The sequence below is a fragment of the Tympanuchus pallidicinctus genome, unplaced genomic scaffold (assembly GCF_026119805.1).
Source record: "Tympanuchus pallidicinctus isolate F22 unplaced genomic scaffold, pur_lepc_1.0 scaffold35, whole genome shotgun sequence".
NCBI classification, from domain to species: Eukaryota; Metazoa; Chordata; class Aves; order Galliformes; family Phasianidae; genus Tympanuchus; species Tympanuchus pallidicinctus.
This window is the reverse complement of record NW_026294753.1, coordinates 1,797,687-1,861,331: the sequence shown is the minus strand read 5'-3', so window position 1 is coordinate 1,861,331 and position 63,645 is coordinate 1,797,687. Positions and strand designations below refer to the sequence as shown.

At 54.5% G+C, this 63,645-nt stretch overlaps 8 protein-coding genes and 1 long non-coding RNA gene across 20 annotated transcripts in view; 5 read left to right on the top strand and 4 right to left on the bottom strand.

Moving 5' to 3' along the window:
* The window catches only part of KDF1 (keratinocyte differentiation factor 1), a 9,419-nt gene extending 4,649 nt beyond the window's left edge, over nt 1-4,770 (top strand). For all 3 annotated transcript variants that reach the window (XM_052699216.1, XM_052699215.1, XM_052699217.1), the window contains 3 exons: nt 1-656; nt 1,808-1,882; nt 2,551-4,770. The exon at nt 1-656 is cut by the window's left edge and continues 451 nt beyond it. In XM_052699216.1, coding sequence (XP_052555176.1) covers nt 1-656; nt 1,808-1,882; nt 2,551-2,633 — 814 coding nt within the window. In that variant the 3' untranslated portion in view covers nt 2,634-4,770. The remainder of the gene's footprint in view (nt 657-1,807; nt 1,883-2,550) is intronic.
* A 3,712-nt stretch (nt 4,771-8,482) lies between these two features.
* Nucleotides 8,483-17,570, bottom strand: NUDC (nuclear distribution C, dynein complex regulator). 2 transcript variants are annotated; one of them, XM_052699236.1, is made up of 9 exons: nt 17,414-17,570; nt 16,229-16,306; nt 14,099-14,302; nt 13,687-13,770; nt 13,214-13,327; nt 12,612-12,806; nt 11,751-11,834; nt 11,332-11,450; nt 8,483-9,604 (listed from the first exon to the last, which is right to left on the bottom strand). In XM_052699236.1, the coding sequence occupies exons 1-9, from the start codon at nt 17,507-17,509 to the stop codon at nt 9,553-9,555; spliced, it is 1,026 nt and encodes a 341-aa protein (XP_052555196.1). In that variant the 5' UTR covers nt 17,510-17,570; the 3' UTR covers nt 8,483-9,552. The 2 variants fall into 2 exon arrangements, with proteins under 2 accessions (XP_052555196.1, XP_052555197.1); XM_052699237.1 differs by lacking the exons at nt 16,229-16,306; nt 17,414-17,570 and adding an exon at nt 14,671-14,691.
* Nucleotides 17,571-18,831: 1,261 nt separating this feature from the next.
* On the top strand, nt 18,832-20,986 carry NR0B2 (nuclear receptor subfamily 0 group B member 2). Its single transcript, XM_052699241.1, has 2 exons — nt 18,832-19,543; nt 20,038-20,986. Exons 1-2 carry the CDS (start codon nt 19,018-19,020, stop codon nt 20,316-20,318), a joined length of 807 nt encoding a protein of 268 aa, XP_052555201.1. The 5' UTR covers nt 18,832-19,017; the 3' UTR covers nt 20,319-20,986.
* A 1,533-nt stretch (nt 20,987-22,519) lies between these two features.
* GPATCH3 (G-patch domain containing 3) lies at nt 22,520-27,070 on the top strand. Its single transcript, XM_052699207.1, has 7 exons — nt 22,520-22,891; nt 23,158-23,576; nt 24,882-25,056; nt 25,421-25,480; nt 25,742-25,863; nt 26,003-26,130; nt 26,664-27,070. Exons 1-7 carry the CDS (start codon nt 22,534-22,536, stop codon nt 26,881-26,883), a joined length of 1,482 nt encoding a protein of 493 aa, XP_052555167.1. The 5' UTR covers nt 22,520-22,533; the 3' UTR covers nt 26,884-27,070.
* A 669-nt stretch (nt 27,071-27,739) lies between these two features.
* On the top strand, nt 27,740-32,645 carry GPN2 (GPN-loop GTPase 2). The gene is made up of 6 exons (XM_052699238.1): nt 27,740-27,827; nt 28,159-28,594; nt 30,198-30,354; nt 30,542-30,702; nt 31,451-31,581; nt 32,064-32,645. Exons 2-6 carry the CDS (start codon nt 28,178-28,180, stop codon nt 32,134-32,136), a joined length of 939 nt encoding a protein of 312 aa, XP_052555198.1. The 5' UTR covers nt 27,740-27,827; nt 28,159-28,177; the 3' UTR covers nt 32,137-32,645.
* Nucleotides 32,646-36,440: 3,795 nt separating this feature from the next.
* Nucleotides 36,441-37,331, bottom strand: SFN (stratifin). Its single transcript, XM_052699248.1, has one exon. The coding sequence runs from the start codon at nt 37,179-37,181 to the stop codon at nt 36,441-36,443; it is 741 nt and encodes a 246-aa protein (XP_052555208.1). The 5' UTR covers nt 37,182-37,331.
* A 1,902-nt stretch (nt 37,332-39,233) lies between these two features.
* ZDHHC18 (zinc finger DHHC-type palmitoyltransferase 18) lies at nt 39,234-51,235 on the bottom strand. Of its 5 annotated transcripts, none has more exons than XR_008210284.1 (10): nt 50,946-51,235; nt 50,118-50,278; nt 47,423-47,572; nt 45,821-45,958; nt 45,289-45,337; nt 44,727-44,829; nt 43,208-43,317; nt 42,459-42,558; nt 40,238-40,330; nt 39,234-39,814 (listed from the first exon to the last, which is right to left on the bottom strand). XR_008210284.1 is itself a non-coding variant. In XM_052699231.1 (9 exons), exons 1-9 carry the CDS (start codon nt 51,188-51,190, stop codon nt 40,168-40,170), a joined length of 1,095 nt encoding a protein of 364 aa, XP_052555191.1. In that variant the 5' UTR covers nt 51,191-51,235; the 3' UTR covers nt 39,234-40,167. The 5 variants fall into 5 exon arrangements, 2 of the variants coding, with proteins under 2 accessions (XP_052555191.1, XP_052555190.1); XR_008210285.1 differs by lacking the exon at nt 40,238-40,330 and adding an exon at nt 40,104-40,206 and having other exon boundaries at nt 39,234-40,001; XR_008210286.1 differs by lacking the exon at nt 40,238-40,330 and adding an exon at nt 40,104-40,206.
* Nucleotides 51,236-53,932: 2,697 nt separating this feature from the next.
* On the bottom strand, nt 53,933-57,487 carry LOC128088565 (uncharacterized). The gene is made up of 2 exons (XR_008210287.1): nt 57,134-57,487; nt 53,933-55,388 (listed from the first exon to the last, which is right to left on the bottom strand). It is a non-coding gene; the product is annotated as an uncharacterized LOC128088565 (long non-coding RNA).
* On the top strand, nt 57,006-63,355 carry C2 (complement C2). Of its 5 annotated transcripts, none has more exons than XM_052699181.1 (16): nt 57,006-57,206; nt 57,463-57,648; nt 58,620-58,793; nt 59,113-59,208; nt 59,283-59,419; nt 59,697-59,835; nt 59,910-60,056; nt 60,130-60,219; nt 60,954-61,174; nt 61,563-61,674; nt 61,807-61,957; nt 62,051-62,127; nt 62,411-62,502; nt 62,633-62,768; nt 62,884-62,933; nt 63,062-63,355. In XM_052699181.1, the coding sequence occupies exons 1-16, from the start codon at nt 57,041-57,043 to the stop codon at nt 63,314-63,316; spliced, it is 2,229 nt and encodes a 742-aa protein (XP_052555141.1). In that variant the 5' UTR covers nt 57,006-57,040; the 3' UTR covers nt 63,317-63,355. The 5 variants fall into 5 exon arrangements, 4 of the variants coding, with proteins under 4 accessions (XP_052555141.1, XP_052555143.1, XP_052555142.1 ...); XM_052699182.1 differs by having other exon boundaries at nt 57,009-57,206; nt 63,021-63,301; XM_052699183.1 differs by lacking the exon at nt 58,620-58,793 and having other exon boundaries at nt 57,007-57,206.
* Nucleotides 63,356-63,645: the final 290 nt, after the last annotated feature.

Below are 63,645 nucleotides of genomic sequence, written 5' to 3'. Positions count from 1 at the left end.
CAACGGGCAGCTGCCAAACAGCCCTGCCAACGTCTCTCCCACCGAGAAGAATGGGAACCAGATCAAAAAGTCCCACATGGGCAGCAGTTTCAGTTACCCAGATGTCAAACTGAAGGGCATTCCTGTCTATCAGAACAGGAGCCTGGGCCACCATCTGGAATCAGATTCGTGCTTCAAAGAGCTGCTGCCGGAGAAGCCCCTCAGGAACAGCATAGAAAAGCCTCCGCTCCCCAGCAGCCACCGGAGCTCAGAGGAGTATTATTCCTTCCACGAGTCTGACCTGGATATCAGCGAGCTGAACGGCTCCATGTCCAGCAGGGAGATCGACGTCCTGATCTTCAAGAAGCTGACAGAGCTCTTCAGCGTCCACCAGATCGACGAGCTGGCCAAGTGCACGTCAGACACTGTCTTCCTGGAGAAGACCAACAAGATCTCGGACCTCATCAATAGCATAACTCAGGACTACAACCTGGATGAGCAGGATGCTGAATGCAGGCTGGTCCGAGGCATCATCCGCATCAGCACTCGCAAAAGCAGGGTCCGGCCCCACATTTCTGTTCCAGCCAGCCAGAGCCATGAGGAAAAGTCCAGCAGAGGCAACGCGCCGGATAGTGGGAATGAAACAATGCTGGAGTCCACGGTCATCAGCCAGGACGGTGCGTGCAGGTTTCAGGTGTTACAGGGGCTGTTTCATCAGAGCTGTCAGATGTGCTGATGGAGTGGGGTTGAAAACTGATGGCTGTCTTCAGGGTGGGATCCAAGTTAAAGGAGGAAAGATTGAGGTTGGATGTTAGGGGGAAGTTCTTCACAAGGAGAGTGGTTAGGGCCTGGAACGGGCTGCCCAGGGAGGTTGTGGATGCCCCGTCCTTGGCCGTGTTCAAGGCCAGGTTGGACGGGGTCCTGGGCAACCTGATCTGAATGTGGATGTTTGGTGGCCCTGCTGGGCAGGGGGTTGGAACTACATGATCCTTGAGGTCCCTTCCAACCCGGGTGATTCTGTGATTCTGTGATTCTGTGGGCTGCTTTTCCTGGCGTCTGTCAATGGGGGTCTTTCTGTGTTACCAGAGAGTTCTGCTTGTCACCAGTCACTGCTTTCTTGATGCTATCTTTCACTGTCAGGGAAGTTTGCACTGAGCAATGGAAGGGTTCATTCTGCTGCTTCCTCTGCACCTCTATGCTAGGCAGAAAGACTGTGAGTCAAACTTAACTGGTAGGACCAGACAAGCTGGCTTGTGCCAGAGGATGTCCAGTTACCAAGCTGCCTCTCTACCCCGTGTTCTAGCACCGTTCTTGGCAATGCCACCCTTAAACCACCAAGACAGAGTGCCTCATTGGAGCTCAGCCTTCCTACAGGAGGGGTGAGGAGAAGCCAGCAAACAGCCCTGCAAAGAGGGGGGAAGGGCTTTTGCCACAGTGTGAGTGTGCACACTTATTCCAAGGACACTGTCCTTGTCTGGAGCAGCCTGAATTGAGTGACCTCTAAAACAGGCGGGAGGAGCGTTGTAGAAAGACCTGGAAAAGCTGAGCGTGGGGTCAGGAGACATCCAGAAGTCACAGAGGAAACTGGGTGGCTGTCATGCTTCCCAGCTCAGCACCGAGGCTGCTGTTGCTTCCTGGTATTTATAGCTCCCATTACTGGGACAATGATGGAAGCAATCTGAAGAATAAGACGCTGCCTCTGCTGCTAGCTGAGGGTGGTGCCTTGTGAAGGAGAGCCTCTGCATTCCCTGACGGGTGTCTTTACTCTTGAGTCATAGCTGCCCGTCCTTTCCTGGCTTCTTCCTGACCTTCTTGGTTTTTCTTGCAGATTTGGCCGTGCAAATATCAGAGGAAACACCAGCAGATGTGCTGGCCAGGAACATGAGGCGGCACAGCAGCGCAGGTAACGTGCCTGGCCAGAGGTCTTTGCAGTGGGTGAGCTGCAGGAAGGGGGGGTTTGGCAGGAGGGAGCAGAGCACCCTGAGCTCCTCACACCGGTGTGCCTTCAGTTTTCACCCTTTGCTGAGGTGATGGCTGCCTCTTAGGGTGCTGTAAGGTGTTTCCTTCTCTCAGGAGTGAAGGGGGGCTCAGAAGGCTGCGAGCTGCCCGGGTTTGGTGGCTCCTCCTGAAAGAGAAGGGAACCCACTGCAGAGCTGTGCCTGTGCTCAGCATTTGTCCCAAGAGCTTCCAGTCTGCAGGTATCTTGACAAAGTCTGGGGCTCTGCCTGGGGCGTGAGCAGCTGAGGTCGGATCGCATGGGAACCGTGCAAAGGGAAGCAGAGGAGAGCAGCTGCCTGTCCCCTGAGCTCTGATCCTCGTGGCATGCATGCTACACTCCAAAGAGCTGCCCAGGGCTAAAAGACAAGTTTTCTCCTGCATAATAACAGATCTCTCCTAGAAGATGGCCACAATGCAGGCAGGGTTGTTCCCTGCCCGTGGGCTTTGTGTGGCTTTCTCCTCCCTCATGATACACAATGCCTTTTGTGGCAGCTGCTTGCCTAACTGCCTGGCACTTGGCTGCTGTAGTCCATCATATCTAATGTCACCGTCTCTTCTTTTTTCCTCTCCAAGGCTCTCCAACAAGCAGAGATTCCTCTTTCCAAGACACAGAGACTGACTCATCTGGAGCACCTCTGCTTCAGGTGTATTGTTAAGAAAAGGGACCCAAACAGCAGGCAGGCATTGCAAGGCTTTGCTGCAGATTTCTCTTTCCATATGGAGCATATTATGTCACTTTTTCCCCCCAGTCTACTCACATCCTTTGTTGAAGCCAAAGTTCTCCTACTGTCTGAGTTTCACTGGGAATTTTTTTTTTCTTTGGACAATATAGAACATTAAGGAAGTGAACTGTGGAGCTAATGCACTTGGGAGGTGGAATGTGTGCCCAGGGAGGAGAAATGGACAAGGAAGTGCTCGATGATTTTATTTCCAGTCTTCACGTTCCAGCAATCTCAGTGACCCAGCTCCTTCCCTGCTTTGAGAATGTGCTGTACATTTCTTGCTTGCTGGCATTGCAGAAGTTAACCTGGGGAGGGGGTGTCAGGGGGTGTCTGTGTTAGTGACAGTGCTGAGGCAAAGGCCAGGCACCCGCTCTCTAAGGACCCAGATCTCTGTGTAAAGAGCCTGGGTTGGTGGTCCCAGAAACACAAGTCCTCTGCCCGTGGCGTTGCAGATCTGCCTTCTTCCTGCTGCCCTTAGTGTCGTTTCCCATTGCCCTGTAAGGAGAAGGTTCAGCTGATGTGGTTTGTTTCAACTTTGGCCTCTTGGCCCCTCTCCCAAGATAGTGCCAGCTGCAGGGAGGCAATGCTTGAGCTGCTGCCCTCCTCATCCTCCCCAGCTACTCCCGGTCTGATCTGAGCTGCACACATTGACCTGTGGCTTGCGTGCCAGCCCGCTCTCCTCTCTCACTCAACACCAAGCCCTGTGCATTTCCCCATCGTGCTTGTTGTCTGGCTGGCTGCTGGGGCAGCCCTGGAACGTGGGTTATATGAGGTATGTGAGACAATTCCTTCATTTTTAGTTCTTATTTTTTCTGATAAAGACTTGGACTGTTTGCTCTGCCAGAAAATCCCATCAAAGTGTCCTAACTTGAATGAAAGCTTCCCTCAGAGAGCATCTGCACAGGACCTGGGAGAAGCCGCTCACACAGCCCTGTGAGCGCTCAGCACCTTCTCTGACTTCTGCTCTTCTTTCACAGCCACGTACAGCTGTGGCATTGCTACCCCAAGGGCACAGAGCCAGATGACCTTGAGGGCTGCAGCAGGAGGAAGCTGTACCTTGCTGGTGTTGCCACTTGTTTTTTTATCAGAAAGCAAACATGCGAGGCCATGGGACTTGTTTATACTTCAGGTGCCCTTGGACATGACTAGAAAATGTTGGGTTGGATTTCCCATCAACGCAATCAACACACCCACTGGTTTCTGAGGAGGGGGAAACCAAAGTCGGTCCCATGCTTTGGTGCAGATTGTGTTTGTGTGCCTTAATTGAACTGAAACGTGCCTTAATTGAACTGAAACGTGCCTTAATTGAACTGAAATGTGCCTTGAGTTCATAGCCCATGATTACTCTCCCAAAGGTTGGGTAGGGGGAAGAGGATTAAATTCTTGACGTAAGCAGTCAAACTTATTTAAGTGGCCAAAGTCCTTTGAAATGTGCAGCCCAAGTCCCTGTCAGAGCCTGTTTTTGTAAGCTGCTCACATTTCCCAGCGTGATTTCATGAATCATGGACATCACTGAGACCACACCTTGAGCCACTGACTGAGATATTGGCAATAAAGGGGTCTGAGCCATTGGTTTGGCGTGCCCTCCTGGTGTTGTCATCAGCACTGGCTGTGAAAAACCCTCTCTGTGCAAGGAAGAGACATGAAGCAAGGGCAGCGCGGGGCCCGGATCGGCTGCTTGGTGACCTTCAGAATGCCACATGGACCCACTCTGCTTCCTGCTCCTGAGTGGGTTTGCCCATACCTCTGCAATGAGTTTCCTCACACCTGTACAGCACTGTGGCTCATGCAGCTCTGTGTGCTTTGCGGTGGAGATGAGGGGTGAGAATGAACTTGCAAAGAGCTGCCAGCTGCTACTACAGGTGCAATGGCACTTCTTTATGTTTAGTCTGCATACTGTGAGCCAATGCCTATGGATCAAGCTTGCAAAACACACCCAAAAGCCGAGTCATCTGCTGGACCCTGCAGCTGGTGCACCTGTGGTGTCTTATGGCATTCATCTCCCTTCCTCACCCTTAACATCTGATTCAGTCTATTTTTTTTTAATATAAAGCAGGAGATGTGCTCTTTACCTGTGCTGTCTTTTGTGTTCTTGTGTTATGAGGGAGCCTGGGCTGAGAAGGAAGGCTGTTCTGCCTTCCCAGCAGTGCGTGCACAGCGGTGGTTGTGTGTGTGTGTGGGGGGGGTTGTTCTGAGGGCTGAATGCAGGGCTGGTGTGCAGGGCACAGGGAAGGAGGGTGCAGGTGGAGAACCCTCTGTGGAAACACAGGCTTTCCCCAAGGCTGAAGCTGGAACTGAGCTCTGGGAGAACTCAGCCTGAGGGGAGAATTTCCAAGGGCGTGAATGCTTCTTGCTAGAAAGTGCCACGAGTGCCAGCTGTGCTTTGTTACGCGAGGATTGCAGTTCAACCTGACCACCCTTGGCCAGCAGGCAGCGTCTCGTGCAAGAGATGCGTTCCTTGGGATGGTTTTAAGCCCATGAGTGGGCACTGCTGCCTTCTCTCAGCTGGAAACGGGCTGCCGCAGCGAGCTGCTGTGCCTGCAGCGCTCAGAACGGCCTATTGCTGCCCCACGGCAATGCAGCCAAGGCTCCCTGCAGCGCCGCGCTGGGCCGTGGCTGTCACTGCTGTCCCTGCCATCCCCACCTGCTCCTGAGCTGCCCTGATAGTTCCTCCTGCAAGTCCAGGCTGTGTTTCTTTGCCCTCCGAATGCCCTTTCTGTGAGTTCCTGCAGCGCTCTTCCTGGAAGAGATCAGTCTTCCTCCTGCGTGAATCTGGGCATTGGATGGCGCAGGGTGGCTGTGCCTGATGTGCATCCCAGCTCCTGCTTCCCCTGAGGATCCAGGGAGGACGCTGTGCTTCTGTCTGCTGGGTGCACCGTATGCACAACGCAGGATCTCATCCCCAACCAGCAGCATTGTTCCAGATCAGTGCTGTCAGACCACTGTCATTTCTGGACAGATTTTATACCTTTGCATATAGAACAATGTACACACAGCTTCTGCATCCCTGCCGTGAGCTCTGTGCTCAGTAACCTGCTTTGCAGCATGAGTTTGCTGCATCGATCTGGGTTCGCTCACAGCTGCACAGGGAACCGCTGCTATTTTCTGTCTGCTGAAGGTCGTGTTTGCCGTTGATCAAACCATCACAGTTGTTCATGGAATGGTTTTTTGTTGGTTTTTTTTCTTTGCTTGGGGCAAAACGGAGCGACCTGAAGCAGTGGGGATGGCAGCCTTTCACCCCAATGAAGGTGCATGGGCACTTCCTGCTGGGAGCGTGACTCAGCACCGCTGTTCTCCTGAAGGCCGTGATGTTGTTGGGCTCAGCTGTGCAAGGAAAGTCCACAGGCGCTGCTGTGCGTGTCCTGGTGCTGCAGGAAGCTGTGCCCCCCCCGTACAGCAGGGATGGGATTTCGGCACAGCTTACAGCTTGGAAAGCAGACAATCTTCAGCCCAACTTTACAGCCTGGTCCTTCGTGGCGGAGGAGTGGTGGCTTTCCCTCAAAGCAAGCAGTGATGAGACAGATCTGCTGCCTCTTTTCCTTCCTTGGGGTTCCCAAAGCAGCCTGTTCCTGAGCAATCTGAGCAGCAATCATCATTAAAAAGAACTGCAGCAAGAGCTGTTGTGGGGAAAAAAAAGACCAGGAGACACTTTGGGCACAGGAAAGCCCGTGTGGTCTAGCATTTTGCTTTTAAAAGATGGGAGGAGGAGGCTTTGGCTCTTTTTTGGGATCAGGACACCCTGCTGGATCCCACAGCATTGCTGGAGCAGGCCCAACGTCAGACCTTCTGCCCCACTAAAAGCCAAGGGTGCAGGGTGCAAGCTGTGCCCCCCCCCAGCCTGGCTGTTGCTTCTTGGGGGCTTTCCCCAAAGCAGAGCAGAGCCTCAGCTGCAGCTCCGGTGGGTGGCAGCACTGACACGGCTTCTGCAGGTGTGACACACGGGTGTGACATGCCAGGGGGCCTTGGGTGGCCGCCAGCCCCGAGCACAGCTCCTCCAGGAGGTGGGCATTTGCTGGGAATGAGGAGAAAGAACTATTTGCTGGGTTTGGTCCCTGATGTCCCGTGTCACAGTTATTTTCCTGCATCGGTCACAGCTGGGAGCTGCAGTCTGCATTAACTGCTCACTGAGGTTTGTGCTCTTTAAGCCACTTCTGCTGCCAGACCAGAGCTGTCCTGCCTGGCAGTTGACTCCAAAGGAAAACACTTTTGGGAGCCAAAGGGTGTCGGGTTCAGCTCAGCCAGTGTGGCTGCTGGGTGCCATGCAGGGGACAAGGCCAGCAGGAGAAACACCTTCTGTTCCGCTGGCCACAAGGGTTGAAGTCCAGGGGCAGTTCACAAACAGTGCAGGACATTCACCTGCCAGCAGTTCAGAGCAGAGCTGGGGCTGCTTCTCCCAGGGCCGTTTGCATTTCCTTTCTGTGTCCAAAAGAAAGGCAAATGGCATTGCTTCCCTCTCTCCCCACTGCCCAGGTCCCAAATTCCCCGACAGCTTATTCTGCTGCTACCTGCTGTTCTTGGTGCTATTTGCTCTTAGCTGCTCCCCTGCTTGCCTCCTTGCCCTGACCCTGAGCAGTACCAGCCCCAGCTGGAGCACTCAGGAGTTCCCCAGTTGTGGTTATACCAGCCACTGCTTCAGGCTCACACCAGCAGAGACCCTGCAAGAGGCTGAGACGCTGGGTTTGGTAACAAAACGGAGCCCCACGTGGTGCCAGCAACCCATCAGGGTGCACTGGGAGCACCAGGTGTGGGTTAGCGGGGTGAGGAGGTTTGGGGGAAGTAAGGAGGGTTGGGCTCAGCGGTGGTTATGAGCAGTGCCCAGGGCCTGCCTGTGCTTGCTCTGCAGGAGGGGCCGGCTGCAGGTAGGGAGCCCAACCTCACCTGCTCACCCTCAGCTCTGGGAACGGCCTCACTGCTTTGCCATGGAACACAGGGAGAGCTCACTGCACCTCCAGAACAGCAGCTCAGCTCCCAAGCTCCCCTGTATTTCAGAGCAGGGTACGCTCACAGTACAGGACACAATGCCCTCTGCTGTGTCCCACTGCCACCAGAAGGAAACGAGCCCAGGGTCAGCTGCAGAGCAGCCTCGAAGGACCCGGAGCAGAGCAGACACATCCCAGCAGGTGGTGAGGAGGGCGGGCTGGAGGCAGCTGCCCCGGGTTCTTGCTTTCCCACAAGGTCACTGCTGAACTGGGTGGGTGCCGCTTTTTGAACTCGAGGGCCTATAAAACTGGGAGAATGAATGCACACAGTGTCCTGTTCTTCAAAAAAAGAAAACCTGGTAAGGCAGGCGCAAGGCCAGGCCGGACTTTGCCCAAGCAGGGATTTTCTGCTGTTTGCGCCCACTCCCTCTGGCAGAAGGCAGAAATACTTTGTAGTGGCAGAACCCCAGCAGCAGGATTTTGGGGTAGCCTCTAAAGGGCAGGCAGGAATAGCAGCTTTTGTCATAATTCCCTCGCATGCTTGTCATAAAGCAGACCTGGGGCAAGGGTGGCTGTCTCAGTGCAGTCACGCGCTGCTACGTAGGGAATGGGGAGCCTGAAGCAATGAGCCTTGGTCAGCACTGCTGAGCAAGGCACGGCTCCAGCTTGAGCTCTCTTGAGCTGGGGAGCAAAAGTGAGGAGCGAGGATCCTGAAGACGCAAGCAGCTGCAGAGCAGAAGCCCCAGCCCTCAGCAGGCAGCCACCTCTCCCTGGGCAACTTCGTGCCCCCTCCCAGCTCGTACTTGAACTGCACAGCCCCTCCAAAGCCCTTCTGCAGGAGGAACCACACGCTCTACCCACAGATTTGACACTTTTTTCCTTTATGTTGCACTGCAGCTTTAACGAAGATATGAACCATGCAGAAAAACGCCGCTCGTCAGCAGGAGCTCAGAAGAGAACACAGCAATGCCTGTCAGCAGCGGCAGGGAGAGAGGCTCTCGGCAGAGAGGCAGGTGAACTCTCAGTAACAACATTACCCCAAAGACCCCCACACCCTCCCCTGGCCCACAGTCACAGACCCCACAGCCTTCCCTTGCCCTAGAGCAGCACGTCACCTTTCCAGCTGGAATGAGAGCCCTTCCTTGGGGTCAAGTTTGTCCCACTTCTGGCAACAGAAGCAGCAGGATGGAAGGCACCTGAGTGCAGGTCAGCCACTAAACCCTCTGCTCAGATGTGATTGAACCTAGAGTCCATTACAGGTGAGAAGAAAGGAACCAGTTTTATCCTTCCCCATTCAGTTTTTGAGTGGCAGCACAATGCTATCTGCTACCTTGAACTGATGGGTTACAGCAATGACAAGGAACGTTCTTTCTCTACTGCAAAGACTATATTTTGTTGTTTTTTTTTTTTAAAGACTGCTGTTTTCCCTGCTCAGGGAGGCAGAAACGTAAGTATTTCCTAAGATAAACTGGCCCTTGTTTTCACAGAAGAGCAGGAATGCCAGAGCAGGGAGGGAGTAAAAACTCAGGAGCACCTGCAGCCAGAACTGAAATGGCAAAGCAGAGGTGAACAGCTCCAAAGAGCCAGGAGATTAAGCTAAGCAATGCATTAAGGATATGTCCCCAGATCTCTCAAGTCTGGCTCTTGAAACCTCAATGCCCTTTTTGCTCCAGCCCCTCCTTCTCTCCTAACTGCTGCTTGGGAATTGCCACAGATGGCTCTGACTGGCGTTGCTGCAGACTGGTTCTGTGGTCTGACATTCTGCTCAACACAGGACAACTGAGGACGACTTCATGGAGCTGCCTTCACAGCAAGCTCAGCTGGGGATGCTGCAAGTGCTTACTTGCCCAAGGTAAGGGATCCCTACTTATCCAGCAATACGTTTCCTGTCCCATTCAATGGGCTGCCTGAAAGAGCGGGGAGGAGGATCGGAATCAGTTGAATTTAGCCTTTGAAAAGTCCATTTCTGGATGCTGTTCCATGAACCTGCAACGAACACAAAGACAACAGCTAAGTTGTAAGTGAGCAGAAGACACAGAGCTCTCCCCAGGGACGCGCAGCGAGTACCTGCGAGGCTCAGCGCTCCTCCACTCCATTTCAGCTCATTCATTCAGCCTCTCCACATCCCACCTTTCAGGTGCAAGGCAGCCCTCTCCCAAGGCGTGCATCCCAAGGAGGCATCCCTACTTCCTGCACTATCAAGTTCATTTCCTCTCCACAGCAGGGATTGTTTGACTGAGCCCCAGGTCACGCTCCCCAAACTACAAATGGTTTCTCCTCAGCTCGGTACATCAGCAATCCTACCAGCCACCAAGGTCAGCAAGCCCACACACACAAGGCAGTTTTTTTTATCAGCTACACACCCTTAACTGCTGCCTCTCGGACAGACACGTAGCGCTGTGACACGGATTGTGGGGCAGAGGGGAGATTGTAAGGGTAGATTAGGATTTAAGCTCGAGTGTGTTACCTTATGCATTACTGGAGACATAGGGAATATCTCCAGTGCAACCTGAGACTCAGCACAACCTGATTTCAGATGTACTGCAAACTCAGCAGATATGACTATTTGGACACAGATTGCCACATCAGAAGGTTCTGAGAACTGAACTGTGCCTGCGGGAGATCAGGAGCGGGGTATCAGGGCACAGAGACGTCCCTGCATTCCTCCTCTGCCCTGCACTTTGCCATGGGACACAGCACAACTCTGGGGGGGTGTACCTATGAGGTGGAGGGACAGGGCAGGCATTTCACTTTTCATCTCCATGGAAATACGCACTGTGAGAGCAGCATCTTTGTTGAGCAGGCAGGAGGAACTCCCCAGCACAGAGCAGAACCCACCTGGGTGTCACCCAGTCCGCTCTGGTATGAACAAAGTCTAAACTTCCTATCCATTCTTACCAGCCAATCTGCACACGGGCCAAGCTCGCAGAGCACTGAACCAGTGCTGAGATGCCCTGTATGTGCACCTTCCAGCAGGCCAGGGCTAGCTGCCATTCCACAGCTCCTTCAGACGCTGAGGAAGCCTGGTCTATAAAAGTTACACCCTGCTCTAAACTCAGCACCGCTCAGAGCAAAGCTTCTTCCAGGACAGATAAGCTGAGGAAGGAAAGGAGCCAGGTGCAGAAGGAAGGCCTGCCTCACCAATCCTCCCTCCAGCCCCGAGACATGCAGGTTTGCACTTTCCAAGGAAGATGCCTGACTCAGAACTGTCTCCACACCTCCCTGCCTGGCCTTGGGGGCTCCATGAGTAATTTCCCTGCCAAGGTGCGTTTGTGCCAAACAAGGCAATAAAGGCATAAAAGGACTATTGGCTTGGAGACAGCTGTCTGGTGACAGGTGTGTAAGGGAGATTATCTGGGCTACCGAGTAGAGGGAGATTAGAAAACAATCAAGACCATGTTAAAGTTCACTAGAGTCGGTACTTCCATGCTCAAACATGCTTTCTGGACTTGAAATCAGAAGATTAAGACAATGCCAGAGCTGGACTATTCCCAGAATTTCTCATTATGTTATCTACCCCCATTGGCTTTTATAGATGCTGGTGGTTAGCCAACAATTCCGTGACTTTGTAACTGCAGATTTGAACTCAGGTAGAACTGAAGGGCGACCCGTTCCTCGCTCAGTAACACCGCTAGGTACTGGTGTGGAGGGAGGAGAGGAGAGGAGAGGGCTGTGGGAAAGCAAGCACCCCCAGATCAACTGGCTGTACCCACTTTTTCAAAATGTCTTGCTTCTTCTGTTCATCAGACGTGGGGAGGCCCATGGATTTCTGTCGCTGATCATACATCATTTTCTCCACCATACTGCGAGTCTCACTGTCCAGGTCTGACAGCTGAAACCAAGGAATTCCATCAGAACTGAACTCACTTTGCTCAGCACACACACACACACACACACAGCTTGCATTCTCTGATGTGCACAACACCATGTGCACAAGCTAGAGAAACATTAGCCACTCTAACTTATCTCAGCTTCGTTTAGTTGAAGCTTTGGGAGCACCTATCAGACAGGGGCACACGCAGCAGTGCTCCCAGCCTTGTTTTGTTTCTGCTGCTAGAACAAAGTCACAGAAGTTGAGTGTGAATGTGTTTATGAGAAGCTACGTTCGTTCCAGCGGAGGGAGTTCTCTCACCTTGGAGTTTTCTGGATTGATTTTCTTGGTGTTGATCTCTGGGTCTGTGGAGACCAGTTTGTTCCACCATTCCATCTTGTTGATCTGAGGGAACGAAGAAGCAACAGTTATTTCTTTCTCCTGGGCTTGCTCTTAGCATGCTGTGTCTGGAATCAAACTTTATTTGACAGTTCTCTAAGCGTCAGTAAAATCTGAACCTGGAGGAAGGGCATTACTTTCATTTCTAATCACTTCAGCTATCTGGAATTTCCACAACTGACGAATCCAAGAGCATGTCAGATGTCATGGCTGGCACAACAAAACAGGGCTGCAATAAAAAATTGCCTGTAGAAGCCAAGAAGGGACATGAAAATTCAAGGACAGAGCTTATTGCTACTCATGTCACTAACAGATGTGAAAGAACAGCATGAATGCACTAAGGAGCAACTTCAAAATACTGATTTCCTTCAGATTCTCCTGAATCGCTGAGAAATTAACTGGAAATCCTGGATTATAGAATCCATCATCCAGAATCTATCATCAAATCCTTAGGATTGGAAGGGATCTTTAAAGGCCACCTGGTCTAACTCCCCTGCAACGAGCAGGAAACAGCTCCATCCGTGCTCACAGCCCTTCCAGCCTGACCTCAGGTGTCTGCAGGGATGGAGCACAACTCACTGTGCCAGAGCCTCACCTCCCTGCAGAGGCTGCAAACAGCACCAAGTGGCAACACCCAACAGCATCCCTGAGACAGGACCAAGGACGAGCACGATTCTTCTGTTCCAGCTTATAAAGCCCCGTGCTTTCATGAGTTTGGTGACTCTGGTTTCACCAGGGAAGAGGCAGACAGGTCCCAGCCCTCCCCAGTTAACGCTGCTTTACCTTCTCCAGGTGCACGGTGACTGTTTTACCATCTTCAATCAGCCAGGAGCTCTCCTCCACCTTCACTTCATTGAAGAGCTCTCCATCGAGAACAGGAGGATGGCCCTTCAGGCCAACTCTGAGGCGCCGTCTCTGGATATCCACCACCACATCCTTCCCCTTCAGCCGGAAGGTCACCTTGAAAGGGACGGCCAGCTGGAACAGACAAAGGGCAGATGTGAGGAGCAGAGCAATTAAGCCTCTCCTTGCCCTCTTGTGCTGCTGTTGTAAGAGTCTTTGCCTTTTGCCAGAGTAAGATACGATAATCCTTGTTGGTCGAGCAAGAGGTGAAAGGATACAAGTGTAAATGCAGCAGCAGGGCGGCCAATGGGCCTTTAAGGAAGGGAAGCAGATTTTCACGTCCTGTTCAACTTTGTTTGCCAAAGCTTGGCAGAGTTAACTACAGCTTCTGGGAATTTAATTCAGTTACCAGGCTGTCCCCCAGCTACTGAAATGTCGTCATTAAGTGCAATTAACAACCTTCAGGTCTGCTGTTCTTACCAGCACCTACTTTCATTTTGTGGCTGAGATCCCTCAGACCCTGCATATAAGGCAGCACTTACATCCAGCTCTGAAAGAGTCTGTGTCCATCTGTAATTTGGGAGGTCAGCTCCATTGCCAGCGTTGGGTTTCAGTTTTCCTTTATCGTTCTCATCTTTGTCTTCTTCATCTGTTTCCTAACCAACCAACATAAAATGAAAGCAAGTTTTTCAGGCCTCCATACACCCTTCCCAATTCCAGATTTTTACAAGAGTTCCAGGTCAGTAGAACATATTTGGTATTTGCAGAAACTCAACCCAAAACCAAAAGGTTTTTGTGTTAAAATAAAATTACAAGCAGAAAAAAAAAAGGCACTGCAGTCTTTGGGAATTCAGCCTTGTTATGACCAGGGCACAGCACAGAAGACAAAATCAGCTTCAGTGCATATTCCCAAAGAAAGGCAGGCAGGACATCCCCTAATATTGACAAGAGTTCTCGTGGTTATCCAGAAACATATTGCTCTCAGTCTAAAACGAAACCCATAGATGAGTTTTACCTGCTTGTTAGAATCTGAAGAGTCACCTTCATCCTCTGAGGATTTCACCGGGACATTGCTAACCTCTTTTTGTGCCTCTTTCTTCTGTTTAAAAAGAGAATTAACAGAATAGTCCATATTTGTGTTACTTGCTCACCTGACACTAGGCAGCTTCCACTTCTACAGCAGAAGGTATTGCAATACCTTGCTGAGGGCAGAGGGACTCACTGGCAAACCCACACCAAAATCTAACAGTTGTTCTAGAGTGCTTTACTTCAGAAGCCCCCCCTGCTGCCATCAGGAGGTTCTGATGCTGCAAAGCAGTGAGTCCAAGCCATCTGAACAACCCCCACTACTTGAAACATGCACTGGCAAATGGAGGAGACAGCCTGGACCAAGCTGGCACCCATAAGAGCCAAGTGAAAACCCTCACCTGATTGATTTCCAGCTGCAGCCTTTCTGCTTCCTCGTCTGTAAGTTCCTTAATCCTTGGCTCATTTGCTTCCTGTTTTGCTTCCTTGGCAAGCTTTGCAGCTCTCTCTGCCTTCTCCCGTCGTTCTGCCTCTTGTCGAGCCTTCTTCTCCTTCCTCTCCTTTTGAGCCAGTTTGTTGTGATGGTTGAAGGAGTCTGTGATCAGCTGGAAGACAGGGACGTGTACCAAAGGGTTGAAAAAAAAAAAAGAAATCTCCCTTCTTTTTTTTTTCCAAACCCAAATGAAGCCAACTCACTAGATACCAAAGTTTTTTGCTTTTTTGTCCTGTGCTTTGAGCCTTCCTAACCCAGCTGCTCCATACATCCAGGAAAGCTGGAAGAATGGAGACACTGGTCTTAGTTTTTATGTCTGCTTCTGACCTCTCCCCCAGCTGGGCTTTCCCCAGGCATATTTAATGTCTGGATTACAAAACCTTTGCCATGAGGAATTCCTATAGCTCCTGGAACTGTGGCTACCACTGCAACAGCAAAATCTAGCAGAAATCAATAAGTATCACAGTTTCACTGTGTCACCATTTAGAGGAGGAAGATTTGAAAAGCTCCTTTTCCTGAGGGTGAAGTTCCAACAGAAATCTTTGCTTCCAACCTAACTTCAACCTTTCACATTGTTGTGTCTGTGAAAAGCAAACTCTCAAGGTCTCTGATGCAAACGGCTGTGCTGCTCAGAGGGAAAGCTCAGTATGCAGGCAGGAAGCCAGAGCACTGCCTGCTGCTCAGTAATGCCACAGAGCACTGTGCAGAGCTGCACGGACGAGAACTGCTCCAGAAAACAACGCAGACAGAATCTCAGAAGACGAATCAGAGTGGAGAGAGTCCTCAGATGTAGGTGCCAGGTATTTCTGTATGTACAGCCCAGAACCCCTGCGATGAATCAGCACCTTTCCAGAGAAACTCAAAGCAATGGGTTTTGTAACCAACCAGCAGCTATTTCTGCTTTGCTTCTAAAGGGCAAAACAAGGTTTATTTACACAGCCTGAGTCCAGTGTCTCCTAGGACACAGAACTCAAGACGTGCATCTCCCAGCCTCTGCTCCTAATTGAACCCACAGGGGGCAAAGCTATTTAGCTACATAAGTTCCAATAAGAGCAGCCAGGACCCCCAAAAGCACCCATCAGGGCTCATCTCCCATCTGCTACTCAGTTTCATTCCCTGGGAACACAGAATCCCCAGGAATCTGAGGAGATATGTCCTCCAATGGAAGGAAAACAGCACTAGACTTCAATTCATTCTTCCTTTGAAACCATCCTCTTTCCCACCCCTGACCTGCCTTAGTTGTTACTTTGGAGACCAGAGAGAGTACATTCTGCTCTCTATTAGCAATTAATGCCTTCCCTAATGCATTTACCATGGCAACAGCACCTGTTTTGCTCACAGGGAGTTCTAGTAGTCAAAAAGTGCTCACAAGAGACGTGCACTCTGAGTTTTTCCCTCTGTTCCATACTGGCCGTGGGATCCAGAAGCATCAGACCCTTCTACAACATCAGCTTCCCTGTAACCCCTTCAGCAAATCACCCGAAGATTGTATGCAAGCAGGGCAGGGACACAGCATCCAGCTGAGCATTACAAAGCAGTTCACATGCTAAGTGAGGGGGAACAGCAAGTTCAACTATGAACCCTTCAGAAAGTCTGGCTAACTCGTGCTGGGACGAGCCAAGGCGCTCAGTCCTTACAGTTACAGCAGCCCGGAGACAAAGGTGCAGCTGCTGGTGTGCAGATGTGGACTTTGAGCTCTTCCTGGGGTGAACAAACAAGGCGACACGCAGTTATCGTCACGGCGGTGTCTGTCACCGTTCAGTCAGCGCGTCTGGCAGATTTGCTTTCCAAACAAGCCTTTGGCCAGAGCATGGCAAATCCCTGCACCACCAGCATCACCTGAGCAAGCGGCCGTGCCTCACCACGGGTAGGGACAGCTCGCTGTTCCCTCGTTTCAGTGGTGTGTTTTATTACTGCTCATCCCCAATTGCATTACAGGGCTTTAGGATGTTCAGGAAAGGAAGGCTTAGCAAGGCATAAACGTGGCTGACACGTAAATCAAAAGACATAACACAACTTGCAGACTGTGGTTTGTTACCTTCTCTGCTACGCCATCTTCTCCACCAGTGAAGAAATCTGTTTTACGCCTCAGGAAACTGAAGAATGTGTTCACAAGCTGGGAACAAGGAAGGGGGACAGGAAAAGGACAGGGAAAAAAAAAACACCCGGAGCAATGAGACCACATCACCCCAAGGCACCTCGTGTTTAGTGAACAGTCTTTATTCTGCTCTTCCCATCTGAGTCAGGACCATAATTCTACGATTCCATAATGAAACCCTCTGATTGTTTCCCAGAGAAAACATTCCATGGCTTGTGTGAAAATCCACCTCCTGGCTCTGTTTTTCAGGACAGGCGTCTATGTGATTTACATTAATAATGTAGGCACGTTATTCTCAGATCACGTTGGGGATGCACAGATGTGGGCACCCCAAGCTGCTAATTAGACCCACTTGATGCAGGAACACTGAGCATGCACATATCCATACATGTGTATGTGTACAGGTTTACACACATGCTGTATTTTGCTGCCCCGCATGTCTAAGCCCTCAAGGCACACAAGCCCACCTTTCCCAGCTCTGTGTCCCTTTACTTTTACAAAAGAACAAAGTCCTTTTGTTTCCCACTAACCGCCTTGCTACCTGCTAAGTGTTACTGATGAATGGAAACGCACTCTCTCAAAGAACACTGTTGTTTTTTTTTTTCTTTGTATTTTTTCCTCCCATCAGGAATTGCATCTTGTCGGTATTCCAACCTGAACTTTGAGGATTGAAACAAGGAGATGTTTTTAGCACCACTTCTCCAAAATTTTGGGGTGCGGGGGATGCTCCCATACAGCCCTCCTGCAGCTCAGCTCCGGGATCCCAGCTTGAGCTGCCACGTGAGTAAAAGTGAGGCCGCACCGCAGCCTCAGAGCCCCACGAGGAGCCGGGAGGGGGCCGTCGCCGGGTTTTTAGCGGCTCCTTCCGCTCACATCCCCGCCCTCGTGCACCACGCAGCGGAGCCGCGGCCGAGGAAAGGGGATCCGCACGCTGTTAGCAGCCGCGCCCCGCAGCTCCTCAGCCCCTCGCCAGCACCACGCGCCCAGCAGAGCCGCTGCAGCCGCCACGGCGGGGCCGGAAGTCACGCGCTGCCCCTCCTCCCGGGCCCGCCCGCTCCTCCCACCCCCCCAACCACCACCGGGAGCACGGAAAGGCTTTGGCCGCCCCGGGAACGACGGTGCTACCTCGCACACGCCGCCTTGGTGCTGCTGCGCCATGGCCAGAAGGATGCCATCGAAGCGATCCTCCTGCTCCGCCGCTTCCTCCGCGCTCAGCCCCATCCTGCCCGCCACCGGTCTCCTCAGAGCCCTCACGCTACTGCTAACCGGAACCGGAAGCAAGCTGGGCGGAAGCGGAAAAGCGGTACCTCCCTCAACAGCCAATCGCAGCGCTCGGCTGCGCTGCTGCCTTCGCGGATTGGTCGAGGCAGTACCCGCGGTGGAGAGGCGGGAAGAGTGGCACGGGGCTCGGTTGCTATAGCGACGGCCGGGCCTGGGCCTTTCCAGAAAGCTCGGCCGGGGCTCGGGGCTCGGGGCCGGGCAGCGTTGTTTACTTCCGGGTATTTCCTGTCCTTGCGCAGGGTTTGGCTCTTCCCGAGTCCCCTCCCGTCACCACACGGTTCGAAGAGCCGCTCGTTCAGGCCCAAGCAGGGCCAAGGCTCTGCAGTCTGAAGCAGGGAGAGACTGGCAGTCCTGCTGGCTGCTGTGGGCCTTTCCTTACCCCTCATTGCTGGTTTCACTGTGTGCCCTTAGGATGAGTTGCCCTTATCCCCATTGGGTGCCTACTGCCCAAGGTCCCCCTGAAATCAATCAGCAGATGCTGCCAGTTCCCCAGGCTGACTTGTGCTGGCCAACAGACACAAATACCCCGGTATTTTGTGTTGAAAATCTATAAACATGGCCCTCAGTTCCCACTTGTTTGTGCCCTTAAGGCAGTTGTTCCTCGCAGGGTTCACTGGACTTAAGTGAGGAATTCCTCACAGGCCCCCCTGAAATCCATAATTGTGTGCTGCCACTTCACTTCTGCTGATCGAAACATACAAATTCAGCGCAATAAAAGGGAAAAATGTATAATCTGGCTCTCGCCTACCCAGTGTTTCTTCTGCAGCACATGGGGCGCTGCATCGGGTGTAGTGTGGCTTCACTTATTCACTGGCTTCCTTAACTGTAACAGCACGAATCTCCTGTCAACAAGGTTAGGCAAACATCTGCTGATAAAATGACTTCCAGGTTGCTCTTTCCAAGGCCAGAGCACGCAGGCCATTTGCCATGGTGTCCTCGCTCCAGACGAGCACCGTGTGTGTGTGTATGTGTGTGTGAACTCCTTGGCAGCGACACCTGCCAGATAGCACAGCCTGATTGCAGCGCAGGGCCTTGGTGCCATGGTACAGCCCGGGTTAATGACTTTGTTTATACTGTTTGGGTAATTGTGATAAGGCTGCCCAACCCGCTGCCCCATCCCCGCTCTGCGGCTGCTGGCGTTTCATTGAGAAAACGGCCACTGACGCCATGCTGAGATCTTGCTGGTCCCAGCCAATCAGTCTGGGGACAGCTGGTTGGTTGGGTTGGTTGTTTTTTTTTTCTTTTTTAATGAGGACCGCTTAATCACAGAGCGGTCAAGGCTGGGAAGGGGTGTTCCACTTGTGACTGAGCCTTATAAGAGCTTGTTTGAACAGCCATGTGCTGGCAGAGCAGAGGGGACAGGTCACTCCCAGGCTGAGACGGGGAGGAAACTTACAGTTCTCTCCTATCTGTGGAGCTTTACAGAGGATACAGGCTCCCAGGCTGTGATGACCAGTAGCATGGACATGGACTGCGAGAGGTGTCAGTGCCAGCATGAAGACAAACACTCAGCCATTCTCTACACCCTCCTGAGCCAGAACCTGAGCCACAGCCCACCCCACCAACGCTGCCTGTGTCACCAGCGCTGGACAGTTTGCCTCCGGACACCCCATATCACCTGCCAGGCCGCCTCTGATGTGTTGGTGAAAACCATCAGCTTCATGAAAAACCTCCCTTCCTTCCACCTGCTGCCACGGGGGGATCAGCTCCTGCTGCTGGACAGCTGCTGGGTCCCCCTTTTCCTCCTGGGGCTGGTCCAGGAGATGGTGACGTTTGAGGTGATGGAGACCCCGGCCCCCAGCATGCTTGAGAAGATCCTCCTCGATGGCCAGAGCAAAAGGCAGGAGCCTGAGTGGACGCAGCCCATGCTGGCCGCCGTGCAGTGGCTGCAGTGCAGCCTCAACACTTTTTGGAGCCTGGACTTGAGCCCAAAAGAATACGCCTACCTGAAGGGAGCCATCCTCTTTAATCCTGGTGAGTGCTCAACCCTCTCAGCTCTGCCTGCTGGTGGCGAGAGAAAGCCCTGCATGAGTTAGCATTTAAAAACACAGCTCTTGGCTTGGAGTCACTCAGAGTTTGGGCAAAAGCGTGTGTGAGAGCAGGGAGAGCTGCTCACATTATCGTTAGCATCAAAAGTGCAGCTTACAGCTGGGACGCAGGGAGGAGAGATACTGAATGTGGTGTTTAAAAGCAGAGACCTCCTCACCTTGCAAAGAAAGACTTAAATCTATAAAGGGGGACTTAAATCTATAAAGGGGGACTTAAATCTATAAAGGGGGTCTTAAATCTATAAAGCCTATGTCTGCCCTGTTAGTTATATTTACTCCCTCAACGCAACAGCCCTGAAATCCGTGTCATTAGGGTGGCACTCGGAGGTTTTCCCCAAGACACGGGGAAGGAGATGGGAGAAACCTGGAGCTGTTTTCCAGCCTTCCTCTTCACATGCCTTTCCTCCTTTCTCTTGGCAGATGTCCCAGGGCTGACGGCCTCCCTGCACATCGAGAGCCTCCAGCGGGAAGCCGAGCGAGCGCTTCAGGAGGTGGTGAGGATTCTGCACCCTGAGGACCAGGACCGTTTTGCCCTCATTTTGCTCATCACCTCCACCTTGAAATCCATCCCTCCTGCCCTCATCACAGACCTCTTCTTCCGGCCCGTCATTGGCAGCGCAGACATTGTTGAGCTCATCGTGGATATGCTGTATGAAATCACCAGCTGGCGGCCGGCTCCCTCACCGCACACGGCCCTGTGAGCTGCTGTGCTCTGCCACAGCTCTGTGGGTGCTCTCCATCAGCTGGCAGGGCAGCAGGGAGAACTGGGGAGCAGGCACTCGGGACAGGCGCCCTGAGCTCCACAGAGCTCCACAGCTGGCTTTGCGTGTGCCTCTTGCTAGGCTGCAGGGCTCAGCAAGGTGTTAGCAGAGCACTCAGGAAAGCAGCCTTGATTCAGCAGATGTCTGTGGCAGCTCCTGTTCTGCCTCTGCCAGTCTGTTTCGAGGAGTGTGACTGTGTGTGTGTGGCTGTTTCCCTGTTCTGCAGCTGGTAGTACTCAGCTGCTAGCAAGCAGGCCAGCCCCGTGACACAGGGCAGATTGAGTTAGAGCCTGCTCCAGTTGTTTTTTTATCTCAGTGAATCCTCAGTTCAATTAAAACCAATGTGTGTTTTGCTGTTAACTCCAAGAGATGAGGTCTGACCTCAACTCACAGCCCATGACAGCTCAACCCTGTGATAGTGGTATTTAGGGGTGCTGAGTATCTTCAGTGGGATCACTTGTAGAGTATGACCAAGTGCAAACAGTCAGAAATTAGATCCTTAAGTATTGGCCAATGTCTGTTGTGCACGAAATCTCAGAAATATTCATAAAGAATCTTCCTCAGGCAGCAAGAGGGAAAAGTACAAAATCTTACAGGGTGTGCAGCCAGCCGAATTAACGCCTTGTGCCTTTCATCAGATTGCTTCTTCTCTCCATTATGCCATGAGCTGCAACAGGATTGCTCACAGAGCAACGGATTTCCTAAGAGCAGTGAAACGTATGGCAAATAATGCTGCATGAACACCAGGGAGTCCGTCCTACCCATACACCACAAAGGTGCTTTTAGCAGCGTTGAGAATGGCTCAGGCTGTGGGCTGTTCTGTGACAGCAAGCAACACACTGAGCTACAGACACCGAACAAACCAGCAGAACTGTTGGTGGCAGAACAAAACATCCCTGCCTTGAGTTACAGCTGGTTAAACATGTAGCACGTCTGGAAACCTCACTTCTGTCTGCAGCTTTTGTAAAGCATTAGATGTCAGTATTTTGTGGGTGAACCTTCTTTCGGTTTGTATATAAGATACAGTAAATTATTTTTTTAATAAAGCGTTTTACCTTTTGGAAAGCGGTGGTGACTTTCAGGGAGGGTGTCTGTTACGTTCCTGGGATTCCGCACTTAAATACTGGCTGCAGGCCTGGTGTGGAAAGGACACCTGAAAGCAGAGCCTTTCCCCTCTCAGTGAAATCCTGCTGCCTCGTCATCGCAGGGCAGCGCTGCGATGTGGTCACAGCAGTGCCTGATTCACAGCCCCGTGGCACACAGTGCCCTGTGCACCCAGCAGAGAGAAATCTGCAGAGGCAGCAGAACCGCAGCCTGTCTGCACGCTGCGCCTTCCTTCATGCACGCAGCCTCACCCGGAGGTGCTGAGGCAGGAGGTGGGTGCTGACTCACCTGGATGTGCACACAGCCGTCAGCAGGCACGGAGACCAGGCTGTGTGCCACGCGTGGCCCCGCCGAGGTGCCTGCTGGAGCCACGCAAGGTCTCCTGGTTCCCCATCGCCCTGAAACACATCGCGTTTGAACAGGAGCCTGGTGGGAGAGCGGCGCGTTCTGCCCAGCTGTCCCTTCACCCCCGCTGCCAAACCGCAGCAGGCTGCTTCCAAGGGGATCTCAGCCCCTGACAGCCATTTTCCAAAGGGAAGGAGGCTGTGAGTCACCGGATGATTTCCGCAGGCCCACGCCAGCCACGAGCTGCTCAGCACGGTGACACACGCGTGAGTCACTGCGTGCAGGGCACCCAATAGCCCCGTTGGCACAGTAACCCAGCAGCAGGCAGGCAGGCGTCTGGGCACAGGGAAGAGCCCCCGGTGCCTCCATCCCACTGTGCTCCCAGCAACTCCTGGAGACAGGGAGCCCCGTGCATGGTGGGGCGGCGCCTCACTTCAGCCTGACACCACAGCATCACTCTTTTTCCCTGTCCTACGCATAGCTCTCAGAGCTGCTACTTTACCGAGCGTAAAAGAAATTAAAAGGAAAATGAAAATAAGGAAAAGGAAAAGCAAACACCAAGACCCCTCCCCGGGTTGGGTTGCACTGACCCCATGGCCTGCAGTACCCCTCCCCGCCACGAGGCGGCGCCATCTTCCCCGCGGGTCTGTTGATGACGTCATCACCGCGCGCCCAGCCCCGCGTGACGCACCGTTCGGCGGACAAGATGGCGGCGCCCAGTTGTGAAATCCCTAATGGCGGCGTCGCTGCCGCTCGTTATTGCCTGGTAAGCGGCATCCCGGCCGCGCTGCGCTCTGCCCATCTCCGTGCCTACTTCAGCCAGTTCCTGGAGGCCGGCGGTTTCCTTTGCTTCCACTACCGCCACCGCCCCGAGCGCCCGCCGGCGGGCGGCAGCGATGGGCAGAGCGCAGCGCCCAGCACCTGCTGCTGCCCGGTGGCCGTGCGGCCCGGCCGGGCCCGGCGCTTCGTCCGCATGTACTCGGGCAGACGTTGGGTCGGGCCCGGCGGCACCTCGTTGCCCGGCCGCTGCCACGTCCGCAGGGTCCGCCTCAGCCCCGGGACAGGTACGTCTGGGCTCCCCTGTGGGCCCGTTGAGCACAGGGTGGGTCGTCCCTACTTCCTCCCCCCCCCCGCTTTCTCCCTTCCTTCCCTCTCTTCCCTTTTTCTCCCTCTCCCCCCCGGTGGAGTTTCCTTAACACCTTACATCTGCTATGGGGCAAGCAAAGTCAGTTTGGGGGCTGTTCCCTAGACCTTCCCAGGAGGGCCCCGATTTGCCCCTCTCTGGTGTTGGTGTGTTTTCCCTCCCCAAATCACTCCTTCCCTCTTCCAGGCACAGAAACGTTTCCTAGTGGAGTGGACATGAAGGCTGAGGGTGAAACCGTCACGGAATCGGACTTGAAGCGGCTGCCTGAGTTCAACCCCCCTTCCTTTATGCCTTTTGGGAACGTGGGCACCCCTCTGAAAGTCTTTCTGGAGCTGATCCGTGCCTGCAGGCTGCCTCCCAGGATCATCAAGAAATTACAGCTGGATTTCCCAAAGACAGGCTCATCCCGGAGGTATGGCAACGTGCCTTTTGAATACCAGAACACTGAGACGGTTATAGAAGAAGAAAGAGTTTACACTGCTACGGGGGATGAGATCACAGAGGACGAGGGGCCTGTGGCAAGATCTGAGGTGACTGATCCAGCCAGTGCTGAGGAAGACGAGGTGGGGCAGGAAAAGGAGGAAGAGGAGTCGCACTCGGATGACGTGAGTGGATTTTTGTAGTGCTGCCTGCGGTCAGGCGCTGCGCTGCAAAGCTGAGAGAATTGATGTAACTCTTAGAGCTAATTTTTAATCTTTTAATTGTACTGGGAAGTCTGCTTGTCTGAATATGGCGTTAAATGTGGTTGTTCACATTCTGAGCTCCTTGGTGCACGTGGTGGTGCAGATGTTAGTACTTCCAGAGCAGCTTGTCCAAGTGAAAGTGCTTCATGGTGTGAGCACAAAGAGCTCAGTCCAGAGGATGGAGCCCCGGTGGTGGCTGGTGCTGCAGGAGGGCACCTCTGCCTGCTGCGTGGCAGGTTGGTCTGGCTCTGATGTTGCTTGTAAATGAGATGGCTGGAGACTGAGGAGCACATCAGTGTTCTGGAAATGACATGCAGAGTCGTGCAGATGGTTGACCTTGAATGTTCCTGCAATACAAATTAGTCATTTGGAGAAAAATGACTTTCTTGACAAAGACTTCTAGAAAACTGGGCTGGTCTGGCTCTCAGAGATTATCTTGCTCCCCCCGACAGACGCCTGTCTAGCCTGCTCTCCCAAACCTTTGTTATTACAGAGGCAGTGCAGTCCTGAGGCAAGCCATTCCCGTTCCTGGCTGTCCTGCCATTATGCACCAGAATTAACTTGTATGTCAAATCTTTGCTGCAGTTTTATTCCATTAGATTCTCCTACCAACAGTGGACACAGAGAACACTTTGTTCCTTCCTTTAAGAACTCTTTATTCAACAGCTGCTTTCAGTCTTTTCCAGACTAAGCCAGTCTGCTCCTCTGGCCGTTTCTCAGGGGCTCTGTTTCCTGGATCTCCAGCTGTTCTTTTGGACATTCCTTAGTTGGTTGGTGTCTCCCTTGAAGGGCTGTGCCCACAGCTGGGCAGACAGCACTAAAGCTGTCAGTCTGATTTGTGGCTGTGCCAGCAAACTCCTTTTCTGGAACCCATACAATCTCTTTAGGGATCTACTTGAGTGGAATTAATTTGTTGCTAGTGCTGACTTTACCTACAACACACCTGCTCCTTAAATGGACATCTTTGCGTTACAGATCAGGTACGCTGCTGAAAGCATGCTGTGAAGTGGGTGTGATGTGGTATTTTTCACCACTTCTGTCTGCTGACTCTGGCATTAGTCAGGGGAATGAGGTCATCAGCGCTGGTCGTGTCAGTGCCTGAGAACAGCAGGCTGAGACGAGCTCTGTTGACAAAGGTGTTTTATTGTCAAGGCCGTGAGGGTCAGGGAAGTGAAAAGGAGACTTTGTGCTGCTGCTGTCCCCCACCTTTTGCTGGCTTCTTTGCAGGACAATGATACCTGTGAGGAATGGGAGCGACACGAGGCTCTGCATGAGGATGTGACCAAGCAGGATCGTGTGGAGGAGCGGCTGTTTGAGGAGGAGATTGAGCTGAAGTGGGAGAAAGGAGGTTCAGGCCTTGTCTTCTACACAGATGCTCAGTACTGGCGGGAGGAGAATGGAGGTAATGTTGCTGTTTGTGTCGCTGCACTGCAAACTGACTGCCACAAGCTGGGGACTGGGGGCCCAGCCTGGCAGAAGCAGATAAATCAAGTATAACCCGTCCAGCTCAGCTGCAGATATGGGCATCTGGTGATCGATTTTTAAGCCTTCCCTTGGTGACAAAACCTGCAGAAGTTCCATCTGATGGCTCCAGGACCTGCTGGTCCTATTAGCAGCCTATTCTGTAAGCCTGTGGTTTGTATACCCTAATATCTGTTCCTTCCCATTTTGTTAGAGAAAACAGGGGATCGACTGCTAGCTAGCAGCTCTTCTGTGTCAGACATCCACAGCCATTACCAAAACCGGTGCTTTTCTTCTCTTGGCAGACTTTGATGAGCAGACTGCTGATGACTGGGATGTGGACATGAGCATCTACTATGACAAAGGTATTTGAGCTTGGAAAAACTTCATAGGAAACAGGGGAGGTTGGGAAGTTCTGAACCTGCAGAATTTTTGACGTGGGGAACTCAGTCATCCTTTGAAAGCATCTGAGACGTCACTGTACTTGAAAGAACATTTTCTGGCTGTGAGAGCTGCCAAAAAGAACAGGTTCTGCTTCCTTGCTGGGTGGTGCTGTGGGGGAAATCGCAGCAGGAAGTAGCTTTCCTGAGCTGTTCTACTCCAACTCTTGCTTCTTTTTTCCCTAGATGGAGGTGACAAGGATGCTCGTGACTCAGTCCAGATGTGGCTGGAACAGAGACTTCGAGATGGTTTGGAGGATGGGTCTACATCAGGGCAGCAAATCGGCACCTTTGAGAGATACACCAAGGTGAGCTTTGGATACAGAGTGGATGGGGAAAGGCTGTGCTGGTGATGTTCAAAATATGTGTGTGTTGTGGAGGGAGGTTCTGGGAGGATGAGGGTGGGCTTTGTCCAACACCTTTATGACTTTTTTTCTGCTCTTCCAGGGCTTTGGCAGGAAGGTTCTGGAGCAGCAGGGCTGGACGGAGGGGCTGGGATTGGGGAGCAACAACTCTGGAATGGCTGAAGCTCTTGACAATGAGGGTCAGAATCCCAAGTGCAGGAGAGGTCTGGGGTAAGTACCTTGTCCTCCCCTGCCAGCCTGTGTTTGGAGCCTCTGCCTGGCATCTGCAGCTTAAAAAGTGAGGACTGTGAACCAGAGCAGTAAGGCTGTGTCCCAGGGCCCTGCCACAGCACTCCTGAGCTGACTGCTCTGCTCTTCCTGACAGTGCAGTACTCTTGGAAGGGCTTGTGTTGTTACACTAAAAGAACTGCAACCATTTGCAGGTTCATGCAGCACACAAACATAAGGGAAATCCGTGCTCAGGAATTAAGGGTCGCCTGCTGCAGTATTTCTGTAGGAAAAGCTCAGGTGACTGAGCAAGATTGGTGTGCCGTACTTGTGACTTGTCTGTGGGCTTTGCTCAGTGCCTTGTCTCACTGCGAGGGCTGCTGCTTGTTCCTGTCTGTGGGATGGCTCCAGGACAGAACACCTGCACTGTTTCTGCCCGTTCCTCCTTTATAACACATGGAGGAGACAGCCTGCATCTACAGGGGCTTCCCACTGCCCCAGCGCTGCTGAGCCCAACGCTACCTGCTTCCCTCTAGGTACCATGGGGAGAAACTGCCAGCATTCAGCAAGGTGAAAAAGCCACGGAGAGAAACTCCTGTCCTCATCTCAACCATCTACGATGACCCTGAGCCTGTGGACAGTGGTGACCAGCTGCTCAGGCGCCAGCCACCCACTGCCATGAAGTACAGACAGGGCATGCCTTTCGTCCGGGCGTCGCGTGGCGCTCTGCAGAGCTCCAGCACTCAGTCGCACTGAGCAGAGACAATCACAGAGCCTTTTTACTGCTCCTGCTCCTGTTGACCGCAGGCTGGCTCCTGCTGGTCTCAATACTGGAGTAGTTTGTTCATATATTTATTTTTGGAAGAAATAATTTGTAACGGAAAATGCCCTGATTATTTTTTTTAACTCCTCCTGGAGCTATTAAAGTGAGGGGAGATATTAATGGTCCTATTTGTTCACTGGGAACGAGGTGGGAATTGCATTTTTATGCCAGAGCTTTAAAGCCAATACTGCTGCCTAGATCAGCAGAGCTGCTGTGTTAGGTCCACAGCCAGCTCAGCCCAGAAAGCAGAGCGCATAGTTCACAGCTCCTTGAGACCTAGGGCAGGACAAGTACAGACAGGGCCAGCTGTGGCAATGTAACTGTCCTGCAGAAAGTTTGCTGCGGGCTCACAGCTTTGTCTTGCTTGGGCGTGACAATCCCACAGTCCCAGCAGAAACTCACTGGGATGAAAGACACGTCCTGGCAGCCTTCGGGAAGGCGTCTCCCTGTGGTCAGGTGTAGCAGCTGCTTCCTTCCATGCTTCTCTGTGACAAAGCCTGGGCTGCAGAGAGCCCTGGGCTGAGAGCTTTCATCCATGTGACCTGGCGTTGTGGTGTTACATGTGAATTAAGTCTCCTCCGAGTCAGTGGGCTCCAGCCTTTTCCTGCTGCTTACTCTGCACTTCTCATTAGGTGTGGCAGAGACAACGTAGAGAGTCATTTCTGTTTTTGGAGGCGGAGGTGGGGGTGCTGGGTTTGTGCCTGGAGGAAACGGGTGGAGCGGGGAATCGAACCGGCAAACCCTAGGCGCCATTCGGTCCGCTGCGCCCTCCGACCGCTAGGGGGCGCCATGCAGGCGGTTGCCGTTCCGGGGCCGGAACGCGGTAAGCGGGGCCCTGCGGGCACCCGGACCCAGAGCTGAGACACCGGTGGTGGCGGTGAGCGGGAGGGGGAGCACGTGGGGGTGTGGGGGAGACGTGGGGGGGTTTGGGGGCTGGGAGAGGTGGAGAAAGAAGAGAAGGGCCGGGAGTGAGGTGTGGGGACGGATGTAGGCATAGAGGGTGTGGGTGGGGACGCGGCGGGAGAAGGGGAATGGGATGTGGGGCTGGAAGAAGGGAGCAGGGAAGGACGCACAGTTGTGATGCTGGCTTTGGGTCCGCACCCTGCTGCAGCACCCTTCCTGATTCGCAGCCACGGGCTCAAGGCCCAGCTCGCAGCGTTCGTATCCATGGAAATAAAGTGAATGAGAGCTTTGTATTTCTTGCTCAGGAGGAGGAGATGAGCCGCCATGTCTGAGAGCAGCAAGGGCGGCCCGCTGGCCTTTGGCCAGGTTGTGATCGGGCCTCCAGGCTCCGGCAAGACGACCTACTGCCATGGCATGCAGGAGTTCATGGGCAGGATTGGGCGCAAGGTGGCTGTGGTGAACCTGGACCCAGCCAACGAGGGGATGCCCTATTCCTGTGCTGTGGACATCTCTGAGCTCATCACCCTGTCTGACGTGATGGAGAACTTGAAGCTGGGGCCCAACGGGGGGCTCATCTACTGCATGGAGTACCTGGAGGCCAATTTCGACTGGCTGCAGGAGAAGCTGGCTGCCTTCAGAGGTCACTACTACCTGTTTGACTGCCCGGGCCAGGTGGAGCTCTACACCCACCACGACGCCCTGAAGAACGTCTTTGCACAGTTGGCCAAGTGGAATTTCAGGGTGGGTTCAGTGCTGTGGGCACTGCAGCTGTGCAGGGGGCTCAGATGCTGCACACCTTGCAGTCGGGGCTTTTTGATTGTGGATGTGGCTGCTAATGGCTCTTTTCTTCACCATCCTGCTTGTTCTCAAGTTGCCCCAGGAGGTTGTGGATGCCCCATCCCTGCAGGCATCCAAGGCCAGGCTGGATGTTGCTCTGGGCAGCCTGAGCTGCTGGTTGGTGACCCTGCACACAGCAGGGGATTAAAACTAGATGATCTTTGGGCTCCCTTTCAACCCAGGCCATTCTAGGATTCTATGATTTTATGCTTGGTGGGACAGGCAGGAGTAGCTTGTTCAGGACGTTTAACACGGTGCCGCTATGCTGAGCAGGAACATGGGTTCCTTCCTCCCAGATTCTCGCTGCTGGAAGGTTTGTTCAGTGTTTTATTTGAGTCAGTGCTGTATTTCAGGGCAGGGAATGCAGTGTGCGTGCAGGGCGAGTGCAGATCCTCTGCATTGCACTGTGAGAAATTCAGGTGTCATCTCAGGCCCTGCCTGCTGCTCCTGCAGCCAAACCAAATCGCTGTGCACATCGTAATACGTGCTCTGTGCTTTCTTGCACAATGGAAGATGCAAATTAGGAAGCGCGGGTGAGAAGAGTCCCATAACCACACTAACTTGCCTACGTTGCATTTGTTTTGCATTTGGGCCAAACCATGAATGTGCAAACCACATGTGATGCGAGCAAGAAGGGCAAGTTCGTTTGCTTGAGAGTGTCGCTGGGAATCTGCACATTAGAATTCATCTTTATTCAAATAAACATACACGAAACTGCAGTTACTAAAAAAAGATGGTTACGTTCCTGTTTTGATGGGCACAGCAGTGCTTACACCTGCCTGTGAGCTTTGCTCTGGCTTTGTGTTTTTTTGTGCTGCAGAAGCACGGCTGTGACTCAACCACCCTCAGCTCCAGAGCTCTGCCTGCGAGTGGCATTGTGCAACTGCCAGCAGCTTAGCAGAGATCGCAGACCACATTGTTACAGCCGCGTGAAACGCAGGGAATCGAGCAGCTCGTTAATTTAGTGATTAATTATTATTTCAAACCACAGGGCGCTTGCTTCTCCTGGCACAGTGTGGTGTTCTGCAGTTGCTGCTGTTGAGCTGGCAAACTTTCCTGTGGGGAAGGGGGAAACGTTGAGGCAGTTGTGTAGCTCAGGATGGGGGTCAGCCCCAACTGCCCCCAAAAACCTGCAGAGTGCAGCCGAGCGGGGAACTGCTGCTGCAAAGAGAGATGTCCTCAGAAATGTGGGAGCAGTTGGGGTGTGAGGGCGTCCTGCGGTGCTGCAGCCTTCCCACGGCCCTCCCTGCACACAGCATCCTCACTCTGAAGCCCCCACGGGTGTGAGGGTGGAGATGGTGGACCTGGAGATGGATGGTGATGGTACCCATGCGTTGTACAGGTTGTATATCCATATGTATATCCATAGGAGGGTGTTTTATGTACGTGTGATAGCTTTCCCCACGTAGGAATCTGTGTGGTTAGTTACACCTGGGTGGGTTGTCCTTCTCAGAGTCTCCCAGGATTAAAGCAGAAGGATTTTCACCTGTGTGCCTTTGCTCCCCAGCTGGCTGCAGTACATCTGGTGGATTCTCACTACTGCACAGACCCTGGCAAGTTCATCTCCGTGCTCTGCACCTCGCTCTCTACCATGCTGCATGTGGAGCTGCCCCACGTGAACGTCCTCTCCAAGATGGACCTGATTGAGCAGTATGGCAAGCTGGGTATGGAGCCTTTCAGAGAGGGAGACGTGGAGTCAGGTGGTGTCAGATGCAGATCAGCTGCTATGGCACAGGGCTGCTTTGCTGGGAGCTGGTTGGGAAAATGGTGTAAATCTCGCTGGGTTCTCGGTAGCAGGAAATCAGCCACATCTACAACAGGTTTTCAGAGCCTCTCTGTGTTTCCCCACAGCTTTCAACCTGGATTATTACACAGAGGTCTTGGACCTCTCTTACCTGGTTGACCATTTAGCTTCTGACCCCTTCTTCAGAAACTACCGCCGCCTCAATGCGAAGCTGGTGGAGGTGATTGAGGACTACAGCCTGGTGTCCTTCGTTCCGCTCAACGTCCAGGTGATGCAGTGGGAGGAGAGGGGCAGAGAGAGCCAGCCAGGATGTTTGGGAGCAGCTGGGTGGCACGTGGACGTGCAGAAAGTGGGGAAAGCCTTCTGCAAAGGCTGCCCCCAAATCCCATATTGCCTCTGCTGCTTTTCCCTCTGCCCCTAGAAGTTGCTGTAACAAATGGGGACAGTGGGGGCTGAAAGGCTTCACAATGGAGAGACTCAAGGATGGAGGAGGGCAGTGAAATGCACCCAGACTTGCACATGTTCTGTGGCAGCCGAAGGAGAAGGAAAAGCTGATGGGCTTGGAGCTATGTGGGCCTCCTGTCCTGGGGTGGGGAATTGAGACTCCTTCGTTCTGCGCCCGCATTGCAATTCCGAGCCATTACCTAAAACACTTTCAAATCAGGGAGAGCAAAGTAATTTGGAGATGGGAGGAACGCATCTGTGAGCGAGGACTCAAAATGTTAATTTTGAAGTTTGCAGAAGTGTCAACAAAGGGAGATGGGCTGAGATGAGCAGTGATGAAAGGGAGCGAGAGGGCGGAGGGTGTCAGCCCATCGTGTATTCAGACCCCAGGGGGGAGCTCCTCCTTGTCCTGTTGCCCTCTGGGCTCAGGGAGGAGGCAGGCAGTGCCACGGAGGCTTGGAGTGTAGTTCAGGTGGCCCACAGCCTCAGAGAAAATGGGTGGTAAAGGCCAGCATGAGCTCTTGCCCCCGGGGAGGGTTGTGTTTCCTGCGTGTCACCTCTCTCCCTTTCAGGATAAGGACAGCATGCGGCAGGTGATGCAGGCAGTGGACAAAGCCAACGGCTGTTCCTTTGGGGACCAGGAGCACAGAAGCCTGGAAGCTCTGATGTCGGCAGCAGTGGGAGCAGATTTCCACTTTACTTCGTATCCTTCTCCACCGATCCTCCCTTGCTTTAATTTCTCCTGGGCAAGAGGGGCTGGAGGTGGGGCTGGCAGCTTGCAGGTGGTTCCTGCCATGGTCTGATGCTGTGCTGTGATGCAGATGCTCAGCCCAGAGCTCAGCAGGCAGTTGTCCATACCACAGCTACTGCATGCCTTGCTAATTGACGCTGTACATGTGGGAGGAATCTTTTGACAACTCTCCTCTCCTTCACACTCGCCTGAACTGTTTCTTTACGCTCTGTCCAAACCATACAATTGATTCTCCTGTACTTGTCGGGTCTGGGATCAGCCAGAGCCAGAAATAACTCAGGTGATGCGTGCTGCTGCCAGCACTGCTGCCTCCCTGCCAGCCTTCAGGCACACGTAGGGGTTGGCTCCTCGCTGAGAACGTTAGAGCTCCTTGTAGAAGGGAGTGTTTGAGCCCTGCCCTGCCGCCTTGTTTTCCTTAATTAGTGCGTTATCAGCACCCTTGCAGTGCAGGAGAAGTATGTGCAATCTCAGGACAAGACGGTGGAAGAAGAAGTGATGGATATGTAACACACCCAGCTCCGCCGCAGCCGCGCTCTGCTTCGGCAGCTCTCCTTTTGCTGCTGAGAGTTTAAGGGACTCTGTGCTGTGTGACTCAGAGCAAGTGAAAGTCTCTCCAGGCAGAGGTCTGCCTGCTGCGCTGCCTCACTGTGGGAATTGGAGCTCAGCAGTGGAATGGATGGGCTCTGGCTGAGGACGAAGCAAGTTGGGTCTTCTTGGGGCGAGAGAGAGCTGGGTGGGGGTTGTGAGAGAAGAGAAGCAAGGGAGACTGAGCTTTGCCACGTCTCCTTTTCCCCAGTGAGCCCAAGGTAGATGTGGGGAAAGAAAAATCGGCTTGTTTCTTCTCTAGTGAGACTTGAGACGTGAGTTCTTGGTTTACTTCCTAGGAGGTGTACGTGGCCCTCGTACTCGGCTAGGAAGCCTCCAGTCTGTCTCAAGGAGGACAGAGAGAAGGTTGTTTTTCTTTTTTTTAAATAATGATGGACTCTTTCTTAATAAAACACTTTGTCTCGCTTTCATCTTGGGAGTTTGCTAAACCTGAATAAATAAAACCGAGTGCTACAAAGCCTGGGGCTAAAAACCCTCTGGTGGGAACGTCACAGCAGGGCTGTTTGCAGCGTTGTGTTCCTCTACCTGGGAGCTGTGCAGGTCCTTCTCCAGCTGGAAGTGGGGCTGGGAGCCAACCTGACCAGAGTGTGAGCTGAAACTCCATCCTCGTGCCTTGCTGGTGTGGGTTTCCAGCCCGATCTCTGAGCCTCGCATCTGAAGCAAAAGGGATGGATGATGTGCTCATAAAAAATAAGTAGATTTATGGCTGATTTTTCACGGCTCTGAGAGATTTGGTGGCTTAAAAAGGTGCTGTTGGGTCAAGCCAGAGTTACCCGCGAGCTGCCAAAGCTTTTGTAGCCGCTCGCCTTCTGCTGATTTTACCCCTGCAGCACCTGCAGCCCCAGCCCTGCGGTGGGGAAGATGGAAAATCAAAGAGCTCTGAGCCCCGAGGGGAGCGCTGCCGTGTCCCACAGACCGGGTCCTTCTCCTGCACGTCCCCACGCCGGGAGGGGACAGATCCCGGGGGCTGAGGAGGTGACAGCCTGGCTCCCGTCGCTCCCGTTGAGCAAGCATTGGGCACGGGGCCAGGATTCGTCACCACGGTGCGGGCCTGGCCCTGGGGTCCTGGCTCCCAGCCCGTGTGTGGTCCCTCCTGCCCCCACCCCCAGCTCTGTGTTCTGTGGGGTCGGGGATTGGGAATGGTTGGGGATGGGGAACGGAGTGGTTGGGGATGGGGAACGGAGTGGTTGGGGATGGGGAATGATTGGAGGTGGGAGATGTGGAATGGTCGAGGCTTTGCTCACGGCTCTGTGCACCTCCATCCCCCTGCCCCACAGCACAGCTCCCCCCCACAAATAGGTTCCAGTGCCCAGGACTGGCTTACTTCAAAGCAATGGGCTTGGAGTGAGCTGATCCCAACAGCAGCCCAGGAGTGTGGGGCTGGGACCAACACCAACTGGTTTCAGAGCCCCCTAGGCTGGGATGGGCACCATCCCTCACTGCCTCAGCCTTGTGCTATTCTCTGTGTGTGGACAGACACACAAACACAGAGCAGGTGGGACGGAAGGGTCCTTCCAGGCACTGCAGCCATCCCAAACATCTACTCCCAACCACTGCAAAGCCCACCACCAGCCTGGCTGCCTCCCCCTGATTTTGGGTTCAGTGAACTCCCCATCAGGGCAGCACTCACCATGGGCACCCCAAAAGCTGCCCTGCTGTGGCCAGCAGCCCCTGGGATGGGGCTCAGCCTCTGTCACCCAGCCTGGGGACAAAGAACAAGCCTGGCTGTGTGTCCTGCTGCCCGTCTGTCCCGCTTAGGTTGTACAAGCAGTGCCAGTGAGGCAGCAGAGATCTATTCCAATAGCCATAAAGCCATGGCCAGTAGCCACCAGGTGTGGGGCTGTGCTGGGATCTGCTCCCAGCGCCCACCACCCATCCCCAGCCCTAGGGTGGCTCTGAGTTGGGGACACTCCCTGGACATGGGCACCTGAGTCCCGTTGTGCTGCTGCTGCTCAAAAACCCTAAAATCCACATGCACAGCCCTGCTCTGTTCCTGCTTTGGGAAGATAAGGATGGGGAGCCTTGTGGGTATCAGGGATTCCTCCCAGCCCCAAAAAGCCTCCGGGCTGTCTGGGAGGCTGGGGAGCAGCACGGCCCCAATCACACTGCAATCTGGGGCATGGTTATCATCTCTCACTGCCCGCCGTCCCCTCCCCGTGTCCCCAACCCCTGGGGTCACAGCCAGCGGGTGCCTGCGGGTCATCCTGCACGTCTGCCGGCCCTGCACTGCCCAGTGAGCCTGAGAGCAGCTCCAAGGAGGGGTGGGTGTGTTCTAGGCAGGACAGAGGCCAACCACGGAAGCCCCTCATTTTCCATTCAAAGGGAACCGATGGCACCAATGGACCCCAACCCCATCCCCATCCCCAACCCCACGTCCTCTCCTCAGCTCTGGGTTGGGGGCTCCCAGCATTGCCTCGCAGGCACTGAGCAGGCTCTGCCACGGGATGCGGGGCTGGGTGAGCAGGTTCTGCTCCACGCATCCTCCCACGGCCAGAGCATTCCCACGGCCCCATCCTCCCCACCCCAGGGTCGTGCCTCAGTTTCCCCAAACCCAACATTTGACCGTGCCCAAGTGCAGCTCGGCGCAATGTCCCCGATGTCCCCAAGCAAAGACCCCACTGAACCGGCACACCCTGAGTCACGCCGCTTCCTCCTGCCACCCCATTTCCCATCAAAGCCGGGTCCTGCCCACCACAGCCCAGCCCTGCTGCTCTCCATCTGATGAGCTCACGGCCCAGGCTGCCGGGACTGGATTTCAGTGTAATTAACTGTTCGTGTTGAAACTCGCGCTTTGAGAGCTGCGCCCTTCGCTGTGGCTGAGCGCCAGGGCCAGAAGTGCTGAGCTTTCTCCTGCGCCGGCACATCTGCACCTCCACGGGGATGTCCTCACCTTGGTGGGATGCTGTCACCTCCCCTGGGACAGCTCCACGTCAGTGCTGTAGGGGTTGAAACATCCTGAAATGTCCCCCTGTCTGCACGGAGCCCCAGTAGTGGGGTCTGGGATACTGTGGGTTGTGTGGATTGGGTGGGGACACCATGGGGATGGAGACATCATGAAGGTGGGGGACATCATAGGGAAAATGTGGGGACGGGAATATTGTAGGGATGGGGACATTGTGGGGATGGGAACACCATAGGGACACCGTAGGGATGGGAAGACCATGAGGGTGGGAACACCATAAGGATAGGGACACTATGAGGACCGGGACACTATGGAATAGGGGCATCATGGGGATGGAAACTCGATGGGAACGGGAGCACCATGGGGATGGAAATACCATAGGGGTGGAGACACCCGGGGTCTGGGGAATGGGAATACTGTGGGGATGGAAATACCATGGGGGTGGGGACACTATGGGAACATCATGGAGGTGAGGACAGTACAGGAATGGGAACAGCGCAGGGATGGGGGCACCGTGGGAACAGGGACACACAGCTGCAGGGTTGGAGACGTGGGGCACCCTCTCCCTATGGAAAAACCCACCTGAAATGCCCATCTGGAAAGCCCTTTCTGGGACCCGTCCCTGAGGTCTGGGCTCGCTGAGTACTCCCACAACCCACGGCAGGGCTGGGAGGGGCTGCAGGCAGCCGGACCTGTGCTTTGGGGGCCCTGAGTGCTCCCCCAGCACGGCGTGGCGTGCAATGGGACCGGCGCTGGGAGCTTCAGGAGCTGCCTGGGCATGTGCACGGGAGGAGAGATGAGGCGACCACAGAGGCAGGCGTGCACGAGATGGTTTATTGGAGCCGCACAGAGGCTTCGGCAATTCACGATCCTCCAACTGGGTGGGGGGCACGTCGGACCCCCCTCCCCTTTTTCCCCATCCCGTCCCATCACCTCCTCCCACTGCCCCCAAGGGACCAGTGGCGTGGCTTCAGCCCCCCAAGACGGTAGGTTAGGGCCCCCCTAAGCCACGCTGGGGTATCTCCCAACCAAAATGCTAAAGGGGTGGGGGGAGCATGACAAGAACATGGGGGGGAGAGGGAAAGGGGAGGCCCTGCCAAAGGGCAAACATATGGACCCCACTCCCGGAACTGGAGGGGGGGTGAGGGTGGGAGGGGGGGCGAAATTCCTTACCCACCCCTTCAAAAAAAAAAAAAAAAAAGGAAAAGACACCGAGGGGTTTTGGGAAGGGAAGGAGGGGGAGTCTGGGAGGAAGAGGAGGAGGAAGGAGGTGGGGGACGGACCCCAGCCGTGTGGGGGCCGTTCAGTTCTTGGGCTCTTCGCCAGCCTCGCCGCCGTCTTCGCCCGCGCACTCGGCTGTCCATAGCGTCAGGTTGTCCCTGAGCAGCTGCATGATGAGGGTGCTGTCCTTGTAGGAGTCTTCGCTGAGCGTGTGCAGGTCCCCCATGGCCTCGTCGAAGGTGGTCTTGGCCAGCGAGATGGCCTGCTCGGGGGCGTTGGCGATCTCGTAGTGGAAGACGGAGAAGTTGAGGGCCAACCCCAGGCGGATGGGGTTCGTGGGCTGCATCTCCTTTTTGCTGATGTCCATGGCCTCTTGGTACGCCTTCTGGGCGCTGTCGATCGTCTCCTTGCGGTCGTTGCCGGCGGCCACCTCGGCCAGGTATCGGAAATAGTCTCCCTTCATCTTCAGGTAGAACACTTTGCTCTCGGCGTCGCCGGCCTTCTTGATGAGGTGCTTCTCCAGCAAGCCCAGCACCACGTTGCAGACGCCCTTCAGCTCCTCTTCCACCTTCTCCCTGTATTCGTTCACCAGCTGCGCTTTGTCGTCGCCCTCCTCGGTTTTGTGCTCGATGCTGGAGATGACCCTCCAGGCCGAGCGCTGGCAGCCCACCACGTTCTTGTAGGCGACGGAGAGGAGGTTGCGCTCCTCGTTGGAGAGCTCGTCGCCGTGCTCCACCACCGCCTTCATGAAGTCCGCCATGTCCTCGTAGCGCTCGGCCTGCTCGGCCAGCTTGGCTTTCTGCACTTGGTGGTTTCTTGCCATGGCTGAAGGCGGACGGGCGCGGGACGAGACGTCGGGGCGAGGAGCGGGGCTGGGAGCCGTCGGAGCCTCTGCTGAGCTTCGCCGCCTCGATTCGCTTTTGGCTGAGCGTCGGAGCCCCGAGCGAGAGCGGGAGGAGTCAGCGAGGCTGAAGGAGCGGCCTCCTCCTCCTCTGCTTCCTCCCCGCTGAGCCCGCCCTTAAAAGCCAAATTGCCGTGAGTCATCGCGCCCCGAGGCAGAGGGGTGCTGGGGAAGGGGTGAGCGGGTGGCACCCACCCTGCCTTCGCTCAGGGTGCCGGGAGGGAGAGGATGAGCTCAGGGAAGTCCTGGGGTCCTCGGAGAGCCCCCCCCTGTCAAGGGGACACCCCAGGGGGACTCCGGATCCGTGGAGAACTCTGGGTCAACGGGAGATCCTGCATTAGTGGGAGACTGAACCAATGGGGGAGCTCGGATCAGTTGGGAACCCTGAACCAATGAAGGTCCCTGGATCAATGGGAGACCCCAAATAAATGGGAGACGTCGAATCCATGGAGACCCCAGACCAGTGGGGGACCCTGAACCAATAGGAGAGCCTAGATCAGTGGGATGGTCGGATCCATGGGAGACCTGGAATCAATGGGGTCCCCAGATCAATGGGAGACTCTGAATCAATGGGGGAACCTGGATCTATGGGGGACCCCAAATAAATGGGAGACCTGGAATCAATGGAGATCCCAGATGACTGGGGGACCGTGGATCAATTGGGGACCCTTCCCCATCTGCCAGCAGTGCTCGGAACAGGGAGCAGTGGGGTGAAGCAGGAATGTGGCAGCACCCGGTGCTCCCTTCCCAAACACCCTTAGAGAAACAGCACGGGGTGGGCCTGGCTGTAAAAATGGTCTCCTCCCAAAAATCCTATCGCTGTCATTTTTATATGATGATTAACTCGTTGGTAATTGCAAGGGCTTGAAGGGCAGGTATTTATTCCCACCGGTGGGGAAATCGAGGCAGGAGGAGCAGCACCTTGCCCAGCACTGCCACAGGGATCGGGGCCAGGATTGGGATCGGGGCATTCCCAGCACCGCCGGCTCAGGGGAATTGCCCTGGCACTTGGAAGGACTCAGCACCAACCCCCTCCCAAAATGTTGGGGTGTCCCCAACCCCAGGGCAGCTCCACACCCACAAACCCCACCGGAGCCCCATTAAGGCTTCTCCAGCTCTCCCCCAGACCCATTGCCACGTCCCCCACCCTCTCCGTTCATCTCAGCAGGGCACGTTTCGCTCCCTTCACGCCGCACTGAAAAGAGTTGAGATATTTTTTTTTCTTTTTTTTTTTTTCTTTTTTTTTTTTTTTTTCATTCTCATTTTTATTTTACTTCTGCCCAGGAGCGCTGGCGGCCCCGATTAGGATCTGCGCTCAGCGTTGCGCTGCAGTTTCGCTCTCAGCCTGTTCCCACACGCCGGCACAGGGCAGGGTGCGGCGGGCAGGCAGCACGTGGGGATGGGGCCAAGGGCTTCACCAGCACTGTGCCAGCACCCCATCCCTTCCGTTCTGTCCCTGCTGGTGTTGCTCAGGGCTGGGAGCTGCCCGCCCCAACTTTACGTGGTCCCACTCCCCTTCCAGCCAAGCGGTGGGGGGCTGTGGGGTTTGGGGCCTAAAGTGGAGCCCACGTGGGCACTGCCTGACCTCCCGGATGGAAGGGGCTGTGGTTTTGAACAGAATGCACTTCTGCCCCATCTCATCCCAACATGGTGGCACCCCCCCATCGGAGAGTATGGGGGCAGGTCCCCCCCAGGGCGCGGCGTGGAGCTCGAGGGTTTGGTGCTGCCAGAAGCAGCGAGCTGCTGCCAAATGGTGGCAATGAGCTGAGCAGGAGCTGCAAAAATATTCTGCTCTACCGGTTTTGGTGCAAGTTAGGGGGGGAGGAGGAGGTGAAGGGACGAGCCCCAGCTCTGTGCCCTGCTGGAGGGGAACATGGCCACCCATCACACTCAGAGCACCCACAGATGCCCCTAAACTCACACAGCTGCAGCAAGGGATGCGGGATGGAGCCCAGCACCACAGAGACAGACAGGAAACGGGAAAATCTTTATTTCGTTACAAAAGTAAAAGGCAGAATCCTACCAGGCTTGAAGCCCTTTGCACAGGGGGAAGGGACCCATCCCCTCCATCAGAGCCCCATAGTGATGAACTGGGGGGTGGGGAGCTCATGAGGAGGGTGAGCGTTGACCATGCACCATCCTACAGGGCCAAGTGGGATGCAGTGGGCAACACATGCTGGCTCAAACCCAACCCCCTCCCCCCCCCAGGAGGAGCCCCCAGGTAGGGCTGGGTGCTGGGAGCCCTGGCTCAGTTTATGGCCCTTCCCCACGGTGAGGGGGAGGCAGGAGGAACGCAGTATTGCACTCGGGAGGGATGCTGTATGGCTTTTTGGCCCCTGCTGTGGGTGGGGGGCTCAGAAAGGCTTTGGCTTGCACATGGCTGCTCTCCCCCCTCTCCCCCAGCAGGAAGGGGGAAGGCACAGCTCTGCAGAGGCACAGGTGGTGCTGATGGCTGTCGTCATCGGGGAGGTTCGTGGGGTCCTGGCTTCCCCAGGGTGCTCCAAGAGGGGCAGAGGGGCTGCCGGCCTGCGGAGCTCCGTGCTGCCCTGAGCACACTGCACAGCCCCAGGACCGGGGAAAGAGGAGAAAGAACTCACCTTGATGGTAGGCACATGGGAGGACAAATGTCACATTACACACGGGGAAACTGAGGCACGGAGAGATGGAGATGAAGGGTGGAACCATAACGTGCTCCCAGTCCGGACAAACCACAAACACATCCCTGCACCATGCAGGGCACTACTGCAAACATCACGGGGCTGCTGTCCCCAGGCTGGGCTGACCCAGTCCAGCTCCATCTCACAGCACTTGGGGGGGGGGGGGGAAGCACCCTGCTGTGCTCACCCAGGCTGCAGGAAGGCGGTGGGAGCATGCAGGTATCAGCACAGCTGGAGGATGATGGAGGGCTTCACAGGCAGAGCCAGACATGCGGTGGAGATGAGATGGGCTGAAGGAGAAAAAAGGAAATCCTTTCTTACCAGCCAGCCCCCAGAATGCAGGGCCAGGGGCAGAGGAGAGGGCACGTCCCATCAGGCTGTGCAGGAAACAGCGAAGTCCTGGCAGGCATCCTCCTGGGGAAGACACCAGAGTTACGCGCCGCAACGCCAGCGGGCACGGGGTGTGCGAGCTGTGATGGATGGAGTGCGGGGCCCAGAGGGAGCTCAGCTCCAAGCAGAGATGCACGAGCAGGGCGACACTTGGCCCTGCCCTGAGACCTGGGGGCAAACCCCCTCCCCCAGCTTCAACTGGTGCTCAGTGCCTCCCCCCCCCCTCCGCAGCCCCATCCTGCAGGAGGGCGCCCAGGCGAGCCCTGTGACTAATGCACCATCCAACGTCAACATCCTCTTTTGTCTTAAAGGAATAAAATAATAATCCAAGCAATTAACTCTTTAAAAATATAATTTTATTACAACGAGTAATCAAGGAAACCGGTTTCAATAAGAACAGGAAGGAACCTGGGCCCCGCTGATGACCTGCACATGGCTCTGTTGGCCCCAGGTCCTCCTGCTCAGCCCTTGCTGGCAGGGACAAACCCCTGGAACAGCTGTACAGCAGCAGGGACAAAGGGGCACAGCAGCCTCTCCGGATGCCAAGGTGGCTTTTAGGCTGCCAGGCTGAAGCACGCAGCCCATGGGATGGCACGGAGCCACACTGCTCCCATTGCGCTCAGTGAGGGCCATCTGCTGGGATGCAGCAGAAATGGAGCAGCTGCCACGCTCTCACCTGGGCCCCTGGGGCCAGCCGGGCTTTCTGCAGAGGGGAAGGCGAGCTGGTGGCCATGGCAAGCTGGCAGCCCTCCATGTGGGCTGGCTCAGTCACCTGCTGCATACAGCACAGCTCTGGCTAACTCAGCAGGACAAGCTGCCCCCTGCCCCAGGCTGAAACCCCTGCCTGCAACTCCCAGGAAACCCAACCAGACAGCTTGACACAAAGCCCTGCAAGGCTCCAGCCTGGTCCTAATATGCACAATGCTATCTACGTCAAATATAAAAACATTACATAGAAAAAAAAATCTACAAATTGTGCAAAATTATCCAGCAGCTTTTAGTAACACGATTCAAGTATTGCTAACAAGGCCTGTGAGTCTCCCTCTACTGCTCCTGTCAGCAACCTGCAGAGCTGGGATCCCAACCCGGCTCAGCCACATCTCCATAGGCTGGGAACGATGCACCAAGGCACACAGGGATCACCCTGAGTTCTCTGCTGGCCCAAAACCCAAGACAAGAGCACGACGTGAGGCTGTCAGAGATCAGAACCTGCTTGCTGCTCTCTATGTAACCACCTGGGACAGGCAGAGCCCTTGGGAAGTCACCACTTTCCTGCAGCCTTCCATTCTCCTACAGGTCGGATGCAGTCGGGCTTCCCTGGCAAGTTAAGGATCCCAAATCTCACAGCTGGAGCTTCCCACAGGGAGAGCTGCAGGATGCTGTATGTGTTTCTTCTTCCTCACTACGAGGGTCCTCCTAACTTGTGCCCTTGCTGCAAAGCTCTGTCTTACTGCCACAGCCAACATGCCAAGATCTCCCCAGCATTGCCCCGGTGAGCGGACAGAATACAGAACCAGCAGCAGACAGGACACCCAGCCGGCTCCCATGGCTGCACAACCACAACTCAGCAAGGCACAGCAGCTGCTGGAAAAGAAAAGCCACTCTGGCAGCAGGTCAAACTGAATACCTGGCCGCTAAGACACACAACCCCTCTGCATTGGCACGGAGGAGCAAGAAGCGTTCATGGATACAGCAGGGAGCTTCCACCTGCACCAGCCTTGCAGGCAAGGCTCAGCAGCACAGCTCCAAGCAGGATCCCTCTGCCAGCCCACGCCCCATCCTCAGCTCCTCTCTGCCCCACGCAGGGCACGCAGCCACTCCCCGGAGTGATGCTCCAGGCTCAGGGCTCTCCCCAGACCCGTTTCGCTTCCCAGGTGCAGGAGGGAACCCTGCTTCCCCGGCAGCCCCGGGGTGCTGCATCAGTCAGAAGTCCAGGCAGGTCACATCACAGTGAAAGGAAGAAACAAAAAATAATAAATAAATAATAATAATAATAAAAAAAAGGCAACGTATGGCTCGACAGAGTCTTTGGCAGATCTGCATCACAAAGCTGTCCTGCCTGAGGCCAGGGAGATGGTGAGAAGGGAAGGTACTGCTGGAGATGGGTGCAGGCATGGCGGGCACTGGGCTACACCCCAGCACCACCTCCTACCATGCTGGTGTCAGGTTTGGCTCCAAAGGAAGGGATTTCGTTCTTCGGACTGGCCGGCGTCCCCACATCTGGCTGGATGAACCCTCTTCTGTCTATCAAACTGGAAAACAAAAGGGAAATGACGCAAGGGGAGGAGGGTTAGGATGCAGGACATGGAGATCGGATGCACAGCCACTGAATCAAATCATTTTCAGTGATGGTTTCTGCAGACCCTCTGCTGGCCCGGGCTGTAAACCAACCCTGATCATAAAACCAAAACCTTCCTGACACACAGACAGCTCTGCTGTAGAGATGGAGCTGATGACCCACAGGAGGTCTCCACAGCTCCCTGCCCACCACACAGCCAACAGAAAGGTTTGGGTTGCCACAGACCCAAGTGGGAGCTGCAGAAGGACTTTATAACAGGAATACAAGCTAAACATGGAAAGAATCTAGGTGAAATGTTGTTCTGCAGCCTCCCAGCACGCAGCTCAGCTCCCTGAAACCACATTTAGCATTGCTGAATGGCAATGCTGGCATTTCAGTACCTCTGAGGCCAACAAAGAGCAGTGGGTAATGCAGGGAGCAGTGCAGAGAGCAGGACGCAGAACGCAGAGCTGCACAGCAGGCAGCCTAACTCTGCCCCAGTGCACCCTCTGGTGACAGAGCAGCGAAAGCAGCTGCTTGCAGCTCCCCAGACAAACACTAACAGCTGTTCTGGAGAATCTGGTGGGATGCTGCCAAGCATTTCGGGTCATCTGAGCTCTCACCTGGGATGGAATGGTCCACACAGCACCGCACAGCAGTTTGTGAGGATACTTTTATGGCTGTAAGGATTGGCAAACTCTGAACCCCTCTTATTTGACCAGGACCCTTTGATCTGAAAAGAAAGGACACGATTAAGGTAGGAAAGAGGTGATGGTAGGTAATGGCGCGATGGGGGGCTTGGTTCAAATCCTCGCTCAGGAGGTGGGAGGTTGGGCTTAATGCAAACCTCCTCCCTCTGTGTGATGAGCAGCAGGGCAGCATGACAGCAGTGTGCTGCTCCTGCCTCTGCCCAGGCTCAGCAACCAGAAGCTCCAGAGCCGTGTCCCCTCTATGCCGTGCACCATCAGTGCCACTGCCTGACCCTCACCCCTCTTTATTCTCTGCTAAGCTGAAAGCTCTTCAGAGCAGCGCTCTGCCTAACGGTCCCTCTCATGCACCAGAGGTTAAACAAGCAGTGAGGGGACTCCCAGGTCGTTCTGCAACAGGAGGAAGTAATTTCATGTCCCCACCCTCAGCAGCTGTCACAAGGACTCTGATTTTGAAAGTCAGGACATGTTCAGCGTAGGCGCACGCAGGCGGGCAGATGTTGTACCCAGCCTTGGGCCCCTGGCTGCAGTGAACCATTTACCACCCTGTTTCCTCCTTCTGTTTTTACTCCCCCTCTGCAGATGCAGCACGTGCCTGGGATGTGGGCAGCACAGCTGGAGGAGCTTTGGGCTCACGGCTGGTGGGGCTGGGCTGTGACAGCCTGCTGCAGTCCAGCCAACCACTGTCAGCCAACAGAATGGTGAGGAGGAAGAAATAAAAGGAGGAGAAAAACAAACGAAAAAAAAGGATTCAAACCTGATGGGATGCAGTGCTGGAAGCTTCCAGCAAGGATGACAGGCACTTCTGATCAGAAGGGTGAATTTTGATTCTTTCTGAGGATCAAACAGATCCTGCTTTTCCATACAAGCTGCCCTTCTCAGGGCACTCACTCAGCCCTTTGAGTCTGCACCACCCCAGCCTTTAAGGCACACCTCTTGAGAAGGCATCTGTGTATTTTTTGCTTATTAGACACGAGGAACTAATAGAGACAAAGGGACTTGCCCAGGGTCTCTCAGGAAACCTGTGGTTAGACAGGATGCTGAATTAAGATCACCCATGTCCCAAGCTAACACCCAAACCTCAGGGGCCTGCTTTCCTTTTTTTAACCTCAGAACTCCTCATTTTAAGCAAACCCATACACAGAAAGGAAAAAAGCCCACACGTGTGACCCTGCTGACATTTCAGAGTGCTGCCTCCCAACCTGACATCAATGCTGTCCTCCCACCACGCTGCTGTTTGCTGTTGTTCCCTTGCTCAGCTCTCCAAACCGGGAGCACAGCTGCTTCCTTGTCAGTGGATTATGGCAGAATCCCTCACCCAGATCCTGCACCATGGCCAGGGAGCCCTGGGAGCCTCACCTCTGCTGAGAGAGCAGGAGGGCTGGCAGCCCCTCAGCAGATTTTGGGGTGAAAAGATGAGGGTTTGGCTACTCACGTCTTCGTTCGTGGTCAGGTTCGAGGCAACTAAGTAAGTGTGAAAACCTGAGAGGCCCAAAATAGACCAGACTGAGAAAAAACAAATCACCAGCTCCAGCACAGTGAAACAAAAGTCAAGGAATTCTCAGGGAACAAAGTCATCTACACAAGCTGTTTTGGGGAGGCACTCACAGTTAAGACCACACCAACTGGGCCATGAAAGCACCCCAGCTACCTCTCCATCTCCATGCCATTCTGCAGCCATCCACCAATGCATGACTTTCTCCAGATGTTCCTCATCCTTCAGAGCCTTGCAAGCTGGGAATCAAGTTTGCTACCCAGCCTTAGTCCCTGGCAATGAACTACAAGTGGGAGTAAAGATGAAACCAAACTGGTGATGCCATCAGTCTGTGAGCATCGGATACCTGCCTGCCCCAACCTGGCACCTGGGGTCTGATTAAACCATGGGAAGTGCATCAGGCCACCCCTACAAAGAGCCAGCTTCCCTTCTCTGTTACACAATTAATTGTTGCTGCACCAGTGCTCAATTGTCCAAGCAGTTGTTGGCACCAAAAGGATATCTTGCAGGTGTTGTCTTCAGAGTGGTGAGGAATCCATCTCTCTGAGAGCCTGCAAGGCAAATGGGACAAGGAACCACGATCCAGCAGGCAGCCTCACACCTCCAGGCAATGCTTCACTCCCCAGCACACAGCCACCCCCCGCAGGCCAGAGGGATCTGCCTGGCTGCCCAAAAACACCTGCAGGCTGCAACTGTGCAGAGATGTCAGCAAGTGCAGGTCCAGGAGATTTAGAGCTGAAGGAGAGGTCACCTCCCCTGCAGGGCTAAGTGAAGACACACTTAAAGCCCACCCATTTGGGACAGCACAAAATGCATTTGCTCTGGAGGGGGATAACTGTCACCAGCTCTCAAGGTTTCTCTGCAGAGAGGAGAGGAGCGAGTCAGGGCTTCCCTGCAACGTGAACCCCCTCTTATTTGGGATACCTGCACTGGGAAGCCAGGCTCAAACCCACACAACAACCTTGTGCTGCCCCAGGGCCCCGAGCTGCTTGTTTCCTAAAGCAAGGTGTGCAGCTGCTGGCAGCCAGACTTACGCAGAGTGAGGTGGGTGACGACGCAGGCGAAGATGAAGGCTGTCAGGAAGGAGAGGGAGAGGATGAAGGCGTAGAAGTAGCGGTAGTTGCGCTTCCCCACGCAGTTGCCCACCCAGGGGCAGTGGTGATCAAACCTCTCTGGAACAAAGGAGAACAGTGAGGCTGCTGCTGCCCTCCACACGCTGCTGAGCCTCTGACAACCGGCTGAGAACCGAGCTCACACTCACTGTGCCGAGATCAGCAGCTCTCAGCAGAGCATCATTGCTGAGAAGCTTGAAGCAAGCCCTGCAGCCTGTTCATAGACCCCTTCTTAAACATCATTTAAGGCCAAAAATTTCCTATGACCATGCACTGCAAGCTTGCAAGCCCTGTGACCGGTAACATCTCCCATTACTAAAACTGAAAGAGAGCAGGGAAAGCGTGGCAGTTTCTCCAGCACCCAGCAGCACTGGGTGTGTACCCACAGCATTGCTGCTCTCCCTCTGTGTGTCTGTTCCCTTTGCAGAAAATAATATACAAAGTTATGAAAATACGGCTCCACAATCCAAGAAACTGCCTGGGAACCCAGGGCAGGTACAGTATGCCTGGAAGCACTCCCAGCTTCTAATGAAAGGGCTGGATTGCAGACTGAAGCACTGCTGTAACCCTGCTGCAGGGGACATGAACACAAACAAAACTCTGACACAAAGTCAGTGCATGCCTGCTCACCCAGACTGTACCTCCCCAAATGCTGTCCTGCCTGTGGCTGCTTTCCAGGCAGCAGTGCAAGGAGGAGCCCCAGCCACCCACAGCTATCCCCAGACACGAAACACATGAGAGCTCCCAAACTTAATCAGAGCCATGGGGTTCTGCTGCTCCATCTGCCCCAGTGAAGTGCAGTGCGTGGCTGCAGGGCCCCACGGGGGACTACCAGGAGCCTCACTCAAGGAGCAAAGCCTCTGCTCGTGCCACTGAGCCCTGTGCTGCTGCTCTGCCCACTCACACTGCTCCCTGCACGGGGCCTGGCTGCATGGAGCCTTGGGGGCTTTTCTTGTCCTCCTTCCCTCCTGCCCCACCGCAGCCAGAGGGCACAGAGTGAACGCACAGATGAGCTACACCACAACCTGCAGCAGTTTCTGTACCACCCAGAGGCCAGAGACAGCTTGGAGCCTGCTGCAAACATTGTGCTTGGTGAAGCCTTAACAGAATCACAGAATCACAGAATGGCCAGGGTTGGAAGGGACCTCGAGGATGATGAATCTCCAAGCCCCTGCCACATGCAGGGCCACCAACCTCCACATTCAATACCAGCCCAGGCTGCCCAGGGCCCCATCCAAGCTGGCCTTGAACACCTCCAGGGACGGACGGGGCATCACAGCCTCTCTGGGCAGCTGTTCCAGTAAAACCACACATCATGGAACACTCCCCTCCAAAGCAGGGGAAAGAGACACAGAGCACTGGATGTGCTGAGCCCTCAACCCGAGCCACTTCTATTTAAATGAGAAGAGGCCAGACCTCTTGCTATTCACCTTATAACCCCTTGTGAAAAGCAAAAGCAGTCTGCTCAGGAACATAAGCCACCCCTACACCCATGGGATGCAAACTGCTGCTTTCGGGACTCACCAACGCAGTTGTCGCAGACGCTGCAGTGAGAGGTGCGGGGGGGACGGAACATTTTGCAGGTGTAGCAGTATTTGAGCTTCACCACGTACTTATTGATGACCACTTCCATCGTGCGGGCTGGCAGGCGGTACGTGGAGGTCCCCATGGCATCTGCAAGGGAGAGGAGGGACGGTCAGAGCAGTGCAGGGGACACCTGACCACCCCAGGACCCAGCTGACACCCCACGGGACCCCAATCCGCTGCCAGGCACGACGAGGCATTGGCACATCCCCATCACAGAGCAGCACAGCAAGCACGTCTCAGGTGCTCCAAGGAAGATTTCATTGACCCCTGCACATCAGTGGCACGAAGGGTTCCTTATCCTCGTGGGTGAAACTGAGGATTTGCAGAGGTGCTGCGCGTTTCACCTGTGCGTTGTGCGCTTGGAGCTGGCAGCTAGAAACTGATTATCAGCTCAGCAAAACTGGGAGCTGGAAAACCTCTGTGCCATGTCTGCGATTTTGGGTTATTTGTTTGTCTCAGCCACTCCTGAAAGAGCACCTTTCCCACTCCTGGGGAAGGCTTTGAAAATAGAGATGTAACAGAGCAAGGTAAGAGGAAAATAAATGGATTATATTACCAGCAACAGCTGGTGCAGCAGGCAGCATCTGCAGCCAGATTACTGCTGTCAGCACTTATAAATAGAAACACAGATAACCATTCTGAGAAGATTTTCAAGCCAGTTTGTTTAGTCAAGTACAGAATTATCGCCTTGCAGCTGCCCTCAGTGGGCAGATGGGAAATGCTCCATGTCAGCTCTGCTAAAGCATTTCTTACTGAAGGTCAGGGTGCACACACCTTCCTGGCACTGCAGCACAGCAGACAATGGCACTGATGCAGTGAAAAGCAAAGAGCTGGGGGCTGAGCCCATCACATCATTTGTGTCCAGGTCTGGAGCCCCAAGTACAACAAGGACAGAGAGCTGTTGGAGAGGGTCCAGAGCAGCCACAAGGATGATCAGGGGACTGGAGCACCTCCCCTACAAAGACAGGCTGAGGGAGCTGGGCTTGTTCAGCATAGAGAACAGAAGGCTGCGGGGTGACCTCATTGCAGCCTGCAGTACCTAAAGGGAGCCTACAGACAGGAGGGGAATCAACTCTTTGAGAGGGGGGATAACAGCAGGACAAGGGGAAATGGTTTGAAGTTGAGGGAGGGGAGATGGAGGTTGGATGTCAGGGGGAAGTTCTTTGCTATGAGAGTGGGGAGGTGCTGGAACAGCTGCCCAGAGAGGCTGTGATGCCCCGTCCATCCCTGGAGGTGTTCAAGGCCAGGTTGGATGGGGCCCTGGGCAGCCTGGTATTAAATGGGGAGGTATTAAATGGGCTGGTATTAAACGGGGAGGCTTGTGGCCCTACATGTGGCAGGGGGTTGGAGATTTGTGATCCTTGAGCTCCCATCCAACCCTGGCCATTCACCTCATCCTCCTTGCAGGGCTCAGGCTGCTCAGCCCAGCCCTCACTATCTGCAGGATGCTTACGCAGAGGTTTGTCGTGGTTTACCACAAGCAGCTCTGAAACCCACTAAAGCCTCCAGGAGGGATGGTTCCACTTGGAGTGAGCGCACAGATTAAGGGCTCCACTCCTTCTCACACTGGCGTTCCAAAGCATCCCAACACTGGACATCCCCCCCCCCTGCACTTCTGGCTGAGTGCTTCCAGCTTACAAATCCACAGTGCCTTTACTACACCCCAAGTGTGGATTCCACCCCCCAGGCCCATCCTGCTCTCTCATCTCCTGCTGCGCAGCCCCTCCATCTTCCCAATGCTGACCTGAGCAACGAGTGGCAGCTCAGTTCCATCACAGCAAAATTCCTGTTGCGAGGTGATCCCACCAACACCAGCGGGAGGGAGGGCAGTGAGAGATGGGACCATGCATCAGAACAGACCACCCTCACTCACACTGAGATGAAATGACTGAGGGACCACTCTCTGTGCAGCAACAACCTCCATCTCAGCACCAGTTTTAGCTCAGTCGCAGCTGTCCCGTGAAAACAGAAAAGAGGATCTCATCCCTACTTGTTTTTAGAAACATTTCCTGGATCCAGGAACCCTACTCAGGAGATTCTGCCTGTCAAGTTCTCCCCTCAAATCCCAGCTGATGTGGGGATAAGCACATCATCTAGGGAAGCTTTTTATCTTCCAAGCGTGCCTCTTGCTTTCGGCAGCTTTCTAAATGCTGCTTGATTAATCCTCATCAGCTTTCTGTCTTGTCAGAGCCTCTGCACTACAGCCACGTCACAGAAGGGCAGAGGGGAGGAACTCAGGTAGCACAGAACTGTCTCTTCCAAGAGAGGGAAAATAAACCAAGGTCTGTAGGCTCGACTGGAAATCAAATCCCCAGAAATCCCAGCCCCAGATCTGAACTACGGCACAGACGATGAACGCTCTGCCTGTCTGCCTCCACGAGTGCAGCACTGTGACTCTGAATGGGGACTTTGTGCACCCCCAGCTGCAGCACAGCCGCTGACAGCACCACATTCAGGATGCTGATGTCGTGAGCTCTCCTTCATCTCAGCTCTGTACAGAGCCACAGCCTGGCTTGCTGCTGTGCTACAGGCACAGGGCTTTGCCTGGGAAAGCAACGGGACAAAGCAGAAAGGAAAGCTCTAAGCAGACTGCGTGCAGAAGCACCCGCAGCCGAGGGCCCAGCTGTCTCACCGATGCGTTTCTCCAGGTCTGCAGCCTCACTGGGGGTGGCTCTGGGCAGGATCCCGGGATCCCTGCAGCTCGTCTGGAGGAGGCAGCTGATGACGAAGAAGAAGAGGACAGCTGCGATGATGGGGATGGCCAGGGTCAGGTGACGGGCGAGGAAGGGGCAGCTGTGAAATGACCAAAAAAACCCCAACTTACATATATAAGCACTGTTACCACCCATCCCTTCAGAACCAGCTATCGTTTATTACACAGCATACTACAAATTACCGCGGGGAGGGGGTTGGGCTGAAGCAGAGACCTCTAACACAGCAGGAGCCAGCACAGATCACGACCCGTAACACAAATCCTGCAGCACCGGAGCTGTGCGGGGCAGCCCCGTGTTCTCCAGCACCAAGGCAGCACCAGGAGCCAGCCGCTCCGCACAACCTCTGCCCTCCTCAATCGCAGCATCGCCAAACCGCAGGATATCCCCACTACGAAAGGACCCACGGGGGTCACCGAGCCCGACCCCCCTCTCCCCCGCAGCTCGGGTTAAGCAGGGATGAAGCACGGCATGAGCTCTGCCCAAAGCGGAGAGGGAAAGGAGCGCTCGTTTTCCTCCGCTTCGGGAGGGCTCAGCACCGAGCTCGGCTGCCCGGCACCGCGCATCCCCCGAACAACCGGCACGGAAAGGACTCCGAGCTCAGCGCTGCCTCCTCCTCCTCTTTTTCCTCCTCCGGGTCCCGGCAGCTCACGCGCAGAACGGGAAGGACGGACGCGATGTCTCGCACCGCACAGCGGGCACCGCCGGCCGACGGACGCGAAGCGGCGCTGGGGGCTGCGCGGACTCACTCGAAAGCGAAGAACAGAGCGCTGGTGGCCAGGATGAGACCGAGCGTGAGGGCGAAGACTCCGCTGTGCCCCGCCAGCATCAACCGGCCGCCGCAATAGAAGCGGTTGCGGCCCGGGAACACCTCCCATTTCCGTCGGGGCCGCCGGTTCTCGCCTGGACGCTCCGGTACAACGGGCGGCGGGGAAACGGCGGGGCCCGGAGCGGCGGCACCGGGCGGGATCTGCCGGTACTCGCAGTCCTTCATGGCGCCGCCCGGAGCCCGCAGCGCCCGGCCCGGCCCCGCCCCGCATTGCAGCGCCCCCTGCCGGCCGCCGTGGGAGTGGGATGTGACCGGAGAGCGGCGCTGCGGGGCGGCACGGCTCAGCACGGGGGGGTCGGGGGAGTCGTTGCACAGAATCACAGAAAGGCCCAGGATGGGCCATTTTTTTCAGATGCAAAACCACACGGTTAAGGAAAACCAGCCCAGGTCCGGCCTCGTGCCCTGGGATGCTCTTTGGGGGTCCAGGACCTTGCTGTGGATGGCATGGGAAGATGCTGGAACATCTGTGCCATTGAAGAGTTCCACAGAATCACAGAATGGCCAGGGTTGGAAGGGACCTCAAGGGTCACGAAGCTCCAACCCCCTGCCACATGCAGGGCCACCAACCTCCACATTCAATACCAGCCCAGGCTGCCCAGGGCCCCATCCAACCTGGCCTTGAACACCTCCAGGGATGGACGGGGCATCACAGCCTCTCTGGGCAGCTGTTCCAGCACCTCACCACTCTCATAGCACAGAACTTCCCCCTGACATCCAACCTCAATCTCCCCTCCCTCAACTTCAAACCATTTCCCCTTGTCCTGCTGTTATCTCCCCTCTCAAAGAGTTGATTCCCCTCCTGTTTTAGGCTCCCTTTAGGTACTGCAGGCTGCAATGAGGTCACCCCGCAGCCTTCTGTTCTCCATGCTGAACAAGCCCAGCTCCCTCAGCCTGTCTTCGTAGGGGAGGTGCTGCAGCCCCCTGATCATCTCTGTGGCTCTCCAACAGCTCTCTGTCTTTCTTGTACTGGGGGCTCCAAACCTGGACACAGCACTGCAGATGGGGCCTCACAAGAGCAGAGCAGAGGGGGACAATCACCTCCCTGTCCCTGCTGGCCACCCCTCTTCTGATGGAGCCCAGGATGCCATTTGCTTTCTGAGCTGCAATGCACACTGCTGGCTCATGTTCAGCTTTTCATCCATCAGGACCCCCAGGTCCTTCACTGCAGGGCTGCTCTCAAGGACTGCTCCTTCCAGTCTGTGTGGATGCCTGGGATTCCCCTGACCCAAGTGCACTTTGCTGTGTTGAACCTCATCAGTTTCATCCAGGCTCACCTTTCAAGCCTGTTGTGGCCTCATGTGACTGCAAAGAGGAGCCCTAATGGGAAGCAGCAGCTGTGAGCAGGGCCAGCAGCTCGCTGCCATGCATTTCCCCTTCTATGGTAAGGAGGGCAGCTCTTTCTGCTAATTGCATTTGAGAGTTTCGGTCCAGTGGCTCCTTTTCTGAACATAGGGTTTGAGTTTCTTCCCTCCACGAGATGGGAATCTTTCTTTATCATCTTCTGCATAACAGCGGGAAGCAGACAAAACACTGCCTGCCTGCCTGCCAGGAACTGCTGCTCTTCCACCTCATCTCCTGCAGTGCCAATGGGAAGGTGGGAGGAGGCAAAAAGTCAGGATAACACCCTAGAAAAGTAAGGAGACACTGGGGAACAACCCCATGGGTACAGCCCTGGTGCTGCTTAGGAAGAGGTGTCCACTGCTACAGCTCTGTGCTGAGCAGCTCCTTTTGTTATAATGAATCTGTGAGCACCCATAAAGCACAGGATGCTGTTCAAAGGAAGTGTCTTTGGAAGGTGAAGGTGTACATTTACATCAGCTGTCCATTCCAGGACAGAGCCATGCTCTTCAGCTACGTGTATCATCTGCACTCAATCACTACCTAAAGGAAATTCTGTATTACAACACGTCAGGTAGCAGAGTGCAGCAGGAGAAAGGCAAGAAAGATTCCTCCATGCTGAAGTATCTTTTTAGCTGTTACAAAAACAAAGAAATAGCTCTCCAGGTTCACACTGCATTTCTCAAATGTTTATTTCAGTGCAGATAAGATAACTAATGCAACTGCATATTTGAAAGACAGAAGGAAATGTTCCAACAGCTTGTTGTATGGGTGCTGTTTCTTTTTCTGTAATTACTCTGCTCATATTCTCCAGTGTTACGTTAATGAAGCGGCACAAATGTATGCACACACACCTGATAGTTCTGAACTGCTCTCCTGCATCCTCCTTTATGTTACAAAAAAGCACACCTTTGTTTATTAAGACAGAAACATTACAAAATGAAACTCCAGGAAGTCAGATCTTTGCAAAGAACCCCAATAACCAGGAAGTCAAAGCCCCAACAAATCTGACCTTTTCACTGTGGGGGGTCACTGCCAATTAAGCTCCTTGTGTTTCTAGTTGTTATCACAACACCCACACCTACTAACTTGATAAAATCAGAGGATGGCCTGGGTTGCAAAGGCCCACAGCGCTCATCCAGCTCCAACCCCTGCTGTGTGCAGGTCACCAACCAGCAGCCCAGGCTGCCCAGAGCCACATCCAGCCTGGCCTTGAATGCCTGCAGGGATGGGGATCCACAGCCTCCTTGGGCAACCTGTGCCAGTGCCTCACCACCCTCTGGGTGAAAAACTTCCTCCTCATATCCAACCTAAACCTAAAATATCTGACTGCTTTGGCTTTCAGCTCTCTCTACTACTGCTGGCACGAAGCAATGAGTTAATATGCTAAACCAGGCTGCCACAGAGAACAGCAGCACAAGCATCCGTGACTCCTTCAGCGTCAGTCCCACTCTCACCTTGCTGCAGGTGGCACCAGCTAACGAGCTGAGTCTTAACTCAGTGATGACAAACCAGGCCAGTGCTTCTGCTTAAGGTTTATCAATCCCAAAGAAAATACGTGGAGGCAAGTTAATATCCATCAGTTTAAGAGAGAGGCACTCACCTTGGTAGGGGCAGCTGGCCAGCAGAGTGCCCACACCACCCCTCAGTGCTGTATTTATGACAGCAGGAGACAAGAAAGCAGCATTCACAGCAAGCAGGGAGACCTGGTTACAGCTGCAGAGCAGTTGCTCACAAACAAGTTTCTTCTTGCTATGTACAGAAGGAAGAGGCAGTGTATGTGTGTTCCCAAGCTGCCACAAGTTCTTTCTCGTGGGCCAGTCACCCGTTTGGGCCTTGAGCTGTGTTTATTCACGTGTGATCTGAAATGCAAACTTACCAGGCAAACACACACGATACAAAGGTTGTCTGGGATCAGTGCTACCTGTAGACTTTCCCCCTTTCATTTTCACATTTTGCAACAGATCCTGAAAGAGAGAGAAAAAGTGAACAAATGTTGACGTCTTTCCATTCCCCCAGGTGGTTCTGGATGGTGCCCTGTCACTCTCACTTAACTTCTGCTCTCTTCCCAGCCCTCAGCTGCATGTTATACCTCCATGTTGAGCAGCAGAGGATGCCAAAGGGAGCAGGCCAGTTAAGAATTAAGCCCAACAGATGGCTGGAAGCCTGCAGTGTTTTTCTGAGGTGCAGGACACGCACACCTCACTTCCAACACCATCTGTCACCCACCTTGATGGTGGGAAGTCGAGTCCTAAGATGGCTGCAATTGCTTGTGACATGGGCTACAGGTAACAGATATTTGTAAGCCTGCAGAAATCACCAGCACAATTCCTCTCTGCAAAAAGAAAGTTTCTTTTCAGATCACTCAAACTCTGTCTGTACAGGTTGAAGCTGCATAGGCAAATATGATACTTCAGATGCCATTAAAGGAATCACACGAGAAGGAGGGATTTTGTATTCCATGAAAATAAAACTGAGAGCAGAGCATAAGAATAACACATAAAATGAAGATATTTATTCTGGGAAATGATTCATGATTGCCTTTAGTTGGCAGATCATGAGCTTGTGGAGGCACCTGTGACAAACTACTCCAGAAGAGATTTTCACTTATCTGAGTGTTGTTTTTTTTTTCCCATTGAGAACTGTACTGTTCTCAGCCTTTTACCCATTGAGAACTGGCAAACCACCTCTTTCTTTCATCTCTCTCTGCAACCAGTGGCTGCGTTTTGCTCTTCTAACTCCCAAAGGGCAGTACTTCAATCACTGTGTGCATTGAGTCTTCTTTCCATTGGTCTAAAATTCATTAAATTATTCACGTCGCCTGGTTTGAGAAACATTCAAATCGTGGGCATCAAACAGCAACCAAGCATCCAAGTAGCAGCAGGGAACTTACCAAGATACTCAAAGCTTTTTACCTCTCCTTTCACCATTCTCCAAAGTCTGCCTGTGGTTCTCCTTCTCCAGTGATGCCTTCCCAGTTGCCAGCCATGAGGGGATGACAATCACAGTTCAACTCAGCACCCACCTCAAAAGAAAAAAACAAAGCTTCACTGTTAGCTGGCACAGCAGCAAAGAAGATGACAGTGATCACATTCACACCTACCTTCACAATCACCTGCTTCCACGGCAAGTCAAAATAACAAGATCCATTATTTATGAGCTACAGAATTCTTCCAGAACTGAAGGGATTCACTGAATCCTGACAATTCAGAAATACTTTCTTCAGGAAATTCACTGTTTTAGGTCTTGGTCATATGGTTCTTTCCCATGCAAGAAAGTATGCAATTAACACACTCCATAGGAAGGTGTGCATGTTGGCATTGGGAATGTCCCTGTTTTTACTACTTTTATGCTGCCATGCATTCTTATATTTATTTATTATTTCTTTAAATACATTTTCTTTGTATTTCTGAGAATTCTCAAAATAAAGAAGGAAATGCCTCAATGAAAAACGCTGCGCTGAAGCCTACGCTGAATGATCACATATTTGCATGACAACGAACACACAGTGAAGGTGGTTTGTACACCAGATTACCCATCCCTGTTGCTGCAGTCATTTTACTACCGATACGAATTCGTGATCTTTGGTAGGGCCTGGACTTTGGGTACCAATGTGGAAAGATAAATCTGAATGGGGAAATGGAAAGGATCATAAAATGCCCTGCTTTGTTAAGTGGCACTTGGAACCAACATGAGACTTGAAATCCTTGGTTAAGAAAGCAAAATAGAGTGGCACTGTATGTAACGTGGAGTTGTGGTTGTGTGGACACTTCACTTAGCCTCAAGTGGGACCACAGTGACCACATTGGAAGGAATCTGGCCAAGAAAGTACAAGACAGCACTACTTTTGTTGGGCTGGAGAGTGTCATCAGCAAATGTATTTCTCTCCCATGTGACAGAGATGCCCATCCCTCTAAACACAAACTCCACCTGTCTGAAAAACCTTGATTTGAGTGGAGGAAAAAGCTTCGTCCATGTGTACAAATGGAGTATTATACAAAGCAGAAAGTTAAGGATAGGATCGAGTCAAAGTTTAGAGGCACATCCCCTGCAGACAGATGTGCAGACGGACCTTGCTCCTCACCTTTCTCCATACTTGCTAGTTCAAGGAAATATTTCATGTTGGCTGGGACATACCACGTAACCAGATCCATTCTCAAGGAAATTCGGCTCTATGGGGTTAATGGGGGCAATGAGAGAATGGGGCGGCAGTGGGGGAACTGGGGACACTTGGGGTGATGGGGGCAATGGGGTTAACAGGGGGAAACTGGAATCAGCGGGGGCTACGTGGGGTAACAGGAAGGAAAAACTGGGAACAGTGTGGAGAAACTGGCGATAATGGGGGCACTGGGGGAGAACTGGGAGATCACGTGGGCCTCAACCCGGGGAGAGAAGCCGTCGTGACGTCATCGCTGCCGCCCCCCCCCTCCCCCCTTCTCATCCTCGCCCCCTCGCGCCTCGCTGTCACTCAGAGATCATCGCAACAGGACGGTGGTGATGACGTCATCGTCCTGCGCCGCACCGCTCCCTTAGCAACGCCCCCCTCCGTTAGGCCCCGGGGGCGGACCCACAGCGCAGAGCCGCCCCTGGCGGAGGGCAGGGCCTTCCCTTTGCCCCCCCCATTCCCCCGGCCCCGTTAACCCCGCGTTTCTCCCTCGGGGTCCTCAGTTCCCGGCTATGGCTCTGTGGGTGCTGCTGCTCCTCGCGGTGCTCCCCGTGACGCCCTCCGCCTCCCCCCGCTGCGCCCCGCAGTGCCCCCCTGGCACTTACCCGCACCCCCCGGGCCGAACACGGCAGCGCTGCGGTCCCCCGAAGGGCCGCTCGGAGCCCGTCCGGTGCCGAGGTGCGAAATAGGTTGCGGGAGGTCAACTTCCGGTTGGGGGTCGGAAGTGGCGGGCGAATTCCGGGCTAGGCAGGAAGTGAGTGCACTTCCAATAGGGGCCGGGTAGGAAACTGATGAAAAAATGATTTTCCTGCGTTTGGGGTTCCCCGCAATTGGGCATTTCCACAGGGGTCCGCCGGAAATGGGGTCCGAGGGGGAAACAGAACCCCGGGGCCGTTTTGCTGTGGGGTTCACTGCCTCCCCTCACCCCCCGCAGCGCTCCGTTGCCCCGCGCCGCTCTCTTTCCCTCACGGCACCGTGGAGCCGCGCTTTCCCACGTACCCCTCCGGCAGCGTCCTCCGCTTCTCGTGCGACGACGGCTTCGTGCTGCGAGGGGCCGCGGAACTGCGCTGCAGACCCGGGGGTGTCTGGAGCGACGCCCCCCCCGTGTGCGACGACGGCGGTGAGTGGGAGAAGCCTTAAACCCATCGAAAGGGCCCGAAATCCCTCCAAAAGGCCCCCAAGCCTCCAGGAAATGCCCCAAAATTATTTTGCGGAGCCAAAATATCCCTGGGAGACCTCAAGATCCCTCAAAGAGACCCCAGAAATCTTCAACAAGGCACCCAAATCCCTCAAAGTCTTTAAAATTGTCTTAAATGCCCCAAAATTCTTGGGAGCTCCCCAAATCCCTGTATATACCCCAATATACTTGTGAGGAGGGGCAGAATCTTCTATAGATAGTTCCAAATGCTTCTGGTGTGAGGGCAAAATCCCTCACATAAAAGCCCCCACATCCTTCTGGGGGTGGCAAAATCCCCACAGAGTTCCCGAAGTTCTTCTGAAGAGGGGGTGAAATATATCTGTGGGATGGGGCAAATACCTCAAAAGCCCTAAAATCCTTCATAAGGGCCCCAAAATCCTTTCCAGAAGGGGATGTTAAGAGTGTGGGCAGAGCCCTTATCATCACCCCCAAATCTCTCAATGACGCTCCAAAAAACCTCGGGGGGGGGGGGGAGAGGGGTAGGAAGGGTGTAAAGTTCCTCTTACAGACCCCAGAATTCCTCATAGAGTCCCCAAAATTCTTCAGGAGGATGGGGGGGACGACGGGGGTTGGAGGGTCTTTATAGGGCTGAGGGGGGGGTAAGGAACATGAGTCTGGGGGATTGGGGGGGCTGGTGTGTGGAGTCTTCATGGGATGGATAGGTGGGTTGCTTGGGAGGGACTCAGTGGTCCCTGTGGGGCTGAGGGGAAAGGAAAAAATATCTGAGGGGTTATGGGGTCCTTGGAGTTTGTCAAGAGACCCTAAGGGCCTGGCAGGGAGGGGAGATAGGAGTTAGATGGGGGGATTCCTATGGGGTTGGGGGTCATCCCTCTGAGGTGTGTGGGTCCCTTGGGGAGGGGGTCAAGGGCTACCTCCACTGATTCTCCCCCTAGAAGGTGACTGTCCCCCCCCTGCGACACCAGCGGGGGGGGTGACAACGGGTGGGGGACGGCACCATGGAGCCGAGGTTCGGGTGCACTGTGGGGCAGGGCTGCAGCTTCTGGGACCTTCCCGGCGCCACTGCATGGAGACTGGGAGGTGGTCCGGGCCTGAACCCACCTGCCGCCGTGAGTGGCACTGTGTCCCCATGTCCCCAGGTCCTCATATGTCCCATATATCCATGTCCCCAAATACCCCCGTGTCCCCCAAAATCCCCATGTCCTGTATCCCCATGTGCCATATTCCCATGTCCCTAAATATCCTCATATTATTCCCTTTTTCCTGCGTTCCAGATACCCACGTTCCTAAGTACCCAAATGTCTGCATGTCCCCAAGCGTCCCCACATCTCCACATCCCCATAATGTTCCCAAATGTCCTCATATTGTCTCCACGTTCCCACTTCCCCAAAATGTCACAATTTCCCACATCCCTGAATGTCCCCACAGACCCCTACTCCTTCGACCTCCCTGAGGACATCAGCAGTGGCCTTGGCTCTTCCTTTGCCTCCATCCTGGAGCTGGCGGGTGCCCACGCTGACAATGGTGAGCTGGGGGATGCTGTGGTGACACCACAGTGACATCATCACAATGACCTCACAGTGACACTGTGGTGACAGACATGTCCCTGGGACGCCGCATTGTACTGAGCCGCAATGAGTCCCTCCATGTCTACGTGCTTCTGGATGCTTCTGGCAGCGTCCAACAGGACAACTTTGAGCTCTTCCGGCAGAGCGCGGTGGCCATCGTGGATCGGGTGCGAGGGGACAGCAGGGTGGGACCATGGGGAGACCACAGGGGATGGGGAGGGGAGATGGGGTAGGACCATGGGGAGAACAGGTGGGACCATAGGGGAATCATGGAGAGATGAGGAGATGGGGTGAGACCACGGGATGAGGGTAAGACCACAGGGACCAATGATGGGATGAGATGAGACCCCGAGGAGATGGAATATGACCAAGGGGGTAGGTCCTACAGGTTGGAGGTCTGGAATGGGTGCCCTGAGCTGTCCTCATCCCCCTGCTGCCCCACAGCTCAGCAGCTTCGAGGTGCCCCTCAGGTTTGCCATCGTCTCCTTCGCCACCCACACGCATGTCATCATCTCCACCATCGAAGACGACGCTTCCGATGCTGACGAAGTCATCGCGCGCTTGGAGGCCATGAACTTTGGTGGTACATCCCCACAGTGGGCGACCCCAAAGTTGGGAACGCACTGGGGACACAGTGACATGGTGTTGTCCCCTCAGTGCACAGGAACGCAACGGGGACCAACATGCACGGGGCGCTGTTGGAGGTCTACCACATGATCCTCTTCCAAAAGGAGCGGTCAACGCGTGACGGCCAACCCAACGCGTGGAGGAACACGCGGCATGTCGTCATCCTGCTGACAGATGGTGGGGACAATGAGGGGACAGCGCTTGGGTGGGTGCTGTGGGGCTGGGCTGAGCTCCATCTGCTGCCCCTTAGGGAGGTTCAACGTTGGCGGACATCCCCGGGATGCGGTGGCCAAGATTGAGGATGTGCTGGAGATCAGAGAGGACCGCGAGGAGTACCTGGGTGGGTGTGTGGGAACACCAGCGGGGAAATGGGGACACTAAGGTTGGCTTTGTGGATCTCTGAAGTGGATTTGAGGATCTCAGTTGGGGTTTGAGAACACCTGAGGTAGAACTGGGCACCTCAAAGGTGATTTGGGGGAACCTCAGATCTAGACTGGGGACATCCGCGGGGCCATGTGGACACCAATGGGGATATGGATGGGGGAGTGGGGACATCAAGGTAGCGTTTGGGGACCTTGGGAGTGGCTTTGGAGAGCTGAGGAATAGGGCTGAGGTGTCCTCAGTGGTTCTGGGGACCTGAGTTGGGCTTTGGGCATCTGGAGGCCATCCTGTCTCCACATCCCTGCCCCCAGTGTCCCTTTGCCCTGGCCACTATTTGCTGTTGCACCAGCAGTGGGGTCAGTACCCTGGTTTACTGCTATCTCCAGGGCCAGTGCCCCATCCTGGGTCACCAACCTTCGATTTGGTGCCTCTAACCCAGTACTTATGATCACACCCTGTGACAGATGGCCCAAACCCCATTCTGGGGGCCCTTAACCCTGTTGCAGTGCCCTGAACCCTGTTCTAGATGCCCCAAGCCCTGCTCTACGTGCTCCAATTTTCATGTGAGACATCCAGACCCCACTTCTGAGGCCTTCAGCCACCTTCAGTGCACTCAATCCCAACTCAGGTTCTCCAAACCCCGCTCCAGGTGTCCCCTGCCCCCTTTCTCACCCCCTGACCTCTCACCCCCAGACATCTATGCTTTTGGGGTGGGGACCCTGGAGGTGGACATGGCCGAGCTGGAGGCAGTGGCCTCGCACCGCCGGGACGAGCGCCATGCCTTCAAGCTGGCAGATGCATCGGCACTGCGCCAGGCACTGGAGGGGGCTCTGACTGCCACTGCCATCGGGGATCTCTGCGGTGTCATCATCCCTGCTGGCACTGCCCGACCACCGTGGCACGTTGTACTGAGGGTGGGCACTGGGGAGGATCTGTTCGGGTTGGAGATGATCCACTAGGGGTAATTGAGGATGGAGGAGAATGCTTTGGGTACCATCTTGGATGAGGGATCCTCCGGGGAATGTTGGGGGTCAAAGGGATATTTACTGGGGATTCGTTGAGGATGGAGGGAGGAACCATTGGGGATTGAGGGATCCAGTGAGGATGGGGGGAATTTATTGGGGAATGACTGGGGTTGGGAGGATCCATTACGGATCGTTGGGATCCCTTAGGGCCTGGGGGGAGGTCATGAAGGATCATTGGGGGTGGAGGAGTCCGTTGGGGATGGGAGGACCCAGTGGGGACAGGGGATTCCAGTGCAGACCCCGTGTTCTTGCATCCCCTTCCCCATTACTTTCCCAGACTGGAGTGCAGCAGCGTTGTGCAGGGACCCTTCTGGGAGGCCGCTGGGTGCTGACGGCTGCCCACTGCTTCCTGGGGGGTGAAAGCCCCCACGACTGGAGCGCCGAGCTGGGTAAGGCCCCAAAAGTGGGGACTCCTTCATCCTGATCCCACAGCCCCCCCCAGCCCACTGGGATCCCAAAATCCAGGACCTCTCCACCCCCATTGGGACTCCCCCCCGATTCCCATTTTTGGGGGTCTGCAGCAGGGGGTCAGGAGGTTTCCATCCGGGGGTGGAACCTCCACGAGGACTTTGATATCCGGGGGAGGGCGGCACAGGGGGTCCCTGAATTCTACGACTATGATGTGGCCCTGGTGGAGCTGGAGAAGGAGGTGGGAGACACAGGGGTCCCCAGGTGAGTGGGACAGTGGGGCTGGGGAGGGGGGGCAGGTTGATGTTGAGGGGTTTCTGACCCCCCTAAGAAATCTAATTCCTCCCCCCAAAAAAGGCGCATCTGCATACCCTGCACTGAGGATGCAAACAGAGCTCTGAGAATGGCACCAGGGACCACATGCCAGAAGCAAGGTGGGGCACCCAACATCATCCCCACCTCCCTGTATCTCCGTTCCCACACTCTTCATATTGCCAAATGTCACAGTGCCTCACATCCCTGTGTCTGTATCCCCCCACTATTGTCTCCCTATCCCTACATCCCCATTTCCCCATCTCCACATCGTCCCCAAAAGTCTTCATTTTGTTCCAGTATCCCCAAATTTCACAATGTCCCATATCCCTTTGTCACCATCCCCATGTCCCCGGCCCCCCCATACATCCCCATATTATCTCCATGTCCCCAAATGTCCTCCAGAGGTGGAGCTGTTGGGCCACACTCGTGTCCCCGCCGAGTTTGTGTCACTGGAGGGCAAGAGGTTGAGCGTCAGGATCAAGGAGCAGGAGGAGGTGTGGGGCTGCCCCAAGGCGCAGCTCTACCCCATAGTGGGCCCCAAACACCCTCCACAACAAGGAAGAGTCCAAGGAGGGCTCTGCCCCACAGCAGGATCCTGCCCCATAGCGTGGCTCTGCCCCACAGCGTGCCTCCTGCCTGACGGGTGCAGTGCAGCCTGGGATGCCCCACGCTAATGCCTCTGTGAAGGATGTGGTGACAGAACGGTTCCTGTGCAGTGGGCAGGAGAGCAGCAGTGAGCAGGAGGATGCAGCCTGCAAAGGTGTGTGTGAAGGCCCCAAATATCCCCATCGCCACACTCCCATGCCCCCATATTGTTCCCATGTCACTGTACTGTCCCCATATCCCCATACTCCAATGTCCCCAAACGTTCCCAGGTGAATCTGGTGGTTCCCTCTTTGTGGAACGCCGCCACCGTTTCCTCCAGGTGAGTGCTATAGGGGGGGCCTGAATCCCCCCCCCCAACTCCTCCCACCCACCCATTTGGGGCTCCCCAATCTCCCCCTCCCTGCAGGTGGGGGTCCTGAGCTGGGGCACCTTCAATCCATGCTACAGGGGGGGCCGCAATGCCGAGGGGGGGCTGCTCCGTGCCTCAGCCCCCCCTGGCCACCACCCCAGGGATTTCGCCATCAGCCTCTTCCGCATTCAGCCCTGGTTAAGGCGACACCTGGGGGGGGTCCTGCGCTTCACCCCCCTGTGACTCCCCACCACGGCAGGACTCCCCCCAAAGGTCCTGGCCATTGGACTCCTATAGGAGCTCAATTGGACCCTCCTACCCCAATCTGTAACCTCCCCCCCCCCACCGAATAAAGTTGCGCCTCTCCCAGTTTTGTGAGCTTCCATGGGTGGTTGAGATGGGGCAGTATGGGATGGTGGGACTTCTGGGGTACCATTGGGAGAGCTCATTAGCATCACTGTGCTTAATGAGCTTCAGACTTAACAAGGCCCCACCTGTGGGGAGGGGGATAGACTGTGTTCAACCACTCCCATTTCCCATAACTTGCCCAGAGGAGACAATATTACACAACCCTTACTCTCCCCCAGCTCCAAACCCTGACCCACAGAAGAAGCTGGATCCAGACCAATGGCCACGGCCCCATTCCCACAGCTCACTCTCATGCCGTTGAACCCTCCCAACC

Coding starts and splice junctions, on each gene's coding strand:
- NUDC (XM_052699236.1), bottom strand. CDS start 17,509: ATGGGGCTGAGCGCGGAGGAAGCGGCGGAGCAGGAGGATCGCTTCGAT. Junction 16,307..17,413: donor ACCAAGGCGGCGTGTGCGAG/GTAGCACCGTCG, acceptor CCTTGTTCCCAG/CTTGTGAACACATTCTTCAG. Junction 11,835..12,611: donor TCACCGTGCACCTGGAGAAG/GTAAAGCAGCGT, acceptor TCGTTCCCTCAG/ATCAACAAGATGGAATGGTG.
- NR0B2 (XM_052699241.1), top strand. CDS start 19,018: ATGACCAGTAGCATGGACATGGACTGCGAGAGGTGTCAGTGCCAGCAT. Junction 19,544..20,037: donor AGCCATCCTCTTTAATCCTG/GTGAGTGCTCAA, acceptor TTCTCTTGGCAG/ATGTCCCAGGGCTGACGGCC.
- GPN2 (XM_052699238.1), top strand. CDS start 28,178: ATGTCTGAGAGCAGCAAGGGCGGCCCGCTGGCCTTTGGCCAGGTTGTG. Junction 28,595..30,197: donor TGGCCAAGTGGAATTTCAGG/GTGGGTTCAGTG, acceptor TTTGCTCCCCAG/CTGGCTGCAGTACATCTGGT. Junction 30,703..31,450: donor TCGTTCCGCTCAACGTCCAG/GTGATGCAGTGG, acceptor TCTCCCTTTCAG/GATAAGGACAGCATGCGGCA.
- SFN (XM_052699248.1), bottom strand. CDS start 37,181: ATGGCAAGAAACCACCAAGTGCAGAAAGCCAAGCTGGCCGAGCAGGCC.
- ZDHHC18 (XM_052699230.1), bottom strand. CDS start 51,190: ATGAAGGACTGCGAGTACCGGCAGATCCCGCCCGGTGCCGCCGCTCCG. Junction 44,830..45,288: donor CTGAAGACAACACCTGCAAG/ATATCCTTTTGG, acceptor CTTTTGTTTCAC/TGTGCTGGAGCTGGTGATTT. Junction 40,331..42,458: donor CCAAACCTGACACCAGCATG/GTAGGAGGTGGT, acceptor TGTCTTCCCCAG/GAGGATGCCTGCCAGGACTT.
- GPATCH3 (XM_052699207.1), top strand. CDS start 22,534: ATGGCGGCGCCCAGTTGTGAAATCCCTAATGGCGGCGTCGCTGCCGCT. Junction 23,577..24,881: donor AGGAGTCGCACTCGGATGAC/GTGAGTGGATTT, acceptor GCTTCTTTGCAG/GACAATGATACCTGTGAGGA. Junction 25,481..25,741: donor GAGCATCTACTATGACAAAG/GTATTTGAGCTT, acceptor TTTTTTCCCTAG/ATGGAGGTGACAAGGATGCT.
- C2 (XM_052699181.1), top strand. CDS start 57,041: ATGGCTCTGTGGGTGCTGCTGCTCCTCGCGGTGCTCCCCGTGACGCCC. Junction 62,128..62,410: donor GACCACATGCCAGAAGCAAG/GTGGGGCACCCA, acceptor AATGTCCTCCAG/AGGTGGAGCTGTTGGGCCAC. Junction 62,503..62,632: donor GGATCAAGGAGCAGGAGGAG/GTGTGGGGCTGC, acceptor TCTGCCCCACAG/CGTGCCTCCTGCCTGACGGG.